The sequence below is a fragment of the Papaver somniferum genome, chromosome 9, assembly GCF_003573695.1.
Source record: "Papaver somniferum cultivar HN1 chromosome 9, ASM357369v1, whole genome shotgun sequence".
Taxonomy (NCBI): Eukaryota; Viridiplantae; Streptophyta; class Magnoliopsida; order Ranunculales; family Papaveraceae; genus Papaver; species Papaver somniferum.
Genome location: NC_039366.1, coordinates 86,549,025 through 86,621,113, shown reverse-complemented (window position 1 = coordinate 86,621,113; position 72,089 = coordinate 86,549,025). Strand labels below are relative to the sequence as shown.

Here is a 72,089-nt window from a genome sequence, read left to right as displayed (position 1 = left end):
GTTCAGAGGCAAGATTTATTAAGTAATGAAATGTCTCGCCTCTCTTATTCTTTAACTAAAGCTAATCTTGGGATGGAATCTTTATCAGATGAGAATAAAACCTTATCTCAAGAGAAGCGAACTTGTTTAAACAAGATAGCGATATCTTCGCAACAACTTAGCATTCTTCAGAAAGTATGTGATGACCAAGAGCAATCTCTTCGCTCTTTGAGAAATGAACTTAAAGAAGTAACAGAGTCATCTATCGCTGAAAGAGATACACTATTCAAGGTAGAATAGCTTTAAGTGTAAAGGCGAATCAACTTAAAGAACAATATTCCAAATTAGAAGAATCTTATTCTTCTCTTGCGAAGAAAAATGCCTTTCTTATTTCTAAAGAGAAAAACCTTCAGTCTCGACTTAAAGGTTTAGTTGGAGATAAATTTGATGACGCAATGGACCGTTGGGAGAATAGTTGTTGTCCTTGATTCAACACCTTATTTCGCAAAAGGAAGGTAGTCATAATATTTGACTGCCTTAACTATCTTTTCTTTGTCATATTTTTCTGAGTTCTTCATCTTATTGAAATTTTGTATTCTACCTTTCGCAGAGTCTGAGAAGAATCTTCATTCCTCCATTTCTGTTTTGGAGGCTAAATATGCCAAAATTCGCAAAGAAAATGCATTGCTCGTCTCTGCCCTTACTGGTTCTCGCGACCGAGCAGAAAGAAGACTTGATTATCTTGCTATTTTAAGGATATTCAAGATAGGAATCATCAGAGCACTTCTTCGTCAAGTTCATCTCCGGGCTGAAGTCCTTGTAAATGATATTTTATTGTCCAAATCTCTTCCTCCTACATCAATTGAACCTTTGGAAGTAGATGATGATGAAGTTCCTCGTCCTGCTGATAGTGATTATGATTATGAAAGTGGGGCAGAGGATGATCTCTTGGAAGGTGAAGAAGAAATTCCTTCTAAGGAAGCATCTGCTGGTGTTAATCAAAATGAGAAAGAAATCTCTCCTGAAGAAGTAATTGCTGGCGATAATCAAGGTGCTAGTCAAGGCGAAGATCAGAACCGAAATGAAGGAGAGGCTTGCGATATTGAGAACATTGGCGAATTATCTTCTTGAATTGTCTTACTTTTATCACTTTTGCGAATAATATTCTTCAACCAACTTTGGAATCAATTTTTCCTTTTAGTATTTTGCTGATGAGAAAGATAATGCTTCTTGTTTATTGATTCCCATACTTGCCTCTCATTATCTTTCTTGCAAAAAATAATCTGTTACGAATACTTTAAATATTTTTTTTATCATGTGGTCTTATTTTGCCTTCCTAATTAAAGGTCTTATTATGCCACCTCTTGTCATTGCGACAAAATCGCAGGACGTCCTTGCACTTTCATGCAAAAACCCATTGATCTTGCCTTAACTTTTTCTTTTGTATTATGGCCTCTTCAGGAATGTTGCGACAATATGACAGGCCTAAATATTCTTGCGAAAATAAAGCCCCATGACATTGCCGTCTTGCGACGAAATCGCAGGACGTCTTCGCACTTTCATGCGAAAACCCATTGACTCGTCTTATCTTTTTCTTTTGTATTATTGCCTCTTCAGGATTGTTGCACAAATATGACAAGCCTTAATACTCTTGCGAATAGAAAGCCTCATGACATTTGCGTCTTAAGACACTTATCATCCCTAATGGAGGGTGCCGCCCTTATCTTCCCCCTGGTTGCCCCTTCAAGGAGGCGTACTTCTACCATACAAGGTTAGCTCCTCCCATCCAGTCTTAACAACAACCAGTTGTTTTCGCAGCCTCTTATCCCTTTTACCTATAGGGCTTATGGTTACGAGACACCCTAAGTGGGGTTTTCTTCGGGCCGAGTGCAGTATAAGCCAAGACTTGTCAAGAATGGCAAGGTACGCTTCAAACGTCCCTGGCACTCTTGACTCAACCGTGTACCTCGGCGCCTTGATCAGATCTGCACTCCTTGGGAGAGTCCTTATTACCTTAGTCGCCCAACCCAAGTCATATGCTTAAGCTGAGAATCCAAGGTGCCTCTCCCGGATGGGCTTTATTGACCCCAAATCTCCATGACTCAGGTTCCGGTGGCGGTGTAGCCTTTCCCTGAGCCATGCAACAGGTACCCCCTAATATGACGTACTTTAGGTCTTACATTTCCTCTTGCGAAATTTTATTCGCGAACTAGGGTGTACGCCATAAAGGTTCGCCCCTTTCTTTTATGTCATTGTTCTGTGATTATCTCTGCGAAAATTTCGCACATCATGATCTTGTTTTGATATGAATAATCTTGCAATTATTTTTTCAGAATCCATAACTTCTCAAAGCTTCTTACGGATAATATCTTTTTAAATACAACCTGTTCCATGGTCTGTCAAGTCTATGACCAACATCTCTGCCTTCTGGATCCATTAATCTATAAGCTCCTGTTCCAACTATCTCCTTAATGATGTAAGGTCCATCCCATTTTTTCGCTAATTTTCCACCATTTTCTCGCTGATATATTGGTGTCTCTCGCAGAACTAAATCTCCTGGTTGGAATTCGCGTACTTTGACACGTTTATTATATTCTCGGGCTAATCTTCGCTGATAATTCTCCATATGTTGTAAATTTTTCTCTTCTTTCTTCTAATTCATCAAGTTTATTTAAGATCAAACCCGCACTAAGATTTTTCTCCCAAGCTTCTCTTTTTGTTGTTGGAATAACAACTTCTGTTGGTAACACCGCTTCAACTCCGTATGTTAAACAAAAAGGTGACATTCCAGTAGCTTCTCTTCTAGTTGTATTATAAGCCCATACTGCATTATGTACTTGTTCGCACCATGCTCTGTGATGTCCTTCCAATTTCTTCTTTAATATATCTGCAATTGTTTTGTTTGTTGCTTCTACCTGCCCATTAGCTTGTGGATACAAAGGAGTAGACTTTCCACATTTTATCTTGAATGCATTAAGTAGCATTTCTATATTCTGTCCTTCAAACTGTTTCCCATTATCAGATACCAACTGCGCAGGAATTCCGAATCTGCAAATGATATTTTCGAATATGAATGTAAAGATATCTTTGTCGCGAATATGTTGTACTGCCTTCACTTCTGTCCATTTTGTGAAATAATCTGTTGCGACTATTAAATATCTTCTTTGTCCAGAACCTGGTAAAAATGGTCCCACAATATCTAAACCCCACTTTCCAAAAGGCCACACACTGGTTGAAGATGATAGTGGTGCTCCAGGTGCATGTATTTTCTTTCCATGCCGCTGACAATCTTCGCAACGTCTTGATATTTGTTTGCATCTTCGTGCATGTATGGCCAGTAATAGCCTTGCATTTTTGCTCTATGTGCCAAAGATCTTCCCCCGCTATGATTGCCAGCATCCCCACTATGTAACATTTTTAGCACTTTTTCTCCTTCCTCTCGTGTCAAACATCTGAGTGATGGTCCATTAAAGGATTTTCGGTATAGCAACCCATCTCTTAATTCATAATTCGTTGCACGGCTTTTTTTGTGTGTTTCCAATCTATTTCTTGGTGTTTCTCCTTTCGCCAAATATGCATGAAGTTCCATTCTCCAGTCTGCGATATTGTTCGTTTGTTCTTCTTCTTCATTGTCTATTATCATCACGTCCACTTCTTCTTCTTCTTTATTGATTGATGGTGACAGAAGTGTTTGTATTTTTATGCATCTCGCAGTTGGATCTGTCATCATGCTTGAGATGAAAGCAAAGCGTCTGCGAGTCTGTTATCTTTCTTGAAATGTGCCTCCATTTTTTTTTGGGATTTTCGCTGACAATTCTTCAACGAGCTTCTTGTATTTCTTCAAGGGGTTCATTTGTAGTATACTCTCCCTTTATTTGGCGAATAACTAGCTGCGAATCACTAGTGATCCTGGCATTTTCTAGTTTCATTTCTATTGCGAATTTTAAGGCATGTATCACAGCTTCATATTCGTTTCATTATTAGTGGATGCGAATTCCAATCTGAATGAAAAAGCCATCTTTATTCCTTCTGGCGAAATTAAAACAATTCCAACTCCATTTCCTTCTCCATTTGATGATCCATCTACCAATATCTCCCATCTATTTGGTTCTGTTAGTAAATCTTTTGGATCTCCGTGTTCTTCTTCTATATCCATCATTTCTTCTACTGCTTCATCTTCTTCTAAAGGAAATTCTGCCAAGAAATCTGCAACAACTTGTGACTTTGGTGAAGACAAAATTTCATATTTAATATCAAAGTGGCCTACTTGTGCATTCATCTCTCCACTCTTCCTGATCTTTTAGAATTCTTCATCACTGATTCAATTGGTACTTTTGTTAATACCTTTATCTTATGCGCTTGAAAATATATGCGGAGCTTAAATGATGCATAAACTAATGCTAAGATTAACTTCTCAATCTTTGAGTAATTCTTCTCGGCAGTATTAAAAGTTTTGCTAATGTATAAATGGGTTTCTCCACTCCTGCGTCTACTCGCAATAACACACACTTAATGCATGCGACGTCGTCGCAAGATAGATCAATAATTTTTCTCCTGATTCTGCTTTTTGTAAAATAGTTGCATTCATAAGATGTTATTTGATCCCTTGAAAAGCTTTTTCACATTCATCAGTACATTTAAATTTCGCACCCTTCTTGAGTATATCGAAAAAATATTTGCATTTGTCTGATGATCGCGAAATGAATCTCCCCAGCGAAGCTAGAAGCCCATTCAACTTCTGTACATCTTTTATTGTTGCTGGTGTTGGCATGTCACGAACTGCTTGCACTTTTTCTGGATCAACCTGTATTCCTTCCTTTGATACAATGTAGCCTAAAAATTTTCCCGATGCAACTCCAATAGTACATTTCTCAGGATTCAATTTAATGTTATACTGCCGCATTTGTTCAAAAATATCCCTCAGGTCTTGTACACGGTCTTTAGCTTCTTTACTCTTTACTAACATGTCATCCACGTATACTTCTAATGTTTTGTGTATCCATTTTGCGAACACCTTCTCTACCATTCTTTGGTATGTCGCTCCCGCATTTCCCAAACCAAATGGCATTTTCGTGTAACAATATAAACCTCTAGGGGCGAAGAAAGCAGTATGTTCTTGATCTTCTTCAGCGAGAGGGATTTGGTTATACCCTTTGTACCCATCTAAAGACGATACTCTATCGTTTCCCGCTGCGGATTCCACCATTTGAGGAATATCTGGTAACGGAAAACTATCTTTGGGGCAAGCTTTGTTTAAATCAGTGAAATCTATGCAAATTCTGATTCCTTTGTTTTTCTTTGGGACAATGACCATATTCGCTATCCATTTTGGGTATTTAGATTCTCTTATGATTCCCGCATCAAGCATTTTCTGTAGTTCTTCTTCTATTTGGGAATGGTAAGTTGATGCAATTTTTCTTATTCTCTGGTCAAATGGTCTCACATTTTTGTTAATCTCCAACTTGTGTCATGCAATTGATGGATCTATTCCCGGTATCTCATCCATGCTTCCTGCGAAAACATCTTTATATTCTCGCAACAGGTTAATAGTTCTTTTTTCTTCTTCCACATCCATTTTGGTTCCAATTCTCAATATTAGAGGCTCTTCTATAGTCCCAACGTTTATTTCGTTTGTTGGTTATGCGGCAGTGTAACTGGGTTTAGGTTCTCCCATAGGTGTTGGTTCTTTTATTGTTTTCACAGGTCCTTCTCCTTCCTCCGAAATTTCGCTGGGTATTCCTTTGCCTTCTTTTGCCCTTATCATATATACTCTAAATTCTTCTTCTTTCTTTGCTTCCTTTGCCAACTTTCTGCGAAATTGTTTCTTTTTTGCTTGTCCTTCGTAATGCTTTACTTCAATTTGATGACATAATTTCGCATTGTCAACAACTCCTCTGATTTCACCTATTCCATTTGGTTTGGGGAATTTAATACATTGATGCAATGTTGATACTACAGCTTTTATCGCATGTATCCATGGTCTTCCTAATAACATATTATATGGTGATTCCATATCCACCACACACAGTGTTACGTGTGTTTCGATCTCTCCAAGTGGAATTCGTACCACTATTTCTCCTTTAGGTTTTGTTGTGGATTTTCCAAAGCCGTGAACAAAATATGTTGAACTGGACATTTCTTCATATTTAAATCCCATTCCCCGGAATGCATGATAGAATATTATATCCACTGAACTTCCTGTATCGATTAAAGTTCTGTTCAATATCCATTCTCCCATGGATTTTGTTGTTGTCTCCTTCTCTTTTCGCGCAATAGGCACTGTAATAACCAACGGAGATGTGTGGTTCAAATTTTCTTTTGGTATTTCTGCCGCCATGAATGTAATTTTTTGCTTTTCCCAATCTTTCAAGGGTGATGTCTTTTCTACCGCCATAACCTTCTTTCCTTCAAAATTTCGTTTATGTATTCTTCCTTTGATGTTTTCATGGAATTCATTAACCATCGTTTTTGTTATCATATTGCACTCCAATCTTTTGTCATCTTCATTAATTCTAATCATCTTTCTTTTAACTGGTTCACTGATTTATTTAATCACTTTCTTGATTTGAACATTCTCAACAACAATCTTCAACTTTCGATCTTGAAGTCCCTATTTCTAGCGCCATTATGTAGTTGCAGAAAATCCTACACTGCACCCCTCATATGATTTCATCATTACTCAACTCATTTTTAGATTTACACTCTTAATTTTATTGATCAATCTTTGAATGTTCTTAGAAGAAAAGATAAAGGAATCAAGAATGACATCTTCTCTAGACTTTCTCTCTCTTATTTACTTGTTTCTTACTCAAAAAGATCTCCCTCTTTCCTTTACAACTGAACGACTATTTATAGGGAAGTACATAGTAGATGACAGCTAATCTGTCCTTTTATTTTCGAATATGACTTGCGACATTCTCGCAACCTTACAAATGTTAATCTCGCAAACTCTCTAATTTTCGCAGGTTCATCACATCTTTCTCATGATTTTAGCTGACGTCGTTTATTATATCATTTCTGAAATTGTTCTGCGACGCTGTTGTGTTGTGTTGTTGATAATTTCGCTAAGATATCACTGTTGCGAGATTCTGATCTTACAACGGCTAAGTCGAAGTCTTGGTCCCTAGCCATAAATCTTAGCTATAGTTGAAATTCCTAGTCGAATCTTAACTATTACTATTTCTGCGGCTAGGAAATGATGAACTTCTAGCCATACGATGCCCTGAAAATAAAAAAGTGAAGGAGTCGTATTCCCTTCGTTGATTATAAAAATTAGATCAAACCATTAATCTAATATAAGCACTAACACTCAATTAGTTTAGCTAATTAAATTTCATTAACGCAGATTAACAGAGGACATTTTAGTCATTATGAAAAATAATAATAAAATAAGGGATTACTGACTTTACTATTCAACAACCTTATTTTGTCTTTTTTTTATCTCTCATAATCAAATTGTTGCAACCTCTTTTATCTCTCGTAATCAAATTATTGCAGCCTCATTAATAGGTTTCAATTTAAAACTCGTTGAATTGGGATATACCATAACTTATTGGGGGTTAGGTGATAAAGCAAAATATGGTCATTAGGAAGTAGAATCCAAAGCTCCTTACAGATATATCTTTCGAAATGAGAAAATTATTCATAATTAATTAGCATTACTCTAGTCAAACATTGTTGAAAATGGGATTCCACAGAGTTTTGTTGGTTTAATTCTGTAAATAAGAAAAGAAATCAAGGATTTCATAATCCAATCCATGAAATTGTCATGCTTGACTGAGAACTAGCATGTCGACACCAATTAGTAGATAGGTTAGTAGTAAAACAAAATGACGACTTCTAATAGCAACATCAAATATCGTCATGGTTTATTGGTCAAAACCATGTTGATTAACTATTTGAAATTTCTTCATGTTTCTAAAAATTATACCATGGCGAATTTCTGAGATTTTCATTCAGAAAATGGTGCGGTAAATGCGTCAGCTGTCGTCCTGGAATTTAAATAAAAACATGTCAACTACTCATGCATCATCAATATTACAATTTTCCAGAATGACGACTTTGGCACCTGGAATATTTGTTTTGTCAGAGTCGTTATTTTGCACATAAAAACAATGACGACCATAATTTAGTCGGCATCTTATGTAGTGTTGAAGCATGCTGACGGTTTATCTACCCAACAAAACTGGAACTCAAAAGGTGTGATTTACTTTTTTTACGCAATATGTTTTAGTACGTTGATGTAAATTTTAGAACCTAACTAACTTTCGTAGGCATCATTGATGCACTTATCATGTGCAACAAATCTTTTAACCCTTAGTTGACGAATATAGTCTCGTGATGGTTTACATGGAGATGTACCCATAAAATGTACTCAAAAATTCCTATAAGTCGCACTTTCCATAGGAGGATCTTCGTCTGAATCTCTAAATGACATATAATCTGGGGAATACACTGGAATTTGGGACTTCATGGATTCATAGCTTTCATCAAATATTAATTTTACTCCTTTATCCTCAAAATACTGCCTTTTTGTGATTCCCTCTTACACAAACTTCTCTTGTTAGTATTGTTTAATTGGAAGATTGAACAACTTAGCTTGTGTATATATGAAAATCGGAAAAGACTTACAAATTATTGGATCGACAAACCTACATGGATGCGGGAAAAATTCTATGTTGTGTAGTTATATAATTAACTATCCCTTTTTGGATAAGTTGGTAGTTGTCGTATATTTGTTGCAGGGATCTTCGTTTTGTGTATCCATAATCTCGCACCTATTGAATATACACCCTCCCACAAAAATGTTTTGGGTGAAACCCTTTCATCTATGACATCTTCACGCTGGGTTTCACTATACCATGTTTTGATTATGGCTAAATCTTCAGCTGAATCATATGATGTTATGCTTGTAGAGGTATGAAATGAGTTTTATAGAGTAGATAAAAAGGAAGAAGCTCAATATCTCCTCCTTTATTGCTGCTACTCCTGATTTCTTTTTATCAATGGAGACCAAATACACAATCTTTATGCTTCTCATGATACGTGTTTCAGGTAATTTTTCTTCAAAATCAAAATACTTTTATGAAGGTTTAATATGATTGATCTAAAAAAAGAAATTCTTCTTCTTTACCAATTTTGATTTAGGGTTTTATGGACAGCTTCTTCTACTGTGAATCTTTTCGATGAAATATATCTGAATCTGAGTGTAGGAGACTTGGTTGAAGCGTGTTATCAAAATGAAAAATCAAACTATGGTGGAATCGAAGCACAAAACGTTAGATCACTGCTCGGTCGAACTAGCATGCGTTGCTATCTCAAGCATGTTTGTCAATGTTAGTGATCAAAACTATAAGTCTTGATTTCTAGTCTACTATTAGCTAAGTCTCGGACTAGGATAGAAAGTGTAGTTGAGCTCAAGACTCCATGGCGATCATCATACAAAGACGAAGAACTACTCAAGAAACTTGTGGAACTTCATCGACTAAAAGGTATGTGGAGACTTGAACTTATCTATCACTCAAAAGTCTATCTACTCTATCTCCTATCTTGAGACAAAAGTCGTATTGCTATATAGACTTTGATTATACACATTTGCTATTTCGAGCCGAGTTTATGTCGCTTATCTATTTCTCGAAATATGTGTTGGTAAGCTTTCGCTTTGGCCAAGTTCATCTTTACTAGTGACGAAAGTCATATTAAGTTTCAATTACTTGAAAATTACTTAAATGGTTTGTGAATAACAACTATATAACGTCCTCTAAGAATGTTTCAATGATTGAAATGAGAGTTTAGAATATATAACCTTGGAAGGATATAAACATTGTGTGGTAACACATACGTGTGTAAGTCCTTATTCCTTGAACCAAAGTATGCGTACTTTGCTGCTCAGGAAAACCGAAACTAAAGTCCGCGTACCAGTACGCGCATTGTCGGAAGTTCACGTCCCGAGAATTTTTGCTGGAGTTTGTGAACTGAAAACAAACTTATTCCAGGTATTTAAGTCCGCGTACCAGTATGCGTACTTAAGTTGGTTATTTTCTAAAAACGATTATTCGTGAACTTAAACTTATATAAACTAAGGAATGCATAATTGCAAACCGTGGCTATAAAGTTCATGAATTGATTCGAGTGAACTAGTTCATTTGAGTCATTTGAACTAGTTGTGGTAAAGAAGAATATGGTTGATATGGAAGTGCTCATATGGCTAACCATTTGGTTAACTACTGTTGAACCAACTAAGTGTACATGTTTGGGTACAGTTACACAAACCTAAATAAACGTGCATTTCATTTGTGTGTAACAACCTAAGTTCGATCTAACGTGTAGCGCCCCCAAAGCTAACAGCTGACTAATCCAAGAGATTAACTAAATACAGAGGCACTAAGGAATCTAAATCATATACTTAAACATTCAATTAAGAAATCTGGTATAAAACTTAACCCAAGAACTAGCCCCGCTCTGAAATATACATATACAAGAACTCCTCTCAAATGATACATATACAATAATCATTTGGTTTACAAATAGAATATACAACATAATAAACATATCAGAAGTTAACCATCCAACGAAATTAACCCTTAAAGCTTTCGCTGCGCAACTCTGATCTGTATCTGAAACTGAAAGTGGGAATGGGTGAGCACATCATCCCTAGAAGAGGTGCCCAACAGGAATAACATTTAACTTTAAAGAAATCATGAGTAAGATTTGGAAAACAATACATGTTTTCCCAAACATCAAAGTGACTAAGTCACTGGAAATACACAAACATGTATATGGATAAACTCCTTCTTCAAACAATGTATAATATGGTTGTGCAATTCCGAACTCGCAAATCCACACCTAATCGTATGTATGGATGTCGACAATTCCGAACTCGCAAACTGTCGACCAATATATCATAAAAGCCCTAGGTATAAATGTGAAGGAGCGTATCATATATACCACAGGTGGAAATTCTCCTTTCCCATAACAATTTATAATGACAACAAACATTACAAGTACTTTCCAAATCGTGGAAAGATTCAAAGAATCAACAAAACAAACATAATACAAACTAAACAAAGAATGAAATGCACAAACAAACAATGCATGAGTTTATTAAACATAAACTTTTGTAAAAGAAATAACAATGGTTTCAGAAGAGTTGAATGTATTCCCACCTCTTTTGATGACAAGCCACGCCTACCTCGAGACCCACGATCCACTGGTTCATCCTTTGATTCGATCGTTGTTAATACAGACTAACTGTTATTCACACAAGAACTCTAAGAATCAAGCCAAAATGGCTCACACAAGAATCATACAAGTTTATCTAATGGTTCTAAGCCCATTATGGTATCCCATTCTCTACCTTTAACATAAGAACGATTTTTTAGGGATCATGGTTTTTTTGGGGGACCATGGTCCTATTAGGCCACCTACCCTACAATTTTAAGGGATGTCTTAAAATCATGAGATTACTAATTTGGCCCTTACCCTAATTAAAATTAACCCTAACTTAATAACTGCCTCTAATTTAATCTAAAACAAAACCTAAACTAAACCTAATTCAAAACCTAAACTAAACCTAGCCGCACCCAAAAAAGGAAAAAAAAAAACAGTTTTGAGGAGAAAACTATTCTCCCTCTTGTTTTTCTGTTCTTCCCCATTTCAACGTCACCTTCATCGATTAATCGTCGATTCATAAAATTTCATCGTCGATTAATCAATCGACTATAAGAATGGTTCTTCGAAAGAAAACCAAAAGACTCCCAGGAACAGGTCCCCCATTAGGACATCTAGCAAATCAGCCAAGTGATTTTGAGATTCATAAAGAAGTGGAAGAGCCAAGTGAATCCATAATCCAGTATAATAGACGCAGTAAGAAGCCTGATTCTTCCATGGGACCGATTCGCAGGTATTTCCCGAGAAACCCATTTCTTTTAATTTGATTTTCATCGATTCAATTGATTAGAAATCATCAAAATAGGGTTCAAATTGAAGTTACAGTGTTTAGTTCGGTTAGAGCGTCTTTTATTGTTGCCCTAGTTTCTTAACCGAACTCCATGACACGAAGAACACGAAGAACAGTTCGGTTTTATAGGATTGAAAACTAGGTTACCGAACTCGTGAGTTCGGTTGTTTCGCAAAAAAATTGTTGAACTGCCATGTAACCGAACTATAGCCATATTACCAAAAATAGGAAAAAATCCATGTAATCGAATTGTTTGATTTTTCCCAAAATTTCTAGTACCCACACTACCGAACTCTAGCACCTTTGTTCGGTTGTTTCGCATAAATGTTTAAAACTGCCATGTAACCGAACTGTATCCTTATTACAAAAAAAAATTTGGCCATGTAACCAAACTGTTCTTTTTTTCCCTATATGTTTAGTACCCATATAACTGAACTTGTTCCAATATGTTCGGTTTGTTCGCAAAAAACTTTGACAAACCGAACTCTTGGCTATTTACATACATATGTGGAGTTCGGTTTTCTCGAAAAAATAATTGAGTAACCGAACTCTACCCTGGAACACAATTTTTTTTTTCTTGAGTTGTTTTTTTTTTCGTGAATTATTCCTTATTTCTTTTGTTTTTTTGTTTAGTGGCAAAGGTAAGAAATCCAACCAACCATTACCGGAATATTTGAGAACTCCCAAGCCTAGAGGCCCAAAACACTTAGGTGCCGATAAGCGTGGAACCAAAAATGCTAAGTATGGAGGTGGGTCATTACCGGGTGTTGTCATCCAAGATGGTGTCAATAGAGATAATGTTGACAACGTAATCCAACAAGTTAATGAAGAGATCGTGGAAGAGATGAGCAGTCAAGAACATAATCAAGGTGGAGAAGATGAACTAGCTCAAGGAGGAGGAAATGAGGGTGGCGATGATGAGGGTGAAAAAGATGAGGAAGGAGGAGACAAGGATGGAGATAAGGATGATGATGAATCAGAGGAGGGCTCGGATGAAGAGGAAGAAGAATAGGAACAAGCAGACATAGTGGTAAAGAGACCTAGAAAGACGCCTAAAAAGCCTTGTGCTATATATTCATACATTCCTCATAAGGATTTGTGTTTGCCGCCAAAGAATCCAACATATGGTACTCCAAGAGATGGCGGGGAGGTATTGATGGGCTACAAAAACTCATGGGCTGCAAAGATCTTTGCAACAAAGGTATGGTTCAATCTTAACCATCAAGATTTAGATTTCTCAGTCATTTTATTATATTTTGACATATATTTTTCTTTTCTATATATATTAGTATATAAGATATGATGTTGTTTTTTTAGGATCATAAAAATGTTGTTCGTGTTTTGAAACGTCAAAAGAACAAGGTATGGAATATAGAAAATGAGTGTGATGAGGTCCGCCTGGCGGTATTTGATTGTGTACTATGGAACGGGATACGACATGCGTACCAAAAGATGATACGTTACCCGGGTTATCTTGCTTTAATAAGCGAAGCATTGTTGAAGGTGGAATACACAATTTCCTATACTCAACTATTTTTTTCCATTTCTCGAGGAGTGAGCCTTGCGGCCATTGCATGCCCTTCAAGATCATCCGGACGAGGGTGGTTATGACGACCTACCACCTTATCCATAGCTAGAAACCATTTCATCGTTAATTTGCTCTTGCTAAATACTAGCTTAAACGGACATTTGATTTTCTTTGAGCACGTTGTGTTCTTCCTCGTCGTCTTTCCTTTATACTCATAACCCTTCCTCTTGTGACTAACATCGGGATCTCCACTTCTCTCACAAACCATTTCAAAACGAGTGTTGCTTTATTTTCCATTCAAAACCAAGACGCAATTGACTCTGTTGGCATGTTTTCTAGCCCAATTCTTCGCATCAATATGTAAGTCAAATACCAACTCATTCGCATAGTGAGTAGATGTATCTTCGAACAACATACCAATCGGAGAAGGTTGATCATGCATTGTTATAGGTTGTGATTCCATCTACAAGAAATGTAACAACATCAATGCAATCACAAATAAGTTCAGTCACATAATAATTTTATCGGGGAAACCGAAATCATTGTTCGGTTGGTTAAGCAAGTTGCAAAGCAACCAAACAAATAAAAGGAACCGAGTTCGGTAACATGTGAATTTTATCGCAACAACCGAACTAATAAAAGGAACAGAGTTCGGTTACTTTGTATTTTATGTAAATAACCGAACTAGACACTAGAACTTCAGATTTTTTTTGTTTGTTAAGTTCGATTGGTTATGATGTTAGGTTCAAGTTTGCGAAACAACCGAACTTATTAAACATAGTTCGGTTAGATAGTTGGTACATGCAGTTTGCGAACCAACCGAACTGTATACACTTAGTTAAACTTTTTTTTTACGTAAAGTTCGGTTAGTTGCGAACCAACCAAACATAACACTGCATCTCAGAACTTCCATTAATATGAAGTTCGATAACCTGCGTGTTTGGATAAAGTAACCGAACTACATCTTCAAATGAGTTCGGTTACTTATTCATCTCACAAGGCAACCGAACTACACCTTCAGAACAGTTCGGTTACATGTTCTTCATATAATGTAACCGAACTGTGCAAAATCCAGTTCAAAAATTTACATTTTTGGGGAAGTTTTTACCAATTCAACATACATTATCTAAGTTTGGAGCATACATGTTCACCCAAATACTCTTCCTCCGGTTGTGGTTGATAAAATCCATCATTTTCATCTTGAGTTTCATTTTGGGGAAGAATACATCACCATCTAAGAAATAAGCCAAATCCGGATCATATTGAAGATTAACAAATATTCTAGGAGAGGATGGAGATGAAGAATCAGATGAGTTTTCATCACTTGAATACTCAAAGGGAGTGAATTGAATTTTTTTTTATTTTCCATATTTTTCTCCTTCATCTTCTCTAACTCTACTCTCACAATAATTCTACTCAACTAATAATAAACCATCTTTTAATTTAATCTCACTAATTGTTTTTAACTAAATCATTTCACTAATCATAACCTAAATTAATTAAGAGGGTAGATTAGGTATTAAATAAATAACTAGATATGGGGTGACCTAGAATTACTTCTAATGCCTTTACCAAAATAAAACCATGGTCCCCAAAAAATCGTTCTAACATAACTAAGAGTTTACTAATCCAATTAGGTTGATTTTATAGTCCATTAGTTAAGTCTTATGAATATCTACAACTTTGTAGAAGAAACCAATGTCTAATTCGGACCACAAGAGGTCCAAAACATCTAATTAAGAAAACTGCCATAAGCCCAAGTCCACTAAACAAATCCATTACTCTAAAGCTAAGTCCACCAGAGTCTAACTAACGGTCAAAGCGTTCAACTAACAGTCCACATCCGTCCAGGTCAAGTCCAGGGTTAAACGGTCAACGAGTCAAAATCCACCGAGTCAAGTCGGGTCAACTGAGTTAAATTGATTCAACTCAGTCAGAAAACCGAGTCAGCTAAACTAACTCAAGGTCAAAGCCTTTGCAAAGGCCAAAAGCTGAACTGCACCATAATGGTGCATCACCAGACTCAGTACACTAGACTAAGCTCAAACTGAGCAACATTCCTCCCTGCCATAGCTTCATTTCTAACTCTACTTCATTAACACTTCAAATCTACTAAACTAAAATTATACATTTATTCTTAAACAAACTTTGAATTTCAATTACAAATACAAACTAAGCTTACCTGCAATTGCAGTAGCTGCAGGCTTTCAAAGAGACTATCCCACTGTGATCTACAATCATCATTCCTATATAATTTCTACTCTCCCAACCCAAGATACAACAATACTCTACACCACCAGTTTCAACTTCAATACTACTAACCTCATTACCCTGCCAATTACATTCTCCTTGCACCTATAACAGTTCATACCCATTTCAGTGACACTGCAAACTCCATGAACTGCAACACCATCACCAAAATCTCATACTCCACCAATTACCATCACAAACAATCTTCAATACAGTTCATTACAACACTACTAATCCCTGCAACTCCACTGTCACTGTATACCTCCATTACCCAACCACCACAACAATTCATATCATCAGACTGTCACCCTATGAACATTACCACCAACAAAACAACACTGCAATCCATTCATTCATAACTACTTAATCTCAACAATCATTCATATATGAGTTTCATTTCAACCACCTCTGCATTATTCTAAGTATTCATCTCAATTCATGGTTCCATAATAATCACATAAGAGACAGCATAAAGAGATAACTTTACCAAATTCCTTGAGAAGGATAATTACCTAAATATAGTCTCAGTTCTGCAGTTGAATTAGGTTCTTATTCTTGTTTGAATCGATTCTTCAATTCTTATTCTTGAGACCACAACATCCCACCAACTCAGTTCATCCATCACCAACAACAGCTCCAACACATTCTTGCTAACAGAATCAAGCCCTAGCCTTCACTCATAATCTTCATCTCTATCATCTCATAAACCTAACTCACGGATCTTCTAATAAAACCACTTCACATATTCAATTTAGCCATAACCCAGTTATTCTTCATTCACCAACAACCCAGTTTTACTTATCAAATCCATACGAATATACAATTCGATCTATAAACCCTAGTTCTAATTTGGGGAGGAACAGAACATAAACTCTAATTTCTCCAATTCTTCACGAACAACTCATATCAGCCAACTAACTTCATCTCGTTCCTCAATCATCGAAACCCAGTCCTCAATTCCTCTTATACATCACTAATTCGAACTCCAAAGATTTCACAGAAACCCTAGCTCTTTGATTCTTTGATTCATCTTCAGAACAACTTCATATCATCAACACAGCATCAACCCATTCGATCTTCACCCACAAACAACTCGAAATCATTATCATCATCTCTATACAGACCTAACTTCAAATCCAGGAAAACCTTAACTTATTGATTTCTCAATTCCACTTCCTCCTAAACTCAAACGGCAACACCACCACCACCATCAACTAATCCATGATATTCTATACCTCCTACCGATCACAAAATCTCCTCTTGATTTCTCAATCACTCGCAGAAGAGAAAGAACAGGGGAAGAAGAGAAACAAAAGAAAAAAAGAAGGAAGAAGAAGAATGAAGAAGAACAAGAAAGAAGAATGAATCTTCTCGACTTGGTCTTGAAAAGGCCGACCAAAATTGCTAAAGGCACCAGTCCAAACGATAAGGGCAGCCGGGCGGTTCAAAACAAAGTGACTAATTTTCCTTCCATACAAAACTGATAATATCTCCTTCATCCGATATCCGATTACCACGTTCGAGTAGTCCATTCCGCGTAACTGTTCGAGATCTATCCAACGGTACTAGTTTCGTATCTAAATCGTTGTTAGGTTAATTTCTATTAATTAACGTTCACGTTAAACTAAATGAGTTATTATCGGTTAATTCGACACTTGACCGGTCTAATAGCGCTGACGAGCTTGGGGGTCTTTACATAACGGTTGAAAGTTATTAGCTTGAATCTAATCAGGTTTTCATCCAACGGTGAATATTGAATGCTTTGTTACTAAACTAACATTGATTTTAAACCCTGATTTGAAAGACTATATAAAGGAGAACTCTAGCAACTGGGAAACCTAATCCCCACACCTTATGTGTGATACTAGTTGTATTAGATAGAGTCGATTATCCTTTAACCTTAGGTTTCTTCTCGAGAACTTGTAGGTTAACGACTTGAAGACTTCATTGGGATTGTGAAGCCAGACCCAACTATTTTCTTTGTAGTTGCGTGATCTGATCATGTTGTTTCTATCGTATTTGAGTACAATCGTAAGATTGGCTTGAGATTGATTTCTCCAATAGGCAAGATATAAAAGAAGTCACAAACATATTTGTCTCATCGTTTGTGATTCCGCAATATCTTCTTTCACTAGTCGATTAAGATTATTGTGAGGTGATTGATAATTCTAGGCTGTTCTTCGGGAATATAAGTCCGGATTATCAATTGGTTCCTGTTCACCTTGATTTATCAGAAGACGGAACAAAAACTCGTAGGTATTTCTGTGGGAGACAGATTTATCTATTACCGTAGACTTTTCTGTGTGATACAAATTTGTTTATTAAAGTCTTCGACTTTGGGTCGTAGCAACTCTTAGTTGTGGGTGAGATCAGCTAAGGGAATCAAGTGCGTAGTATCCTGCTGGGATCAGAGACGTAAGGAGCGCAATAATACCTTGGATCAGTGTGAGATTGATTGGGGTTCAACTACAGTCCAGACCGAAGTTAGTTTTTAGTAGGCTAGTGTATGTAGTGATGCGTGTCGTGAGTGCAATAAAATTAATAATCTTATTTCCACACAATTAACTGGTAGTATAATGGAAGTAAGGATCGTTCCCACGAAGAGCAGTGAGTTTTAGTTGTCAAAGTGTCACAAATGGGGGTTTTGTTTTAGATTGTGAACAAAATAAATAATCAAAGCAAATAAAATTGTATTGTAATCAATAGAGAGAGATATGATCAAGGAATCCTTCTTCGTATATAAACCGTCAATGAGTTATTATACTTTCCTACTTGTCGTTAATCATAGATTATCACCAACTGTGGAATAACAGCTAGCTCAGTGTTGTTCCCTAAATTCCTTTTATCACTGAATACAGAAGCTCTCCAATACCAGATTCTATTCGTCTAACCACCTAGTAGTAGCTCACTCAAGGTGTAATTAGGTCGAATGCTTTATCTTTTGTGAATTTATAGGTTGATCCTAATAGTTAGACTCTTAGCTCAAGGTCCACTTTTTAGTGTTGTTTATACACACAATCGCTCCACGGAATCCCTCTGTAAGGTTTCGTGTTCTCTACTTGTGTAAAGGTTATTCGACGATTACTTATGTCCTAACTCAATACTAGCAATAGATTGAATCAACAAATCAATCCAGTTGGCCACCTAGACAATCTATCAATCAATCATAGATATTAATTAGTATAAACAAACGATAATCATATGAAGAACTTCAAAGTAGATTAATATAATAACTCAAATCTTGTTTACAACTTAGAATTAATCCTCAATCAATAGGTGTTTAGCTACTCATGGATGTAGAAACATCTATGATATACATATGAGAAAAGTAAGAGATAACGTTACGATTGATAATCGCTCCGTGTGATGTTTCTCCTCTCCAAACCCTAACAATTTTGTGACCTATTGATATCATATACTGTATTCTTCCACATAACCTAATAACTTTTTATAGGTTTTCATTGCTTGGCCTTCACGTATTGGGTTTGGTTCAAGAATCCGACCCAAAATAGCGGAATAACGTTCCCAAACGTGCCCTTAGGTCTTCCAAGGTGTAAATACACGTTTTCCCTTTGATAAGTGCGCGAACCCAGTCCGCAAACTTCAAATTCCAGCAGAAATTTTCGGAAATAAGTCTGCGAACTCGGTTCGCAAACTCAGTTCACGGACTTCACTGTCTTCGGTATTCAATGAAAACTGTTTTGTCCACAACTTCTTCATCCGAACTCGGAATGACCTCATTCTTTTTGAATTCTTTTTATCTTTCAATTATATTCAAGATGATGATGAGAAATCCTTAATTTGAATGAGTTAAGATCGGTCTTTGGCCTGTATCTTGATTATGAGCGTTTTGCTCCTTTTCGTCGCTTTTCTTCCACTTCTCTTGTACTTGGGTGCTTGGATACTTGGAATACTTCTCTTCCTAGATTTTTTCAACACTTTATGGCTCCTTTTTGGATGATTCACCTAATAGAGGCAAACAAGAGTAATAATACGAAAATATGCAAGAATAATAGCTAAACACAAGTATGGAATGGATACTAAAATCATATGAATTATGCACTTACCAAATTCCCCCACACTTAGATTTTGCTAGTCCTAGAGCAAACTAAATAAAACTAATCCTAAATACAACAACTCCATGTCGTTGAGGATACAGTTACTCTTAGCATGAATAACAGGCCTTTAAACCCCTAGGTGTCCCTAGTGGACGAGTTATAATCTCGTGAGGGCCTACAAGAGGTATTACCACAAAACCTACTCCAATTTCTCGCCTTGGAAGAACTTCTAAGGATAGACACAAAGCAAAAAGCCAAATGTTTAGCTTGCATAAGTTTTTTAGCTCCATACATTCCAATCATCACACATAAGTAATTACTTAGTGTGTCATTCAACCTGATTGCAAAACTCCACTAAGATAGTCATTTTACTTGTTGCAACGTTTATCACAACACTCACATACTGAAATCACATGGATAAATAAGATAATGGAAATGGAAAAGTGAAGTGTGCAAGTGTTTATTTAAGTGAAAAATGTTACCCACAATACTTGTATGAATGTCGTCAAAGGATATATATTTATAGCGCACTAGTTGAGAGAAGCACCCATTTAACTCGACCACATGATTAGATACTCTAAGCGCATGTTCCTTTTCAGCAAGTACATGATAGTTGCCTTGGATCCTGCACTCTACGCTTGCTTAGGCGACAGAGACAGGGACAATGTTTCACACATACTGCTAACAAAGTGTCAAGAACCTCATCAATAGTCTTTTGACTTGCTATATAATGATGATATGGTTTTTGTTTTCATCAACTATCATTATCCGCGATTCCGGACCTATCATTTATTAGTGTCGAGAAATGAAAAGGAGCCTTATTTATATATATATTTATCATCGGCTCACTCTTTACTCTTTAAGAGTGTAAGACAATTGTCTTATGGGGCTTTTATGTACTCAACCAATGATTACCTTGCTACAACATCCATGAAAGTATCAGGATCCCACCAAATCACTTTAGAGAAACATAAAACTACAAAAATAAAAACAGAGTGATTCAGTAATGATTAATTGCGAGGATGACTCTTTCAAACGATTACCATATCTTAGTTTCGCATTCAATTATGAACGTATATTAATTAAGGATTGTGGAATGATAAAGTGGAACTCAATCTAAAGTCGTAAGAACTGTTTCAACCTTAAAAGGTTTAGAGTGTCATCCTAAATAGCTCAATATTAACTCCAAAAGATGAAGTCTCAAGAATGCAAGAAAACAAAGAGTATGATTATTATTTTTTTTATGCGTATGCATAAAGTATGATACTAAATGCTCCCCCACACTTAAACAATGTGCAAAACCGAAAATTCTGATTTCTGACATAACAACCCTGAAAAACACAAAAACTGCACCAATGGGTAGGGAACTAGGAAAAACATCCTAAACGAAAGTTGTTCGCCTATATATTTTCTATAAGGTGTCAAAAGGGCACAGTGTCTCGAAAAACGGTCTGACTTTGATGGCCTCCGGACTGACTGACATGCAATCTGAAAAAGTTCTGGAAAATTCTGAAACCCAAATGTCCAGGCCTATCGCTCCAACTTAACAGACTCCAAATTAAAATTTTATTTTTGTAAAAGAAAGGTATGTCTGTCCTATTTAAAAGTTGGGGACAACCACTCAAATCGGACTCCGAATGAAGTGTCGAGAGCTGTTTTCGCAACAAGTGCGCAGTCAGAATTTTCAAGAATTCGTCAAAACTTTCATTATAGATATATGACTTGTAAAATCTATGATGGGAATGCAAAATATGATATGCAAAACTAAGAAAACTAAAAACTAAAAACAAAAGGGATAGAGATACAAAACCGATGGGTTGCCTCCCATTTAGCGCTTACTTTAATGTCCCCATCCCGACTTGGCTTTCTCCAAACTACTTCTCCAGAGGAAGTAAATCATGAAGCTCAATTTCTTCCATGTTCACATAAGCAATGCTTTCATACTATGGCTTCAATCTATGGCCGTTCACCTTTAAATTTTTTCCATCTCTAAGACTAGAAATTTCAACTGCACCATAAGAGAAAACATTAGTAACAACAAACGGTCCAATCCATCTGGACCTTAGCTTCCCAGGAAATAGTCTAAGACGAAAATTAAATAAAAGAACTTTTTGTCCCACAACAAAATTCTTTCGAGAAATCATTTTTTCATGGAAAAGCTTCATCTTTTCCTTGTAGATACGAGAACTCTCCTATGCATCATTACGTAGCTCCTCTAGCTCATTGAGTTGTAGCTTCCTTTGTTTCCCCGCATTGTCATAATCCATGTTCCACATCTTTATCGCCCAATAAGCCTTGTGTTCAAGTTCAACCGGAAGATGACAAGCTTTGTCACAAACCAACCGATATGGAGACATACCAATCGGTGTCTTGTACGCCGTTCTATATGCCCATAATGCATCATTAAGCCTATAACTCCAATCTTTCCGTGTAGTGTTCACATTTTTCTCAAGAATGGATTTAATCTCACGGTTTGAGATTTCAGCTTGCCCACTGATAGGTGTTGTAAAACACCTAGATTCATACTAATTGTTTATGCTTTATTTGCGAGTTTTCATGTAAATTATGTATCTTATGTGTGCTTTTGAGTTATTTAGGTACTTTGGGGTCATTGTGAGCAAAAGAAGGAGAAAGCGTTCATTTGGAGCGAAAATGAGCAAAGGGATCAATTCACATGAGGAATGAGTCGTCAGTTCCTTGCAACCGGCAGTTGAGTAAGGAAGAGAATAGGCAGTCAGTTTGCTGAAACTGACAGGCCAAATATCGCTGTGTGGCCTTTATCCTAATGTGTCGGGTGTCTATATCAATTCCTACTCCTACACATAACCTAAAAATCAGAGAAATCATTATTTTTTATTTCTCTTCCACTGTCTAAAATCGAGAGAGAGACGGCGGTTTTGTTAATGTTACAGAGATGCAGAAATTCAGAGAAATCAGAGAAGAAGAAGAAATTCACGGGATTATGAGGAATGAGTCTCTGTTGATGTTTACAAAGGATGAAGAAATTGATGTTCAGGGAGATGAATCAAGATGAAGATTGAATTCTAGGGTTTGAGTTGAGAATCTCTGGCAGTTAGAATGAAGATGGGTTTGAAAGTGTTTGTGGTGAATTCTGATATTAAGAAGAACATAGGGAAGAACTGCAATTAGGGTTTCTTGATGGTGGTGATTCTGGTGTTCTGAAGAAGAAGTTGAGAGCAGAGATGAACTGAACTGCAGTTAGGGTTCAGTTGAGGAAATTGATTGTCTGCCGATTGAATCTACAAGGAAGAAGGAAAGGAAGTTGGGTTTCTGTTGGATTCAAGTTGCAGTGAGAGAAATTCGAGATTCGGACTCAAGTAATCAGCTAGAAGATGAAATGGGTTCTGAGATAGAGATGGTCATATTGAGTTAAACAGATGAATCGGTGTGAAGACCTAGATGTATGTTAGGTTTTACAGGTGCAGGTGCAGATGAATTAATGTGTTGTTGCTTGTGAAGCTGATGTTGAACTTGCCTAAGTTGATATGAGGTGGATGTACAGCTGAGGATGATGTTGTTAATATAGTGGTCTTGAGAAGAGGTGGAGGATAAATTGGTTGTTTACTAAAGCTGAAAGGATGGTTGATTGCAGGGTGTTCCAGTGATTAACTGGTGATAGCAGTTGCGGTTGGTATGAGGCTGAGCTGAATTGGTGCTGCATTGAGCTGAAATGCAGAGATAGATAAGCTGCAGCTGGTGGAAGGAAATGGAGTAGATGTTGGTTATGCTGATGCTAGTGGAGATTGCAGGTGGTCTTGTTTGTGAACTGAAAATTGGGGATGCACTGCCTAGGTCTGAGATTTGGGTTGCATTTGAACTCACGAAAGTAATTTCTGTGACCAATTAGCAGAATGGTTGTGGCTGTGTCACAGGTTGTTGCAGGAATGTTGCGTTATGGAACTGGAGTAATGGGTTATGGTGTTTCTGAAATGCCAGAGAGTATTAGATGTATGTTGTAGGCGCAGCTACAGATGTTGCAATTGTTTGAGGTGGAATATGGAAGTTGAAACATGTTGAGGCGCATCGCAGGTTATGGGACTGGAGTTGTGTTTGAAGTGCAGTAGTGTTGTTGCAGTTTTGTCGGTACTCATGGGTTTATAATGAGCTGCAATTCAAATGGCAGTTGTTGCTGTTGGTTTTGGTTGCGCAGTTGCAATGGAACGGAAATGGGAGGAAGAATTTGGCTAGTAGAAGAGTTGAAGCTGGGGGCCGTATAGAAGATGTCATTGGTGCTGGTTGTGAGAGCTTGGGTAGGTTGCAGCTAGTGATGCAGTTGAAGGTAGCTGTGATAATCGGTGTTGTCTGCCAGTGAAGAGAGGGAATGCTTTTTGCTGTAGTAATGTAGATGGAGAAAGGAATAATGCAGTGATGCTGACACTACAAGGCTGTGTTGTTGTTATTTTGTCGTTGAAAGTATTGAACTGGAATTGCAAGATTAGATGAATGGCTGGCTGTTTGATTAATTGCAGTATAGAAGATGATGATACTGTAGCCAAGGATGTGTTTGTGCAAGAGGACTTTGCACTGAATGATGACTGCTCATGAAATTAGAGATATGGGGTATTACAGGGTGTTGTGTTGTTGCTGCATTGGAGTTAAAGTGCAAGGAATTAAATGTATGGTGTGTTGCAGCTGTAAAGTGCAGAGTGATGCACCACAATGGCGCATCAGTGGTTGTGGTCTGTGCAACGTAGTCAGGCCTGTGCAATGGCCTTGGCCAGAACCAACTCAGTTAAGTCAGGTGGATTACTCAGACCTGACTCATCTGACTGGTTCCAACTGAGCTGACCCGATTGACTGACTCAGTGACCTTGACTGAATTGACTCTTTTGACCGGTGACCGGGTGGACTTTGCCGGTCACCTGAGATACTTTCTCCGGCCAAGTTCCGGCCATCTTACCAGTTTTCCGACGATCTCTTTTGGGACATATTTTCTACGTGGGTGTTTTCACATATGGGCTTGGTGGACATCTTTGTATTGGGCTTTGGGCTTTGAAGACCTAGTTTTGGAAAGAGGAAAATCTACAAGAAGAGAAAGTTTCTACTTCTTTTGGGGATCACGTATTTTTTCTATTTGGAGCTTTGGAGGACAGCGACTAGGGTTTGCTTTCGTTTTTCATCTTCTTCATTTTTATTATTGATTATGATGAACTCAAAAGCTATGAGTAGCTAAACTCATATTATTGGTTATGGGATAAAGTGGATTATACAAATGATATTTGCATCTATGAATTAGTTTTGTCTCAATAATTTATTGTTTATGGTTCACAATTAATAGTGTTATATAGTTTGAATGCTTGTTTAGTCGAGCCTGGAATCGATTGAGTTTGCCTTCATCCTTGTTGCTAGATTAGGGTTTTCAATACGAAAAAGTTGTTTATTCCTGATTCTAAGTAGCATAATTGTGGGTAGTGCTTGTAGTGATATATCCTACTAGTCACAAGTGAATCGTAACTTTTGTTAAAACGGATTAGTGTTTTTACACGTTCGTTTGCATTGATTAGTCTTATTCCTTATAACTTATTGCTTTTAGGGAGTTAAACTTGATTGTGCTTTTACACGTTAGGTTGCTTTTTAGGAAGAATTCATATATACATCTTTTAATGTGGTTGTGATGAAATCAGGGAATTAGCGGGATATTCTTGCGATCAAGGTATCCTAGGACTTTTAGTAAATGAGAGATTAAAATGCCAATTCTAGTCATTGGTGGAAATACATGTTTGTGAATGATACTATCTCGTGACCAATATCTTCTCCTTATTGATTATTCAAATTATTTTAGTGCTTTCAATTACTTTTATTGCTTTGCTAAAACAAAAATCCCCCCTTGGTTACTAAGAAACTGAAATTTTATAACAACAAAAGCCTCTCTGTGGGAACGATCCTTTCTTTCCCTTGCTTCATTATATATTTTGAGTAGTAAGAAAGTGTAATTATTTTTGACGCCTACGACAGCGATCACCCACTAGTTTGTGGGTGATACGGCGTACCAACCTTGTGTGTTATGTTGTACTTCTTGAGTAGAGCATGGAAGGATTTCTGAAAATGCAAACCTCCATCACTGATAACCACTCTTGGTGTACCATGTCTAGAGAAAATATATTCCTTCACAAACTCACAAACAACTTGAGAATCATTAGTAGGGGTGGCTTTAGCTTCCACCCATTTCGACACATAATCCACAACAAGAAGTATATAATATTTTCCATAAGAATTGACAAAAGGACCCACAAAATCTATTCCCCACACATCAAAAATCTCTACGGTGAGAATATGATTGAGTGGCATTTGATTTCGAGCACCTAGATTGCCAGTTCGCTGACATCTATCACAAGATTTGCAAAAAATATATGCATCCTCAAATAGGGTAGGCCAATAAAATCCACTTTCAAGTACTTTGAAAGCGGTACGTTTAGAACCAAAGTGACCACCACATGCATAAGTATGACAAAAAGTAAGAATAGATTGAAATTCAGAATTAGGTACGCACCTGCGGATGATTTGATCAGAACCGTATTTTCACAAGTAGGGCTCATCCCACACGTACTGCTTGGCTATTTTCTTAAGCTTAAGCTTTTGAAAATTAGACATTGTACTAGGTACTTGTCTTGTAACCAAGTAGTTCACTATATCCGCGTACCAAGGTGTTGAATCTTCAATTGAGAAAAGTTGTTCGTCTGGAAAACGATCTTGTAAAGGAAGTTCTTCTTCGGAAACAACAAGTCTACTGAGGTGATCAATAACAGTATTTTCAACACCTCTTTTATCCTTTATTTCATAATCAAATTCTTGTAATAGTAGAATCCACCGTATCAGTCTTGGCTTAGCTTCTTTCTTTTTTAGTAGGTACCTAAGTGATGCATGATCAGAATATACAACCACTTTTGAACTCACCAAATAGGATCTAAATTTTTCTAGTGCAAACACTATATCCAAAAATTCTTTCTCGGCGGTAGAATAGTTGATTTGTGCATCGTTTAGGGTCCTAAATGCATAATAAATCACATGAGACAGCTTGTCTACTCTTTGATCCAAAACGGCTCCAACTGCTTAGTCACTTGCATCACACATTAATTCAAATGGTAAACTCCAATCCGGTGACTTGATAATTGGTGCAGTTGTCAACAACTCTTTCAATTTATCAAAGGCATTCTTGCACTCCTTGTTGAAGTAAAAAATAACCTCTTTTTGCAATAATTTGCACATCGGCATTGAGATTTTGGAGAAATCCTTGATAAACCGCCTGTAAAAACCTGCATGACCAAGAAAAGAACGAATTTCCCTCACCGAAGTGGGATATTGTAAGTTTCTTATCAAATATATCTTTGCTTTGTCAACTTCAAGCCCTCGAGAGGACACAATGTGACCGAGCACTATGTCATGGTTTACCATAAAATGACATTTCTCCCAATTAAGAACAAGATTAGTGTCTATGCATCATTTAAGCACAAGTTCAAGATTTTGTAAACAAATATCAAATGAATCACCATAAACACTAAAATCATCCATAAATACCTCAATTATGCGCTCCACATAGTCAGAAAATATATTGACCATACACCTCTGAAAAGTTGCAGGTGCATTGCAAAGACCAAACGGCATCCATCTATAGGCAAACGTACCAAAAGGACAAGTAAAAGTAGTCTTCTCTTGATCCTATGGTGCAATAACAATCTGATTGTAGCCTGAATAACTGTCCAAAAAGCAAGAATATGAATGTCCCACTAACCTCTCTAACATCTGATCAATGAAAGCAAAGGAAAGTGATCCTTTCGGGTTGCGGCATTAAGCTTTCTGTAGTCTATGCACACTCTCCATCCAGTCTGAACTCTTGTAGGAAAAAGTTCATCATCTTGATTTATAACAACATTTACACCTGCTTTCTTAGGTACCACCTGTACCGGGCTAACCCATTTGCTGTCAGAAATTGGGTAAATCACCCCCACACTTAGCAATTTGAGGATCTCTTTCTTCACGACCTCCATCATTGGGGGGTTAATCCTACGCTGAGCATCACGTACTGGCTTGAAATCATCTTCCATTAGGATTCTATGCATGCACATGGATGGACTAATGCCTTTAATATCATCAATGGTCCAACCAATAGCCGTTTTGTGCTCTTTCAGAACCCTAAGGAGACGTTATTCTTGTATTGGGGTGAGGTTCTTTGCAATGATCACCGGAAATTCTTATTTATCACCCAAGTACCCGTACTTTAGGTGGTCCAGAAGTGGCTTTAATTCAAGTTTCGGTGCCTGCAAAATGGAAGGTAAAGGAACCTCATTAGTTATGGGTAAAGAAATATTACCCGTTTTTACTTCTTGTAGTGCTGTTAAAGTACCACACATCTCCACTATATCTTTGGCTAACTTAACGTTCAGGTTCAGCTGTCCGTGAACGTCCAAATCAATGTTATTTCGTATCACAACTCCAAGTTCATCTTCAACATTCAAATCAAACATTTGTTGTGCTAACGAACTGATAACATCAATGGAGAAAGCTGAGTGAACATCACTAGGATAGCGCATGGTTTCAAAAATATTGAACCGTATGATCTCCTTATCAAATTCCATAGTGAGTGCACCACTATCGACATCGATCTTCGTCTTTGCAGTATTCATAAATGGTCTCCCAAGAAGTAACGAAGTAGATGAACAATTATCTCCATTGTGCATATCCATAATATAAAAATCAACCGGAAAGATTAGCTGATTCACTTGAACTAACACGTCTTACACGACTCCCTTAGGATGTATATTGGACTTGTTATCCAATTGAATAATAATCTTTGCCTCTTTTAAAGGTCCGAGATTCAAAGAATCATAAACTTCGGCTGACATAACATTTATGGATGCTCCCAAATCAAGCAAAGCACGCTCAAATCGTCGGTTACCAATGGTAACGGGAACTGTGAATCCACCAAGATCTTCACACTTTGTAGGCATCTTCTTAAGTAACATAGTTGTAGCACTTTCACCGACCTGAGTAATCTCATTAGCAATCAACCTATCCTTCCTTGTGCACAAATCCTTCAAAACCTTTGCATACCTGGGTACGGTTTTGATGGTCTCAATAAATGGAATGTTGATGTGTATCTTGCTGAAAATATCCATGATCTCCTTGTCTTGAGCTTGCTTCTTTGACTTGGAAAAACGACTAGGGAAAGGAGGTGGTATGGTAAAAGTAGGAATCGTGTCCTTAGGTTGGCCGTTTGAGGTTGGCTTTTCCTTTGGGACGGTTTCCTCGTCTACTTCCTTTTCGATATCGTTATTGACCTCTTTTTGTTGCTGTGGCTCTTCAGTTTGTCTCCCACTTCTTAGAGTTACTGCATTAACGTGCTCTTTTGGATTCACAAAAGGTTGTGATGGGAGTGTTGTAGACGCATGAGCCTTCATAAGTTTCATATCCGTTGCCAATTTCCCAATCTGAGTATGCAAATCTGTAATGGCAGCATCGTTCTTTTGTTGATTTTTCATTACTGTTTCTTTAATAGCCTCATTAGAAGAAACAAAACTCTGCATAGTTCGCAAGATGCTATTGAGCTTATCGTCTACAGATGAATCTGTATTCTGTGCTTGATGTTGTTGTTGTTGTTGAAACTGTTGTTGAAAACCACCTTGTCTTGCATATGGATTAGGAGCTGCAGCTTGCTTGTTAGCATAACTGAAATTAGGGTGATCTTTCCAACCAGGATTATAAGTATTTGAGTATGGATCATACCTTTGCCTTTGATTAGGAAATATAGCATTTACCTCAGCATCATCTTCATATATAGGAATAACTGCAGAAGTTATCCGTTGAACCATCTTTTCCACATTACCCATTCTTTGCTCAATTTGCGATGAATCTCCAATTTCACTAACTTTTCTAACCACCGATGAATTTCTAGTATAGAATTGTTGTGTATTCGCAGCCATGCTCTCGATCAAACTAGTAGCCTCCTCGATGGTTTTATTAGCCAGTGCACCACTGCTAGCCGCATCAATCAAATTTCTCTCATGCGGTAGTAACCCTTCATAGAAGTGTGTGATGATAAGTTGTAGTGGTATCTGGTGGTGTGGAAAACTCCCCAATAATCACTTGTACCTCTCCCAATATTCGTACAAAGATTCTCCAGAGATTTGTTCAATGCCACTGATTTCCTTACGAATAGCTGCAGCTTTAGAAGCAGGAATATACTTCTCTAAAAATAGCTTTTTCATTCCGGTCCATGTGGTAATACTTCCAGAAGGGAGATAATATAACCATGATTCTGCTTGGTCTGTCAATGAAAATGGAAAATCTTGTAGAAAAGTTGTATCATCATTATCATCGTTTTTTTCATACTTCTTACTGTATTCTGAAACTGCTGCAGGCGTCGATTAGGATCTTCACCTGGTAGTCCCTTGAACTTTGGAACCCAATGAAGAATATTTGACTTAAGTTCCACTGTGTCAGTTAGAGTAATACACAGTGGTTGAGAATCTAAACATGTGGATGTTAGATCTCTCAACGTTTTCCTCTCCGGAGGTGGAGGTGTATTATTTGCACCGCCTACCATCTCTTCTGAAGGAGGTTCTTGTTGCAACTGCTGACATGCTTGAAGTACCGTTCCTTTACGGGTTTGAATTCCGCACCTCTGGTATTCCCAGTCTTTTGGTGCCATTGATTAAGCACCTGAAAACAAAAATCTATAAAACGAAATTAAAAACTAAAAAGAAATTCTAAAAACAAGAATAAAACTAATAAAAATAAAAATAACAACTAAAGCTACCGACTGCTCCCCGGCAGCGGCGCCAAAATTTGATGCGTGTTGTGAGTGCAATCAAATTAATAATCTTATTTCCACACAATTAACTGGTAATATAATGGAAGTAAGGATCGTTCCCACGAAGAGCAGTGAGTTTTAGTTGTCAAAGTGTCACAAATGGGGATTTTGTTTTAGATTGTGAACAAAATAAATAATCAAAGCAAATAAAATTGTATTGTAATCAATAGAGAGAGATATGATCGAGGAATCCTTCTTCGTATATAAACCGTCAATGAGTTATTATACTTTCCTACTTATCGTTAAACACCTATTGATGCTTGGATACTTGGAATACTTCTCTTCCTAGCTCTTTTCAGCACTTTATAGCTCCTTTTTGGATGATTCACCTAATAGAGGCAAACAAGAGAAAACAAGAGTAATAATACGAAAGTACTTTTTGTCACTAAAATTGACTAGTTGTATTAGCTAGAGTCGATTCTCCTTTAACCTTAGGTTTCTTCTCGAGACCCTGTAGGTTAACGACTTGAAGACTTCATTGGGATTGTGAAGCCAGACTCAACTATTTTCTTTATAGTTACGTGATATGATCTTGCTGTTTCTATCGTATTTGAGTACAATCGTAACATTGTCTTGATATTGATTTCTCTGATAGGAAAGATATAAAAGAAGTCACAAACACCTTCGTCTCATCGTTTATGATTCCGTGATATCTTCTTTCGCTAGTCGATTAAGATTATTGTGAGTTGGTTGATAATTCTAGATTATTATGAGTTGGTTGATAATTCTAGGTTGTTCTTCATCTCATCGTTTATCACTTGAAAATACATTAATAAATTAAGGAATGCAAATTTTGCAAACCGTGGCTTAATGTTCATGAATTGATTCTTGTGTAAGTACTTTGTACAATCACGAATCAAACCGATTTCGTTTCAATATGTTCATGAATATTTCTATGATATAGTGAACAATTGAACAACTCTATTTCAAACATAATTAGATTCATTTGATTATATTCCATTATTGATTGATCATCATATTTGATCTAAAAGTGTTAGATGCATACAGCTAAGACAAAAGTGTTCATATAACTAACTTCAGTTAACGGTTATTGAGCAAAATCAATATACACGTCTAGGTACGGCTACCCATATCTAAATATAAGTATATTTCATTTGTGTGTAACAAGCTAAGATCATCTAATGGTGGAGATTGATTGCTTAATTTCTAAGCAGACTTAGCTTTAATCTTAAATCAGGATTTCATCTAACGGTGAATATTGAATGCGTTGTTACCAAGCTATCTTAGCTTTGATTGTAAGCAACCCTTATTTGAAAGACTATATAAGGGAGAACTCTAGCAACTGGAAAACCTAATCCCGACACTTTCCTGTGTCCTAGTTGCAAACTAGAGTCGATTCTCCTTTCACCTAGGTTTTTCCATAACCATATTAGGTTAACGACTTGAAGACTTCATTTGAGATTCTTGAAGCCAGATCCAACTACTTTCTCTGTAGTTGCATATTCTTATCTTACTTGTTTTATCGTATTGAGTTTTATATTTTCTAAGATTTACTCGAGATTTATCTCCGATAGGTAAGATATAAAAAGTAATCACAACAGTTATTCGTCTCGGACTCTTGTGATTCCACAATAACTTTTTCTGTTAATCAGTTGGGTTTTTGTGAGGTGATTGATATTTCTAGGCTGCACTTTGGGAGTATAAGACTGGATTATCAACTGGTTCTTGTTCACCTTGATTTATCAAAATACGGAACAAAAACCGAATAAAGAATAGACATATCTGTGGGAGACAGATTTGTTTATAAGTCTTCGACTTTGGGTCGTAGAAACTCTTAGTTGTGGGTGAGATCAACTAAGGGAATCAAGTGCACAGAATCCTGCGCGGTTCTAGAGGCGTAAGGAACGCGACTATACCTTAATCGGCGTGAGACTTTGTTAGGGCTCAACTACATTCCAGTCTGAAGTTAATTTGTAATAGGCTAGTGTCTGTAGCGCTTAATACAGTGTGGTGTCCAAAGCTGGACAAGGTCTCGGGGTTTTTCTGCATTTACGGTTTCCTCATTAACAAAATTTCTGGTGTCCGTGTTATTTATTTTCTGCATTATTTTTGTTTATATAATTGAAATATCATAGGTTGTGCATAGTTCAATCAGTGGATAAATCCGACCTTGTTGTTGGACATAACTTGATTGACACTTGGGCGTTGGTCTTTGGTACCATCCAAGTTGTTTCTCATATCAATCAGGCTCACGTATTTCTATCTGTTCGATTTGTTGATTGTATTGAGAAATAAAGATAAAGCTCTTTGATATATTTCTTGATTGAGTCCCACTTTTTAAGTTGGTGCTCTCGGAACTATATTGGAGTTTAGTCCATACATATTGCCGAACGAATTATTTGGTGTGGTTGTTATACCCCCGCTTTTTCACCTAGGCTTAACTTCGCTGAGTTTTACACAATAGCTAAAGGGAAAATCCGCATAATCAAAGATCCCTGACTAGTAGCAAATATGGTTGTAAGGTCAGAACTGTGGAGGTTGAGAAATCATTGCTGCTTTGAATATGGTAAAGTTAATTTTGTGCAACTCCAACTTAAAATTTATCAGCCGATTCATATGAGTTTAGAAATAATGAAGGGACATATGCATGGTAGTATGGAAGATCTCCGTATTATGAATTATTTTCGTGTATCTTTTCGCGGGACAGAGTTTCCAAATTCTACAGAGTGATCGTGGTACCCTTCGAGTACTGCTGAAGTTTTAATATGTTGTGATGCATCAGCTGGTGATAACCTAGGATCAGCTGGATCTGGTGTTTTTGCTCGAAGCTCAACCGGTGAAGTTCTGGGTGCGCTAAATATTGGTTTGGGCATCCAAACAAATCATATGACAGGGACATTTGTGGCATGGAACAAAATAGTCGAAATCGTTCCTCGGTCCTACTCGGTTGGGGACTTGGAGTAATAAGTTCGAACATGGAAATCGTCAAAACTCATCCCATTATTCGGAACCTATTTTTTAGAGACTTATATATTGCTACTCATATATCATGATCAGTACTTAATTAAAGTTAAAATTAAAATTATAACAATATCATGTAATTAAGTATATAATATAATTATATTGAACCTATTTATCATGTTTTTAGAGGTTTTTTCATTTGATAACTCCCATCTAATAGGTTACGAAAAAATTTCTTTTCAGATTTTGGTGCATGCAAGGTCAACTCAGAAACATCTCCAACTTGTTTTGCTAAAAAATCGGTCCAAATCGGTCGCCGGCTGCCCTAATCTCTAAAAATCGGAAATGGCTTAGAATCGGAAATCAAATCGAGCATATAACTTGTAGCAATTACTCGACGAGTAATCGGCCTTGGAGAAAAAATTTGGCTATACTAGCCTGAAATGGGTAGTCAAATGGGATATACACAGTATTCATGCCAGGTCACTTTACTGGTGTGGTGCATACCTTTACAAGCGGAAGACTTCCTTAGAGTGTAAAGCAGAGATGGATTATTGTTTATTCCAATTATGATACTATATTTGCTAACTGATGACTTTATCGATAGTTTTATTGGTAGGCCAGATTTTATTCGCTTTGTTAAATTACCCAATATAGCTTATTTTCATTTTAAATAGTTTGCAAATTTTTTCTTGTAATCTACTTTTGTAAACCACTTATAATTATTCTTTTACTTTTATATTATTTCCTGTCCGAGCATTTTTTTTACATGGTACAAGAAGGGAGCACGTGCATTGCACACATCGGCAATATAATTTTTTTCTACTTTACAAATAATTTGGTGGTGCTTTAACACCATATGTTATATTTTTCTATCCGAAATTGATCGTTGTTTGTGTATTTTCGAATCAATTTTCTTTATAGATTTTTTCAATTTTTTCGAAAGTATAAATTTTTTATTTGAAGGTATAAATTTTTAAATTCATTCTTAAACCATGTCTAATTTTTAAGGAGAAAACATATAAAAATTTGGAGAAGCATAAAAAAAATTGAAAAATAAAAATTTAGTATTGTTATTTATGCTCGTTACGTAGATAATTCAAAGGGATTTTCAATTATATAAAGTGCATAAAAATACGACGTACGGTTTGGAAGATGTGAAGTTTTTAAATATTCGTCATTATTTTTATAACAATGGTGTTTCTGTAAATCCAGAATGTTATGACGGGAATCTTTTTTGTAAAATTCTTAAAGGGCTGTGCTACCCCGCACGACAGTGCACAACAGTTTTATAAGCTAGCGCAGGTTGGCCCTTGGATGTTGTTTCCTATCTATTTTCAGCCGTTGATGACGAAAATGAAACTATCAGTAAATTTATTTGTAAATAAGCCCTGTCTACCTAATTCAATAACATTAAAACAGCTCCTATAGATTTTTCATATTTTATGTACAAGGACTTTTTTTTCATCATGAGTTGAGCTCTTTCTTTCACACTTTACAACTTCAATAGTTCGATCTCATACCAAAGCTAAATTCGACTTCAGAGGACCTCAATCAATCCATCACCACCGATCAGAAAATCAAATACGATAATCATCAAAGCTGCTGCTTTCTCTCTTTGGAATTATTTACATAACAAATATAAAGAAAGCTTTAATCATGATACCTAATTTTCACTATCCATTGTTAACAAAAAAAGTTAACCTAATGAATACAACAAAAACCCCGGATTTGAATTTCGAAAATTTTGGTTGCATATTAGACCAAATCAAAATCTGATTCAAACCCTAGTTTTCTTTTTAATCAGTTAATTAAAACCCTAACTTTAGACCAAAGAGTATCCAATTGGAAAACAATCGACATCTTGTTGTATCCCTCCTGTAACTAGGCTACACTATAGTCTGCCCTTATCTATTTAGCTGTGTGCCTTAATAAGTTAGCTTAGCAGTCTATGGGTTAATTGTAGGACCGTTGATTATTAGCCACGTGTCAGTTGAGGATTGAGCCTCATTAGGTTCAATGATTTGCTATTAAAGCTATAAGAAGAGTTTATCTCTTCACACATGAAATTTGTTGTTAATGAAAACCTTCTTGGTTGCGCCTGTGTGCAAAGATTTGGCTTGAATCTTCGATTCAAGAGGTGATTCTTCACCATTTCTATCTTCTCTGTGTGTTAATCGTTATGAGGATACAACAATTGGTATCAGAGCCGTTACAATCCACCCAATTTTTTTTTCCAATGACTCTCAAAGATGTATCTGATAAAGCAGATGCTAACGCCGCTGCAATCACCCAACTCCGATGTGAATTCAAAACCCTCTCCACATATCTTATTTCTCAGATCGATACAGTAAAAGCTAGTTTCAAGGAGGCATTACAAGAGAATAATCGAAATCTCATCACATTATTAAGCAGGCATATACATCCTAATCGTCCTGATGATGCGAGTGGTTCTAACATATTTGATATTGAAGACTCGAATCACATTCATCAACACCGTCCTTACTCAGGTAATCACTTACATCGTCTTCCAAAGTTAGATTTTCCACATTTTTATGGCAATAATCCTCGAGGTTGGCTCCAAAAAAGTGAAAGATATTTTCAACTGAATGACATTAAAGAACATAAAAAGGTTGATATTGCTGCAATCTATCTGGAAGGTAAGGTAGAGAAATGGTTTCTAAATTTTCAGGTTGATCGACCACGTATTACTTGGCCAGATTTAGCCAGACATTTATGTGCTAGATTCGAAAATCCCATAGAAGAAAACTTTCTGGGCAGTTTCAATAAACTAGTACAGACCACCACAGTTGATGATTATTATGAAGAATTTGAATCTCTTAAAGCCTTAATGCTAGACATGAACCCCTCCCTTACTGAGGATTACTTTGTCACGAGCTTTCTTAGTGGATTAAAGGATGAGATAGGGAAATCTGTGTCCATGTTTCACCCACAAACATTAGCATATGCTTTTTCATTGGCTAAATTACAAGAGAAGAAACTCAGTTCAACCACTCACATCACTAAGCCATATACAAAATCATTTAATACCCCTTTCAGTTCAACAAAACAATATCCATTTAACAATTTCTCTCCTAGGCTCATTCCTACATCACCTAAATCTGCCCCCATGACTCCAAAATCTTCCTTCAACAACCCTTCAAAACCTACACCCACAACTCCTACAATTAAAAGACTCATACAATATGAGATGAACAAAAGAAGAGCTCAAGGCTTATGTTACAATTGTGATGAGGTGTATAGACAAGGCCATTTTTGTAAGGGCAAGCAAAAGATTTTTATGCTTCAGGTGGAGAATGCTGAATCACAGGAGACTGAAGAGGAGGAAGAAATCTTTGAAGAAGTTGTAGACTCCCCAGTACAATCTGACATGGAGATCTCTTTACATGCCTTGAATGGACATGCCACTGGTGATACTATTAGAATCCCTGGAGTCCTTAACAACAACAAAGTCTCCATATTTATTGACTCTGGCAGCACCACCAGTTTTATTGACAGTGCACTAGCTGCTTCACTTCATTGCTGCATTGAATCAACTACTCCAATGAAGGTCACAATTGCCAATAGAGAAGAAACACTCAGTACTGGTATTTTCCCACAACTCCAGAGAAGCATGCATGGCCATAACTTTGTTGAAGATTTGAGAATTTTACCTTTGGGAGGTTTTGATATTGTCTTGGGTGCAGATTGGCTCAAGACCTTAAAATGATGTCCTTTTTAACTTCTCTAAGCTGAGCATTTCATTTAAATACAAAAATAAGAGAATTACCTTACAAGGGGTTGTGATAGGTGTTGTAAAACAACTAATTTTATATCTAGTATTTATGCTTTCTTTGCTATTATCCTTGCGAATTGCATCTCTTATGTTTGCTTTTGAGTTTATTAGGAATAATGGAGTCATTTGGAGCAAAAAGAAGTGGAACTAGCACAAATCCAGGATTTCTTCTCATCATCTTGAAGAGAACGAAAAGACGAAGCCAAAGGAGAAAGAATGCGGTCATGTCGATGTTGTATGAGGAAGTTATGAGAAAAATCAAAGATTAAGCTTGTCAGTTCCCCAAAACTGATACTCCCTCCGCCCCACTATTAAGTGACCTAGTTTAAGTTTGCACAATTTTTAAGGCAAGCAAGGAAAATAGTACTTTTAAAATTTTGTACAATTATACCCTTATGGATAATAACTAGTGAAATCTAGAAATGATTTATCTCTCAAGCCACTCCACGGATGTTCGCAAACTTCATATCATTGAAAAGCATTTTAAAATACCTACGAAACGAATATAAACATGCTTATCAAATTATGAATATTTCTTATATTTTTTATAATTAACTAAAAGGATAATTTTAGAAATATCTCCTTGTTTAGTGATATAGGTCACTTATTAGTGGGACAAAATCTAAAATCAAATAGGTCACTTAATGGTGGGACGGAGGGAGTAGTACAAGGAATAGAGTAGTTTCAGGTAGCCCTTATCATATGTCTGGGTGCTTCTAGCTAATATGGCTATTACCAACACCTGGGATTGAGAGAATGATTTCTCAATCATTTATTCCCCAACTCAGAGGAGAGTCCATGGCGGCTCCATTGTCACTCCGAGAAAGAGAGAATCCACCTGAGATTGGCAAGGGTTACAGATCGAATTCGAAGAGAAACGTGGGAAGATGTTGTGTTGCCGGTGGCTGGAGAATCAGTGAAATGAGCTAGGGTTTGCTGTTTCATATTAAATCCAGATGAAGAATTGGAGATATGGAAAAGATTATTGGGTGAATGAATCAGGTGAAACTGAATCGAATTCGATAATAAGAAGATGGGTCTTTGGTAATACAAGAAATAGAGGAACATGGAAGAAAAGCTGGATCTGTAGCTGCCATGGATTTGCAGTAATAAAAGGAGATCGATGTGACGCAGGGAAGAAGAAGAAACAGAAACTAGGGTTTATGTGGTGAAAACAAAGATGATGATTCTGCTGTTGTTGCAGTTGAATTGGCCAAGAACAGATGGATAGGTTTTAACTGAATTTGATAATGGAGGTGTTGGTGTTGGGTTTGATGCAGTGCTCAACTGCAGATGCTGCTGGTGTATGAAGTAGAGAAGGAAATGGGGTGAGTTTTAAGTCTGAGATAGGGAAGAAGGGTTACAGGTAGAAATGCTGAGAATGTAGAGATGAAATGGAAGAATTGATGTTGTCTGATTCATGGGTCTGTGTTGGATTCATTGGAGATGATACTAAGAGAGTTCATGGAAGAGATGGTAGTGAATTCTGATGCTGTGTGGGTGTTTGAGTTGCAATTGGAGTTGAGGCAGGTGGAAGGTAGTGATGCCGAGGCTGCAGTGAGGTTGGGGGATGAAGAAGACATGGTGTTCTTGCTGACATGATTGAACTGGACAAGAAGGTTGCAGGATTGAACGGTAATGGAGATGTTGCAGGTGAACAAGAATTGTTCTGCAGCTGGTAAAGCTTAAGTACTGTGTTGAGCTTGAAGTGCAGGGAAGTAAGAAATGTTGATGGTAACATTGAATACAGACTGGTTTGGGATTGCAGGTTATGATGAATTGCAGGGTCTGTGGATGAAGCTGTTCTTGGTTGTATTGTGAATAGGCTATTGGAGTTGCTGCTGTTGTCTCAGGTGATGGAATTATTATGATGATGAAGTTGAAATGTTGGTTTTGCAGTACAGGGAGGACTTGGATTTGCTTAGATGTATGCCTAGGATTTTACAGGTTATGATATAAACATATGGAGTGTGTGGCTCAGTGACAATGATGAAGCTACAGAAGGTGATAATGTTGTTGTTGCTGTTAATGGTGGTGGTCCTGAGTTATGGCCAGTGCTAATGGAGGCAGTGTGCAAATGAGGGAGTGAACCAGTTTCAAGTTTGGTGAGAGATGTTAATGGAGCTGAGCTGTTGAAGTTACAATTGATGCAGTGAAGAATAGAAAGCAAAAGAAGGATACAAGGAGATTCAGATTTGTTGTGCAGCTGGGACATGACTCTGGAGGTTGACTGCAGCTGAGTTGAAGTCAGGTCATGGGTTCTGGTGGAATTATAAAGCTGCAGGTTGAGCTGAAATGTTGCTCATGAAGTGACAGAGTTGGTACTCTTATTGGTGGGTAGAGTTGTGCTATGTTCTTGAGTTGAGATGCTTTGCTGTTGCAGGTGGAGTTGAGGTTTAATTGCGTCGCTTCCAGGTTGCATTGCAGAAAATGAATGAGGGTTGTGATGCTTTGAGCTGAACTGTGACAGAAAAGAAGAAGAGATGGTGCTGCAATGGTTGGTTAACTGAGTTGCGATGGTCGAGAAGAGCAATGGAAAGTGAGCTGTAGATGGAAATGATGATTGTAGCTGAACTGAAGTCACATGACTGAGAGTTGCAGCTACAGTTGTAAGCGAAGGCAAAGCTGAGACTAGCAGAAGGCTGTTGGAAGCAAGGAAATGTTGCAGGAGAACTAGTTGATGCAGCTGTTAGCTAAATGGAGGAATTGCAGTTGCAGATATTGGTGCTGCAATGAACAAGAAAATGGCAGCGAGGCATTGGTGGTGACTTGGTAGGGTGGTGCAGCTGCTGCTGAGATGAAATTGCAGGTGGCGGTTGTACTGGTACACAGTATGTATGAGTTCTGGACGAGATTTGAACTGAATTACAGGATTAGATGAATGCTAGGCTCTCTGCAGTTGCAGTTGAACTGAGGCTGAAGACCTTTGCTGTGTCTAGATAGTTATGGCTCGAACCATGAATGACTGAGATGAAGAGAATCCTGCTGCAGCTGAGAAAATGGAGAAGTGCAGCTGGAGAGGGTGACTGAATGGTTGTTGCTTCAGATGTTGCAGTGAGATGCAGGGTTACAAGGATGAGGAGGAGCTAAAGGAGTAATGCATCACTGTGACGCAACACAAGCTTTGGCCTGTGCAAGACTATGGCCTAGGCCAATGCCCTGACTCATCTTTGACTCACTATGACTGGGTATGACTCGGTGCTTGACCAGAGTTCACTCAGTTGACCCGACCGAGCTGACCCGTTGACTGGTGACCGGGCAGACTTTGCCGGTTACCTGATATACTTTTCCGGCCAACTTCCGGCAAGTGCGCCAGTTTCCCGGCGACAACTTTTGGGGCATATTTTCTACATGGGTTTTTCTCACATATGGGCTTGGTGGATTTTCATCTAATGGACTTTGAAGACTAGACCTAATTTTGGAAAGCAAAGGAATATAAAAGAAAGACTTCTACAACTTGGGGGATCACGTATTTTTACTGGGAGTTTTGGAGAGCGCGACTAGGGTTTGCTTTCGTTTATTTTTCATCTTCTTCATTTCATTTTTGATTATGATTATGATGAACTCAAAAGCTATGAGTAGCTAAATACTATTATTGGTTGTGGGATAAAGTTGATTTCACAAAATGATATTGCTTCAATGAATTAGTTTTGTCTCAATAATTTATTGTTTATGATTCATGGTTTATATTGTCATATGATTTGATTGTTTGTTTGGTTGAGTCTGGAATCAATTCGATTTGCATTCGTTTCTAAAGCTATATTAGGGTTTTCAATACGAAAAAGTTGTTTATCGCTGATTCTAAGTAGTATAATTGTGGGTAGTACTTGTAGTGATATATCCTACTAGTCACAAATGAATCATAACCTTGGTTAAATCGAATTAGTGCTTTTACACGTTTGATTGCTTGGATTAGTCTTATTCCATTAAACTTATTGCTTTTAGGGAGTTAAACTTGATTGTGCTTTTACACGTTAGGTTGCTTTCTAGGAAGAATTCACATATACATCTTTTAATGTGGTTGTGATGAAATCAAGGAATTAGCGGGATATTCTTGCGATCAAGGTATCCTAGGGATTTTAGTAAATGAGAGATTAAAATACCAATTCTAGTCATTGGTGGAAATACATGTTTGTGAATGATACTATCCCGTGACCGATATCTTCTCTTTATTGATTATTCAAATTATTTTATTGCTTTCAATTACTTTTATTGCTTTGCTAAAGCAAAAATCTCCCCCCTTGGTTACTAAGAAACTGAAATTTACATAACAACAAAAGCCTCTTTGTGGGAACAATCTCTTTCTTACCACGTACTTCATTTATATTAGTAGAGTGAGAAAGCGAAATTATTTTTGACGCATACGACAGCGATCAAATTTTGGCGCCGCTGCCGGAGAGGCATGCGGCTTGTTATTAAGTTTTTAGTTTTTTATCATCATTTCTGCTTTCATATTTGCTTTTTGTTTCTTGTCTTGTTTCTCACTTGTTTTTGAGAATTGTGTTTCAGGTACCTTACTGAAATACAAATTCGGAGAAGCAATGGGTGATGCAAATCGCACACTCAAGGAGCTATCTTCTCAGAAGTTGGATCAACAACAATGGTGTATTGAAGCAACTTCCACTTTTGATATCAAGTCAGGGTTGATCAGTCAATACCAAAGTTCCATGGATGTGTATGGGAAGATCCGAACAAGCATCTTATGGAGTTTCAATGGTTGATGACAAACATGATACCTAATGAAGCTAATGCAGATGAAGGAATGTTGCGTGCTTTTCCTTTCTCTTTACTCGATGCAGCTAAAGATTGGTTATATTACTTACCGCCTGGTAGTATTACAACATGGAATGGGTTGAAGATACTTTTCTTGGAGAGATATTTTCCGGCGTCGAAAGCGACTCAAATTCGCAAGGAGATTTGTGAGATGAAATAAAGTGTGGGGGAATCGTTATATGAATGTTGGGAACGGTACAAGAGATTGGTAGCAAGCTGCCCTCACCACCAATTTAGTGACGCAATGATTATCCAATACTTCTATGAAGGTCTCCAAGCAAGTGATAAGAACCTTATTGACGCTGCAAGTGGTGGTGTACTTATGAACAAGACGGTGATCCAATCTAGAGAGTTGATTGAGAGTATGACAGCAAATTCTCAACAATTTTCAACTCGTGGATCAGAACCACCTACCAAGGGAGTTAATCAAGTTGACGAGATTATTGAATTACGTCAACAAATGAGCAATATGATGGCAATGATGCAACAAATTGCAGCAGCGGTTGTAAAACCATCACACCCAGCTTATGAGAACGTAGAGCATGTCAATGCTATATTCTCAACTCAGCCGTATGGTATTTACTCCAACACTCACGAGCAAGTTGCAAGTACAAGTTTTGTTTACAACCATCCGAGTGAGTTCCAACAAAAAGTGAAACAACCACAACAAGGGCATAACCCAGAATTGAAAAAGATGGTTACTTTGGTCGAGGCTCTAATGTCCGTGGTACAGCAAAATCAACAACTAGCGAACTTAAATCAACAGAAAACAGATAACGTAATTAGAGAGTTGCAAGCACAAGTTGGTCAACCACAACACCAACAACCTCAAAATCAAGGATCCAATATGGAAGAGTTGCTGAAATCTTTTATGCAAAGAACGGAGAGTGCGGTCAAGGACTTGCAAACACAAGTTGGTTCAATGGCCGAGGAGATTAATCAGTTGCATGCACAAAATGGTGAGAAAATCCCTTCCCAACCTCGTAACCCAATAGAGGGTGTCAATGCTATTATGTTAAGAAGTGGTACACAACTTGTGCAACCTGAAATTACTGATTCGGGTGAAGAAGAAACCCCAAAGGAACCATTTTTGGAGAAAAAGGATGTTGATTTCCCTCAAACTCCCGAGGTAACTAAATCCAACTCTAAACCTCTTGTTTCTACTTACGTTCCTCCTTTACCTTTTCCTGGCAGGTTCACTAAATCTAATAGGAAGGTGGAACAAGATAGAGATGTTTGGGATGTTTTTAAGAAGGTCCAAGTCAATATTCCACACATTGAAGTAATTCGACAATCTCCTCGCTATGCAAAGCGTGTAAAGGAATTGTGCACTAACAAGCACAAGCTAACCGGTAATGAGGTAATGAGTGTGGGGGAAAACGCTTCGGCGTATCTTAAAAAGAAACTCCCACCTAAATTGAAAGATCCCGGTAGTTTCACTATTCCATGCACTATTGGTAAAACAAGGTTTACAAAAGCTATGTTAGATTTAGGAGCTTTTGTTAATGTTATGCCTACTTCTATTTATGATGCTTTAAACCTTGGTCCTCTTAAGAAAACTGGCATAGTTATTCAACTTGCCGATAAATCTAATATTTACCCGAAACGGATTGTTGAGGATGTTTTGGTGCAGGTAAAAGGACTAATATTTCCAGTGGATTTCTACGTTTTAGACATGAGTGATGTGAATTCATCCTCGTCTACACCTTTACTGTTGGGTAGACCATTTTTTAGTACCGCTAGAACGAAGATTGATGTCCACAATGACACCTTGACTATGGAGTTTGATGAAGAAGTCATACACTTCAACATCTTTGGGGTGAGGAAACACCCAAGTACCATTCAATCAGATTTCCATAATGTGTTGGAAGCCGGCTAAGGCGTAGAAAGCAAGGAAATAGTCGGGCTGACGACTTTAAACCAAGCGCTAAATGGGAGGCAACCAATCGGATGAGTATTTCTTGTCTTATTTTTATTTTCTTGTCTTGTTTTTAGCTTTTTATCGTCTTGTATTTATTTTTTCTGATTTCTTGTCACATTATCATGTAGGATTTCCCACCTTGACTTACTTTGGATGACTCAATTTACATTGAGGACAATGTAAAGTTTAAGTGTGGGGGAGTGGTTAAGCATGTGCATTGTAAAAGTTTCATGAAATTTTCAACTTTTGTGTAAAATAGTGAATAAGAAAACTCCAACTTGTAGTTAGTTTAGAGTCACATAGTATACTTGTCGCTAAGATTACATCGAGATTCTCATAAGAGTGACTGAACTTAGAGATGACAGAGAACATGATCGGGTTTCTTACTTTTATGAGAGTTAAAGTTGGATTTAACCATCCCAGTGGCAAATGAGGTGCAGACTGAATTCGGTATTAGATTTATGATCCCCTATAGTGGAGACTACCCATGTTACATCATGAGAGGCACCGACCTTCAATTCTTTGTACCTGTCTAAATTTGTGCTTTTAGAGTGTGTGTCACCGTACGTAAACTCCGGGTAGAATGGTGAGCTACCCAACCTCCCACCAATAGAAGCACTATTTTGATCTCTTGAGTGCGATTTTATCAATCATGAATGCTGACATCGAATTGCTAACTTACATACCACTTGTAATCTTGTTCGCAGTTAGCATCGTCCACTTTATCTCTCTCTACACCAACAGGTCCATAGAAACACCACCATCATCAACAAGAGGAGCATCACAAATTCGAAGGAAAGTTGAAGACGTTCAAGGTTTATAAGCAACAATACAAAAATGAGCAGATTTCATATTCAAGTAAAGCAACAAGACAAGGAGCATTTACAAGTTGAAGACTATTGTACAAGAGCGAAGATTATTAAGATGAGAGTTCAAGGAGTTTATGGTATCGAGACATACAAGTTGTGAAGAATCAAGCGGGAAAGTACTTACACCATGGCCTTTTTACTTGCATTTTTATTTTTATTTTGTATTTGTATTATTTTCTCTTGTCTCAAAAAAAAAAAAAAAAAAAAAAAAAGAGAAAAGTTTATTAGGTCCATCATTAGTTTTAATATTTTGTTTGTTTTTTTGTATTTACTTTATTTATCCTGCATTTAAAAAAAAAAGGAAAAAGAAAGAAAGAAAAAAAATAATTCATTGCATCTTATTTTGGTTTGTTTAGTTCGTTTTTGGTTTTGTATTTCATTCAATAAAACCAATGGAAGAAGAAATATCCATAATGAGGTTTCAAGCAACAAGGAATTAGAGGAAAGAATCACATTGTCAAGATTCTACGAAGTTCAATATTTCATCATCAAGAGTTAAAGACCGAAGACGTTTCTATGGATGTTGTGAGAGTGGTGCTAACTGCACGTCGAACGGAGAATGAGGTAAGTAAGCATTATCCCACCTTCGTTAAGTGGTTGATTTCCTTTCTTAGAGATCGACAGAAAAAAAGGGTTTTCAAAATGAATAAAAGATGTGGGTTTTCAAAACTATTCGGAGGGTTTTTACCTTTCCACCATTCAAACGCGTCACAGGATTCTCTCTTCATTCCTACCTGGACACATGTGTGACCCATAAAAAGCTATTTATTATTGAGAGCAACTTCATAAAACCCTTTTCTTGTGAGGCAGAGTCGAGACTTTTGATCACTCCGAACCCGAATTTCTTTCGATAAGGGATGGTTATTTCTCTCTCAACTTTTAAAGATGAGATTGTGTTCATATATGTGTCTAACTTCTTATGACTCAGAATTTCTATGTCTTCTTAGCGCGTTGGATGTTATCCTTACGGAGAACTAGTAAGTTGGAAAAGTAGGTTTTGTGGGTATATCTCTAGTAAACCCTCACGAGATGGAGTTGTATGTATGTATCCTTTAGAATAAGTTTGTTTGATTTGCTCGAAGACTAGCAAAGTCAGTGTGGGTGAATTTGATAGGTGTTGTAAAACACCTAATTTTATATCTAGTATTTATGCTTTCTTTGCTATTATCCTTGCGAATTGCATCTTTTATGTTTGCTTTTGAGTTTATTAGGAACAATGGAGTCATTTGGAGCAAAAAGAAGCGGAACTAGCGCAAATCCAGGATCTCTTCTCATAATCTTGAAGAGAACGAAAAGACGAAGCCAAAGGCGAAAGAATGCGGTCATGTCGATGTTCTGTGAGGAAGTTATGAGCAATATCAAAGATTAAGCTTGTCAGTTCCCCAAAACTGATAGTACAAGGAATAAAGTAGTTTCAGGTAGCCCTTATCATATGTCTGGGTGCTTTAGCTAATATGGCTATTACCAACACCTGGGATTGAGAGAATGATTTCTCAATCATTTATTCCCCAACTCAGAGGAGAGTCCATGGCGGCTCCATTATCACTCCGAGAAAGAGAGAATCCACCTGAGATTGGCAAGGGTTACAGATCGAATTCGAAGAGAAACGTGGGAAGAGGTTGTGTTTCCGGTGGCTGGAGAATCAGTGAAATGAGCTAGGGTTTGTTGTTTCATATTAAATCCAGATGAAGAATTGGAGATATGGAAAAGATTATTGGGTGAATGAATCAGGTGAAACTGAATCGAATTCGATAATAAGAAGATGGGTCTTTGGTAATACAAGAAATAGAGAAACATGGAAGAAAAGCTGGATCTGTAGCTGCCATGGATTTGCAGTAATAAAAGGATATCGATGTGACGCAGGGAAGAAGAAGAAGAAACAGAAACTAGGGTTTATGTGGTGAAAACAAAGATGATGATTCTGTTGTTGCTGCAGTTGAATTGGCCAAGAACACATGGATGGGTTTTAACTGAATTTAATAATGGAGGTGTTGCTGTTGGGTTTGATGCAGTGCTCAACTGCAGATGCTGCTGGTGTATGAAATAGAGAAGGAAATGGGGTGAGTTTGAAGTCTGAGATAGGGAAGAAGGGTTGCAGGTAGAAATGCTGAGAATGTAGAGATGAAATGGAAGAATTGATGTTGTCTGATTCATGGGTCTGTGTTGTATTCATTGGAGATGATACTAAGAGAGTTCATGGAAGAGATGGTAGTGAATTCTGATGCTATGTGGGTGTTTGAGTTGCAATTGGAGTTGAGGCAGGTGGAAGGTAGTGATGCTGAGGCTCCAGTGAGGTTGGGGAGTGAAGAAGACATGGTGTTCTTGCTGACATGATTGAACTGGACAAGAAGGTTGCAGGATTGAACGGTAATGGAGATGTTGCAGGTGAACAAGAATTGTTCTGCAGCTGGTAAAGCTTAAGTACTGTGTTGAGCTTGAAGTGCAGGGAAGTAAGAAATATTGATGGTAACATTGAATACAGACTGGTTTTGGATTGCAGGTTATGATGAATTGCAGGGTCTGTGGATGAAGCTGTTCTTGGTTGTATTGTGAATAGGCTATTGGAGTTGCTGCTGTTGTCTCAGGTGATGGAATTATTATGATGATGAAGTTGAAATGTTGGTTTGGCAGTACAGGGAGGACTTGGATTTGCTTAGATGTATGCCTAGGATTTTACAGGTTATGATATAAACATATGGAGTGTGTGGCTCAGTGACAATGATGAAGCTACAGAAGGTGATAATGTTGCTGTTAATGGTGGTGGTCCTGAGTTATGGCCAGTGCTAATGGAGGCAGTGTGCAAATGAGGGAGTGAACCAGTTTCAAGTTTGGTGAGAGATGTTAATGGAGCTGAGCTGTTGAAGTTACAATTGATGCAGTGAAGAATAGAAAGCAAAAGAAGGATACAAGGAGATTCAGATTTGTTGTGCAGCTGGGACATGAGCTCTGGAGGTTGACTGCAGCTGAGTTGAAGTCAGGTCATGGGTTCTGGTGGAATTATAAAGCTGCAGGTTGAGCTGAAATGTTGCTCATGAAGTGACAGAGTTGGTACTCTTATTGGTGGGTAGAGTTGTGCTATGTTCTTGAGTTGAGATGCTTTGCTGTTGCAGGTGGAGTTGAGGTTTAATTGCGTTGCTTCCAGGTTGCATTGCAGAAAATGAATGAGTGTTGTGATGCTTTGAGCTGAACTGTGACAGAAAAGAAGAAGAGATGGTGCTGCAATGGTTGGTTAACTGAGTTGCGATGGTCGAGAAGAGCAATGGAAAGTGAGCTGTAGATGGAAATGATGATTGTAGCTGAACTGAAGTCACATGACTGAGAGTTGCAGCTACAGTTGTAAGCGAAGGCAAAGCTGAGACTAGCAGAAGGCTGTTGGAAGCAAGGAAATGTTGCAGGAGAACTAGTTGATGCAGCTGTTAGCTAAATGGAGGAATTGCAATTGCAGAAATTGGTGCTGCAATGAACAAGAAAATGGCAGCGAGGCATTGGTGGTGACTTGGTAGGGTAGTGCAGCTGCTACTGAGATGAAATTGCAGGTGGCAGTTGTACTGGTACACAATATGTATGAGTTCTGGACGGGATTTAAACTGAATTACAGGATTAGATGAATGCTAGGCTCTCTGCAGTTGCAGTTGAACTGAGGCTGAAGATGTTTGCTGTGTCTAGATAGTTATGGCTCGAACCATGAATGACTGAGATGAAGAGAATCCTGCTGCAGCTGAGAAAATGGGTAAGTGGAGCTGGAGAGGGTGACTGAATGGTTGTTGCTTCAGATGTTGCAGTGAGATGCAGGGTTACAAGGATGAGGGGGAGCTAAAGGAGTAATGCATCACTGTGGCGCAACACAAGCTTTGGCCTGCGCAAGACTATGGCCTAGGCCAATGCCCTGACTCATCTTTGACTCACTATGACTGGGTATGACTCGGTGCTTGACCCGAGTTCACTCAGTTGACTCGACCGAGCTGACCCGTTGACATTTTTCAAGAACCTACTCAATTACCTCCACCAAGAAACTTGGACCATAAAATTCCATTACAGCCTAATTCTGCTCCTATAAACCTCAGAGCTTGTAAGTGCCCTTACATTCCGAAAGGAGTAGTAAAACAACTTGTTCAAGAAATGCTCCACTCTGGCATCATTCAACCAAGCAATAGTCCCTTTGCATCACCTATACTTCTAGTCAAGAAGAAAGACAACACATGGAGATTATGTGTTGACTATAGAAAACTGAACAACATTACAGTCAAAGACAAATTTCCAATACCCATTATTGAAGAATTATTGGATGAATTAAATGGAGCTACTATCTTCACAAGAATTGATTTGAGAGATGGATATCATCAAATCAGAGTGCATCTCTCAGACATTTTCAAAACAACTTTCAGAACACATCAATGCCATTATGAGTTTAAAGTGATGCGATTTGGCCTCACTAATGCTCCAGCTACATTTCAAGCTTTAATGAATGAGGTATTTCAACCTGCTTTAAGAAAATTTATTCTGGTCTTTTTTGATGATATTTTAATCTATAGCAAGAACATTTCTAAACATTTGGAGCATCTCAAGTTTACATTTTCATTACTCAGACAACATAAACTATATGCTAAGCTATCTAAATGTTGTTTTGGCCAATCTTCCCTAGAGTATTTGGGACATATTATCACAACTGCAGGTGTTTGTGCTGATCCAAGTAAAATTGCTTGTATGCAATCTTGGCCAACACCCTCCACTCTCAAAGAATTAAGAGGATTTCTTGGCCTTACAGGCTACTATAGGAAATTTGTCTAGAACTATAGAGCAATCAGTAAACCCCTCACTGATATTCTCAAGAAAAATTCTTTTCTTTGGACTTCAGCTGCCACAACAGCTTTTGAACAACTCAAGCTTGCCATGTCAACAACACCAGTCTTAGCCTTACCAGATTTCACTAAACCATTTGTGGTTGAGAGTGATGGAAGTGACTTATGTATTGGAGCTGTATTTCTTCAGGAAGGAAGGCCAATTGCTTACTTTAGCATACCACTGGGTCCAAGAGCTAGAGCATTATCAACATATGAGAAGGAGTTTCTGGCCATTGTCATGGAAGTCCAAAGGTGGAGGCATTACTTGCAAGGAGCTAAATTCATAATTCAAATTGATCATCAAAGCATCAAGTATTTCTTGGAGCAAAGAACCACTACACCATTACAACAAAGATGGTTGATCAAACTATTGGGATTTGATTATGATATTAGATACAAAAAGGGAGCTGAGAATGTGGTGGAAGATGCACTTTCTAGAAGGCCTCCTAATTCATCTCATTGCAACTTGTTAGCTGCTTCTACACAAGCATGGGCTCAAGAGGTACTCTCTAGTTATGCTAACGATGAGAAAGCACAAGGCATTGTTTCTTAACTTCTACTCAACCCTTCCAGTGTTGAACATTTCACTTACAAGGAGGGCATCTTAAGATACCAAACAAAACTATATATTGGTACTGGTGGTGACATAAGACAAGCTCTCTTGCACTCTCTACATACTTCTGTTGTGGGAGGCCATTATGGTATTCAAGCTACTTATGCAAGAGAAAAAACACATTTCTATTGGCAAGGCCTCAAAAAGGATGTATTTCTCTTTGTATCTCAATGTGACACATGCCAGAGAAACAAAAGTGATCAGACTAATGCTGTTGGCGTTCTGCAACCTCTTCTTGTGCCTGATCACGCTTGGAAACACATTACAATGGATTTTATTAATGGCCTGCCCTGCAACACCCATACACTGCTTCCTCTGTGGCAAAGTTTTTCCTCAACCAGATATTCAAACTTCATGGTTTGCCTTCCTCTATTGCGTCAGACAGGGACAAGGTCACAAGCCAAGCAGTTGGAGCAATTGGTTGTCACTTGCTCAATGGTGGTATAACACCAGCTTTCACAAAGGTTTAAAGATGTCTCCTTTACAAGCTCTGTATGGCTATTTACCTCCCCATCTAGCTTTTCCTTCTATTGCTACTACTCCTGTGGATGCTGCGGAAGCTTACTTAAAATCAAGAGACTCTATGCTTAACATCATCAAAGAATCTCTGCATCAAGCACATGCCAGAATGAAACACTATGCTGATTCCTCAAGAGTGGAAAAAACTTTTGCAGAAGGGAATTTGTTCTACCTCAAACTCCAACCTTACAGGCAAGCATCAGTGTCCTTGAGAAGGAACTTTAAGCTCTCAGCTAAATATTATGGACCCTTCAAAGTTTTACAAAGGATTGGTGCAGTAGCCTACAAACTTCAGTTGCCTTCACACTCCAGGATACACCATGTTTTCCATGTTTCACAACTAAAGCACCATATTGGTATGAAACACGCACCTTCACCTACTCTACCTGTTGTGGATCTCCATAGTGAAATTATCATGCTTCCAGAGAAGGTGTTGAAGACAAGAACAGTACTCAGAGGCAACAAGCTGGTGCGCCAAGTACTCATCCAATGGACCAATTCCTTAGCAGACGATGCTACTTGGGAGGACATCTCCAATATTAGGTCTCATTACCCTAGATTTTCCCTTGAGGACAAGGACAATTTTCAAGGGTAGGCAATGTTGTATCCCGCTTGTAACTAGGCTACACTGCAGTCTACCCTTATCTATTTTGCTGTGTGCCTTAATAAATTAGCTTAGCTGTCTATGGGTTAATTGTAGGACCGTTAATTATTAGCTGCATGTCAGTTGAGGATTGAGCCTCATTAGGGTTCAATGATTTTCTATTAAAGCTGTAAGAAGAGTTTATCTCTTCAGACATGAAATTTGTTGTTAATGAAAACCTTCTTGGCTGCGCCTGTGTGCACATATTTGGCTTGAATCTTCGATTTAAGAGGCGATTCTTCATCATTTCTATCTTCTTTGTGTGTTAATCGTTGTGGGGATACACCACATCCGTAGAAGTGGTGGTGATGCTATTGTTTTCGCTGGTGCGCATGAATTATGCGTTGATGGTTAATATTTCTTCCAAAACCAAATCTTGAGGAAGGTGCTTCTTTTTTCTATACACTCTTTATTTCATCATTGTTGGTGTAACGGTGAAGATGGGTTTACTTTTATCACCACAACTAGTTCGGAGTATTATGGCCCTTCTTGTAACTTAATAAGCAATCGATGGCTTTCCTTACGGTGAATGAATGATAAATTCTGAAGTTGATAGTGTTGCTATAAGCAGTTGATGATGATGTTGATGCATTAGACTTGTTAAAGAGAGTGATTAATCAATATAAATTAAGTGTGAGGATTTATTAGAAATTATTATACTTTTCTAATAGCCGTCACCAGCTGTAATTTTATTTGAAAAAACAAAATCAAGAGATCTTGCATACCCGACGGACGGTTGCAAATTCGCTAGCTTATAAAGCTATGCCGCGCAGCCGTGCGGGCAGCATTTGCCATTCTTAAATCTAATAGCTAAGAATTAATACAAGGGGGATCTAATGGTGATGAAAGGTATTTTCTTATTGGCATTAAATAAAAGGGGGAGATTTTACTTAACTTTTGACATACTTGAAACTCGTCAATTGTCCATCTTTGCATACGCGATGCACGTGCCCCACACTAGTGGTTTACAATAACAAGTAGCGTTTTGGATGGCGGGAGTAAAGTGTGAAGAAATATGATATATACATGTATATACAGAGTTGCTTACTGTATCTCTATCAGCAATGTGAACAGAAAGAAAAGATGACTCCCTGGTCTTATTTCACCCTCGTCGACATGGGTTTGAAAGCTGCCAACACAACAGCCACCTTACAAACAAGAAACCCAGTCATCCCAACCAATATTTCTTTTGGCGTCAAAGCTATCGGTGATATATCTGACCCGTACTTTACCACCACAACGGCGACCACCACTGCCAACGCAAATCCTGAAATAGGGGCCTTTAGTCCTGCCAATAGTTCATTCAAATTCTCACTATCCCTTTTCAAAGAAACTGACGAGGGAGCTGATAACCCATCAACTGATCTCTGCAATAACAATAGATAAAGGAAGCCCACACCTCCACCAGTTAGAAAAGCAAGGCCTGCCCTCTCTCCTACTGAGATGTCCATGATCCAGGAACCAGCAAATATAAGTACGAAGTCGTAAAGTAGTAAAGATAATTTTAAATCGCCATACTCTTCCATGCTTTCTTCATTAGATTTTTCACGGTCAATGATTGAAGTTGAATCGCAAATACCCACTTTTGTTAAGGACGAAATGTCTCCAGATAACTCGGTTATAGTACTTGGCCTCAGTTCCAACATCGACGTGTCAGTGCCATCTCCTATGTGGACATCCTCAACGTCAAAATAATACTGTAAGCCACAGCTGGCGTCTAGTTTACCTTCTTGTTCAGCTTGAGTGGACTGAGGTAGACACCCATTGATTACAATCAAGTTGATACCTCCTAGCCTCCAACGACCTGACTTCAGAAGATAAACACAGGAAAACATAAGTTGTTAAATTCCCATTCAATCATTGATAATAATGCCGCCTAATTTCGAGTGTCTTAGTAGCAGGCAGATCTCTTGCAATTATAGTTTACTGCATGAAACAGAATCTGAGAGATAAAAGAGGCATGGCAAGGGAAGTAATAAAACAATGATAATGAACACCATGGCCGAGCACTAATCTAAAACTACCCGACACAGCTCCCAAACAGAACATTTCTTTGTACTGCAATAGAAAATAAAAAAGGCTAAGGTGCTTTACAGTATTGCAGCTCGCTAATGCATCTCATACTAGTGAAGGGTGTAATGGTAGAAGAAACGATATGCCGCAGTGGATTGTAAATTCGAACCAGACCAAGTTAAATGTACAACCCAGGGAACTCAGATGATACCTGTTTAGAGCTTTATACATATTCCTAATTCACCTAATTGTAAAGCACATCATATCATGCTATAGATATATAACACATTCTGATGCAGTTCTCCCTAAACGTGGTGGACAAAATGAATACTAGTGTTGGTGGTTAATTAACAGGATGGTGCGTTTTCATTTACCCATGCTAAATGAGACCATCTGACCAAGTTATTATACACAAATTTAGAACCTAAGTTGCAGGACTGCAGCACCCAGTCCTCCTTAATTGTTGAGGCAGCCAGGATAGATCACTTTGAGATCTCCAGGCAATGGTTTATAATTCACCAGCATAGCAGCAAACTTGAGCACTAGCCTGAGTTGGCAAGCAATACCAAGATCTAGGGCACAATAATAATTAAAAAAAAAACAATGCTTAGTTGAGCATATGTTCTTAAGTAGGTGGAGGCGGGGAAATGGAGTTCAAACTAGGCTTTTCTGCATGAGACCAACCTGACTCAAGACCGATCCAAACAGCTTCAATTTTTCCTAGTTTGGGTCCGTCAAATTTAAACTCGTCACTAGAACCTCGCTGAAAGCAACTGAAGTTGTGACCACATTCTTCATTCTTGGGACTTGCTGCAATTCTCTGTAATAGAGAGTTACCATTTTCGTCTATCAAGCAAAACATTACTCCAGCATTTATATCGCTCAAACATGAACCAGAGAAGCTACTCGTACGTAATTTGATGAAGTATACTGATCGAGATTCATCACCTCCAAGGAGATTAATGAAATCATCTGGTGAAGACTCAGTCAAGATACTTGCTTCAGTGGATGGCAGAAGACGTTCAGGTCTCACATAATCCTGAAAATCTGAAATGGAACTTGTTAATCCTAGAAACACGAGCGCAAAATGATGTTATAAGCAGACTAGTAATATAAATTAGCAACAAAATAAAAGAGTAGCTTGCATATCTTGCCTTCCCCTTGTTTCAAAGAAACTAACACCTAAAAAACAACTGTTAAGAGTGATGAATCTCCCTGCTAAACTGTATCCTACATATCACGTGAAAAGGAAGAGGAGGATTGTAAGAGCTTCTCTCAGGTCCTGATGGATCCGGAAAATTCGAGTGCAGTAGAACCAGCAAAATAAGTGGTCCAATTCTAGAAAAGTCACCGAGCCTAAAAAGTTGGTCATCTGTTATCTATCTATGATTCTATTGCACATATAAAGTAAACCTCTCATCTATCAACCTTCATAGAATGGGTTTTTTGTGCTAAATCAGTTACCTTGAAAAACAGATGGCTTTGAGTAGCAAATGAGGCGAGAACACCCATTCCGAAAGCTGACGCTGCTTGTTTCAAACTTGGGAACTGCAAGCTGGTAGATTTGGGAGGAAAAAGTAGTAGTAGTGACGTTACCCCATCTCTGACAAGAGCTAATTCCAACTGAAGAGGATAAATTTATAATAGAAAGTCCTCCCATTCCTGTATGATTAACAAACCTATAAGCTTCTTGTATTTTTAGTAAAAGAGGTATTAACCATACATAGGTTTTCTTCTGATAGGGTTGACAAGCCATTAATCTGTAAGTCTATGCAAACAATTTTGAAGGTGGGGTTGGCCTCTACCACATAAATATATAGAGAAATTCTTCATTGATTAGAGAGAAACGAGAGAATGATAATCCAAAACGTATGTGATTATTCAACCAACTGAGAAATAGAAAGACTAGTAAGGTAGCATAAAATAATAAGAAGAAAGAAGAAGAGGAACAACAAGGCTCACCTGTTGTTTCGTAAATACCTTTGGGAAACCCTACAAATTCACAGAGATCGTAGAGTTAATTAAATTCGGATTAAGTTCTGTGGTTCCTAGATCAATGAAGAAAAGATGTCTGAATCTGATTGAGAATATATGGAGTTCGATTTTCTTCACATCCCACGAGTTTTCAACTTTCGTATTTTGATTTGATTTGAGCAATTGCGTAAGAGGGATGACCGAATGAGATGCTCACCAATCACCACACATAGTAACAACACCAAATCTATCTTACAAAGACAAACGGTTTTTGTCTAATCGGACGGCCATACGTGGGCCTTTTTCAGAGATCGACGGCTGCAATTGCTTTTAAAATGGGGAAGGTAAATCGTGGCTCAGAACTAACCCCCGTTATAAGCCCCATCCGACGTCTGTGATCTCTTTTTGCCGGAAATCAGAATTTCCTTCGCCTTCTCCTCTTATTGTTCTTCCGTTACAGAAACATAACACCACCATTCAATCTCTTTGAATCATACGTTATGAAAACACCATTATGTTTCTTTACCAATCCCTACAAATATTCGACTACATAAACTCCTAAAAAAGTTATCCTGCGGAGATTCTCAATGCTTACCAATCCCCTTTTTCCTATCAAGATTCATGTAAGTTTCTCTGATTTTGGTACTCTTCCAGGAAAAAATTTATGACTTTGATATTGTTGTTTCATATTTTTTTGTTTTATTTGATACTCTTCCGGAAGCGTTGCCTGATTTTGTTGTTGCAGATTTTGGAGCACCACGGATTTATAGTTCAGAGTGAGGTATCAATCTCGGGTAAATGTCAATTGAATTCCATTCCATTCCGTTTGAATTGAATTATTAAACTTAGCAACTATTTAGTCACATCAACTGTTTGTTATAATGCATATTCATTTTTGAATGATGGGAACCCATTTTAATAAAAAATGAATGGTCACATACCAAGGTAATAATGCTTACCAGTCCCCTTTTTCCTATCATCAGCTAAACTTATGATGATATAGGAATCCATTTTCATAAGGATCTTCAGACTCATTCTTTTTTAGCATTTTTATAACTTACTCATTTACTGAATTTAAATTCCGAACCTTTCCCTGCTATTTAAATGTTAATGTGTTGGGGTTTTGTTTTAAATGATGTCTATTACAGACTCTCAGATCATCTCTTTATGATGGGGATTATGTAGAGGCTTTTAGTCAGCCAAAGATCCTAATGAGAAAAATTGCATTGTAGAGGGCTTCTTTGTTTTTAATCTAAGCAAGCTGAAAACCGCGTTAAAATCAATAATTTGGGTACAAGCCATATCACAACATTATTAGGATGAAGCTGGCCCAGGTCAAGCTCAAGTGTTTTATTTCTTACCAATCCCCAAAATTACCTTTTGGTGTAATAATTGGGTGATACCTTAGGCAACAGAGCCATCTGAAAACGCAATAACACAGATCAAAACCAACTTTAGCATCAAACACATATGATTTTTTTTTAAAGTAATATGAACCTGGATTCCCTAGGTGATTTGCTTTTATTAAAACCAACTTTGCTGCCAAATGTGTCTTTCCCAATCCGATAGCTCTACATGGACTTCAACCGTGTTCAGCTCTTATTCCTCTCAAAGAGCAAAAGATAAATCGTGCCTGGCAATGCACCCCCGTTTTAAGCCTTAATCTGACGTCCCTAAATCTCCCATTGAATGGTATTAACATCACCATTATTTCGAATTGGTATTTCCGTTTTTGTTTTTGATCAGACATTCTTTGGGTCTTCTTTTTATTAATTTCCAACCAGATTGATTAATGTGCATTTTCTTCTAGAATATTAAGAAAACCAGAAAAGAGAATAACATTTTCATAGTGATCAAATGTGGTTTTTAACATCTCCAATTTGAGGATGTACAGATCAACATCAACAACAAGGAAAAATACTGCCACTGCAGTTGATGGATTAGCAAGGTAAATTACATGCTGAATTGATTGATTACCGTTTTAGTGTTAATTTTTTTGGTGATTTTGAGTATTCTTTTGGTTTAGTATAGGGTATCAGGAAGAGAAGGTAATATTCTTTCTGGCTGTTGAATTCTTTAACATATAAGAGGTTGTAATCAGTGTAATGTATTGTGTTTTTTTTTTTAGGTTCATGGACCTGAAATAAATCCTAGAGCGATTAAAATTGCAACAATAATTGTGCCTCATTTTAAATTAAATTAAGCAAGTGCATTAGCTTTAGGCCTGTAATCTTAACATTGTTTAAATCTTTCAGCAGAAAGTTCCATGTTTCAATATGCCAGTAATCAAGCCATAGTTGTTATCAATTGTTGGATGTAAGATGAGGTATTTGCGTAATTACTGTCATTTGTGGTTGTTCTTCTTCAACTATTATCAATTGCTTGATTCATATCATTTTTAGTTGTTCTTCTAACTGTTATCTGTTGTGCCTCACTTAACTGAAAAAAGGTATCATTATCAGCCACGCAGGACCGCTCCAACTGTTTTCGACCCATTGGTGAATCGAAAATCCTTCCCCATCACATGTTGAGTTACCAAGAAATCTGAAGAGTTTAGATGTTACTATTTTTCCTGGATGAAGGAGTATGCAAGGAATTGGGTCCTCGCCAATATCTTTCACTGCCTGCACAATTTTAGATCTTTTGTATCTCTAAATGCTCGGCTATGTATACAAGACGAAAAATTGCATGACATCATTCCCAAAATTCAAAACTAACTAAAATCGAGTAATGAAGTTGTCTATAGAACCTGTTAATATGCATGTAATAAGTGTTACAATACTTTGTTACTGTAAGACAGATCTTATAAGCTAAGCGAAGCAGGGTCGAAGATAAACTGAAGACTGGTATTCAAACTGTTGGGACAACCAGTTCTTGCTTTGGCATTAGACCAAGCTTGGACTAAAGGCGCTGCTAGCCCTACAAGTGCCACAAGCTCTAGCTTGGTAGTTATTTGTACAACAGGAGTTAAGATAGTGGAGATTGGAGAATGCTTCTGAGTTGTTCTGGAAATTAAGCAGGTACGTCCCTTCGATTCGATTCCTGGGTATTCATCCCCCAAGTTTCGGTTTTCAGCTCTATTCAAATTGGAGGTTCACAACTGAGGTCATTGTTCTGTAGTTAGCACTGTGTGCGATTTACGGTTCAATAAAAGCCTTAATGAGTTAGGAATTTATTGCTCATATGACCTCTCTTTGCTTTTGGATAATGCAATATTTAAAAGTGAAAGGGATCACCTGATTTGGTTGTCAGTGGCAGGTGCGGCTTTCTTTGCCTATTCATGTTATTAGTTTGTTGTTAGTGGAAAGTGTTCTTATTGAGGACTCTTCTTCTTTCCCCAAAAAATGGTTCTACTCCTATTATGAAGATTAGTGTGCTTAAATCTTACTACCAGGTTTAGGAATGAAGGTGCGAGTGTTCATTGTATGCGGTTAGCACAATGTGGGATTTACCCTTCTGAGAAGCCTTAATGTGTGTAGAATTTATGAATTGTGTGACCACTATTTTCTTTTTGAGAATACAATGAGAACGTTTTATGAACAATTCATTTTATTTGGTAGACTACGTTTGTTTCCATAAAATTAGATTATTAACCCAGATTACTTTCGGTATTGTAGGTCCTGAATCACGGCGCTAACAAAATGAATTAGCCTGACATGACGATACGAAGTTAACTTTTCTGAATATAGTTTGATGTATCAAAGAGCACTTACTATACATCCAATTAACATTTTTACGGAGTGCGAGAAACTAATTCGTTAGTAGCAAGTTATATGATCATTTTGATTTACCGCTTAACTATTAGTTTTGGTGGTTTAGAATTAGTCGAACTTAGTTGTACATTTTCCCCTCTTCTTATTTTTTAATTTGAAATTAAATGGTAGGGATCGCATTACACCATCACCTTTCTTTGCAAAATTCCAGCTTTGTTTGTTGTGCAACGTCAGAAGATGTTATCATACTCCGACTTTCTAGAATTGTCAAAGAGCATCAAAAGTTCAATTCACTCCACATTAGCATCTAAAATTATAAGCCCTATAACTTATTAAAGGCAGTCACTGAAGCAAATCCTACTCCAAGTTTATCTGGGTAATTTCAATATAAAGTGTGAAAAAAAAAAACAGAAATGATATATACACCAAAAGATTGTCCTGCAAAATGCACGGCGTGAAACAAAAAGTGGGCCCTAAAAACAGCTCCCTGCTAACCACGTGAAGGGTTGGCCCACTTTTTTGTTTCACTCGGTGAAATTCTTCGGTGTGCGTAGCAAGATTGAAAAGAAAAAAAAAACACATCGGCTAATGTATGGATTGGATGAGAATTCTACTCTAACTTTCATAGGCCAACCAGCTGAACATAGCTGAGATAGTTTATCCAATACCATCATCACGAGGAACTACAACGAATGACACCCTGTGGTAAGTAACGTTAACAAGGGATGACATCGTGCATTTAGGCATGAACTCATTTCTCCAAATTTTATAAAAATCAGAGTGACACGATGTTTGTCGTATACTTGATTAGTGATTTCTCTTCTAATCCAAGTGTTGGATTAGAATATCAGTGCTAGAATTGCTTACAATGCCATTCTATTTAGCCTTTTTGTATACTTTGGTCATACCCAATACCCTAAAAACAAAATAAGCACTACAAATATTGATGATCTATCTGAACTAGCCACCGTATCAACACATTAAATATGTGAACGCTACCGGTGTAGTAGAAAAAAAAAGTTATACTATATCTACTCTAGATAGCATATCAAAACGTAACGGTCGGGGTCATTTTCTAGTTTTTACTAGGAAGTCAGTTGTGGGCAAACCAGTAAATTTGAGAGTTTGCAAATCGCGACAGCCGACGGATAGTCGTGTCGCTCGGTGGAGTCTCTGCCTCTCGATGGTGTCTCCGAATTCATTTCCATCCACGCATTTTTTACACTTTTGTTACAGGGAGGGGGTTCTCGGATCAAGGGAGTGGAAAACTCGTGTTTGACTCACCTAATTTGACCAGTTCAATACTTTCACACGAGTCGGACAGAACTAGCCTCACACAAAACCCCCGTTTCAGAACAAAATACTAATCTTCCTGCTCCTGTAGTTCTTCCCATTACCTGTGAAGAACAATCATAAAACCTAAAACCCAGTTCCATTTATGATTTGTCTAATACAAAATCATAAAGATTTCGAATACTTCATCACTCAAATATATATTTTCCGAAAAGGTACCACGATAATGATGAGAAAATATCTATCTAGAGATCAAGACTAAGAAGGTTGGGAACGATTTTCCAAGGCAAAAGAATCATTTGAAACATTTTGTGAATATGTGCTTTCAGATATAGAGTTTGTTGGAAGCGAAAAATTCTAGGTATTCAAGTGATTAACAGGGGGTTAGTCCACGAGTGAGTTTGGGGGAGTTTAATGTATTTTGAATCTTGGAGATTTTGAGGGAGTGTAAGAGAGTGTGGGGAGTTTGAGAGAGTTTGGTGTTTTGAGTGTGGGGAGTTTGAGAGACTCTCCAGAAATCTCTACTTTTTTGAGAGATTTGGAGTGAGGAAAAAATACACTATAAACTCTCTAGAACTCCCACAAAAACACCAACTCCCTATCATTCTAATTTTAACGACTAACAGGGAGTTTGAGAGTTTCTTTCAAACTCCCCCACGACTAACAGGGTTTTCTAGGGAGTTTGGGAGACTCTTCTAAATTCTCCCACGACTAACAGAGATTTCGAGAGACTCCTTTGAACTCCCCCACGACTAACAAGAAAAAGCCAAACTACACCCAACTCCCCCAACGTCCTTGAGGACTAACATCCTGTAAGTCTCCATTCACTTTCTTTTTTCAATTTTGATTTATCCTCGTATATAAATAAATAAAGAAAGAAAAAAAAAGCTTGGTTCGTTCGTACTAGTAGAAAATAAATGAGACATTCATGTTCAAAATAATGAACGTGAATACCAAATCTCTGGATTCTCTTTTCTGTTCTTGAATTACATCAAGGAAATCTCACCGGGCAGAGCTCTGTCATGAATAGAAACTCGGGAAGGCTAGAAGCTACTGAAGCTTCTAGAAATTTCCATGGTGGGCAGCCAGTGTCATTAGGGGTCAGCAGGTTGGCTGGTCACGACCCAGTCAAGATAGCTTCTAGAAATTTCCATGGTGTGGCAACAAATTCTTATTACAGGTGGTTGTTCCTCGACACTAGTTCAACAGAAGTCGTTACATGGTGCTCCTGTTGCTAACACAGGAGGTGCATTTGACCAGATTCACAACCAAGGAATGTCTCATGATTACGACGATGAGCTAAACAAGGCAAGAAACAACCAAGGATCAAAACTTGTGGTTCAATCGCCAGCGTTTAATCTTTCTTTTCATGCCAACCAATCTACGATATTTCAAGATGATGTACGCACGCCTGATGATTATTTCACTTCTAAGCAGGTAAGTCTAGGAAATGCAGTTGCCTTCAGGGGAATAAGATGAGTTCATTCTTTGCTGGTGAGAGTTGTAACTGGAACAACTTTAACATTCAAATTAAGTGCAGAATTAGTAAGACTGATCAATGAAAACTAATGGAAAAAAATGGACAGTGAATTTCACCCACTTGAGTGGAAAGGAAATGTCATATTTCACCGTAGCTGGGGTGGAAGTGAATTGTTGGTTTTCACCCCCACTTCCCTAATAGAGTAACTAAGTTTTCACGTTCTAAAATGTGGACGCGAATGCTTCATTTCACTTCCTCTGATTCGAACGAACCGAGATCAGATATATAGATTTTCATTCACCTATAGTTCCATAATATATTACATAAACAAGAGAGGATCATGCTCATGAAAATGAGAGATTTTGTTGGAATATTTTCAACACCGCTTACCAAAGGGGGGTCCTGGGGGGCATCGCCCCCCAGGCTGTGGTCGACCTGACAGGTCAGGTCGTGGGGGTCCAGGGGAGACCGCCCCTGGTGGGGGTTTCAAGGGGGCAACGCCCCCGGAAGAATTTTTGAACTGAAGGTTTTATTTGGCCGATAAAAGCCTGTTCGAAAATTTCGAATCCAAAAGACACCATTGATGTCTGTTGATGAAGGAACCTGACGGTTCGTGAATAGAAACACCTATTCCCAACAGGTGCAAAACCCTTTATAAATAGCTTCTCCCAGTTTCGTTTAAGATATAAGAAAAATCAATCTGTTTTCTCTGTTTCAAAAAGCATCATCAGAAATCAGAAATCTCTTTGTGTGTTCTTGATTGAATCAAGGGGTACAAACCTTGAATTCAGTTTTCGTTGCAGGGCTTTCATTGTATCCTGAAGGCAATATTTCGCATACCTGTTGTAATCGCCAATTGTTATTGGGAGGGTAGAAATATTTGTCTAAAAGAAATTTATACAAGCCTTGAAAGTTTTGGAGTGCAACACTTTCTTCTCTGATTCATTCATCCTTTGTGAAACCCAATTTTTTCCAACAGATTTCCGTTTCTATTAAACTCACATACGTTTGTTCATAAAGATTAACAAATTGTTACGATTGATTTTCTTAGGCTTGAACTGCAAATGGGATAATTAATGGTTCTTACTTACTTCCACTCCCCATATTGGAACTCCTCCCTATAACGGAAGTCGTATGGCCGTGTGGGTTACCATAAATTTCTGAGGAGTCTTTAAAGGGTATTTCGGTCCCGAAGTTACTGAGTTCTAACTCATTTATAAATCAGCGAGTCGAATACGAGTTCTCCACTCCCTTAATTTGAAAATCCCCTCCCTATAACAAAAGTGATTTTTTACACCCCAATTCTCATCCGAGTTTATTTACAAACTCGCTAACTGCGTGTAATATACATATGATTTTCGAATTTAGTTCCTAACCTTCTCAAAGTAATGACAAAGTTTGTGGTTCAAAATTCTCTATATAATAAAAGAGTTTTTTTAAAGCGTTCTCATTCACCGAATCACCTGGTTGATTCTCGCTTCTGGTTGGTTCTGGCCCCACCATTTATTTTATTTGAGTAATAAATATTGAATTTTAACTAATAAAATATTATTTTTCTAAAAATAAGATAACTAAATCTTGAAAAATCTTCTTCTTGCCTCGGATAACAAAATCTTGAAAATCTCAGAACATGCCAATAATATATCAGTTCCCAATTTCATCATGATAATCAAAAATCGAATGATTATCACGTGATGAGAAAATAAATCGAATGATCATCAAGTGTCCAGTGTCCGTTTACATTCTTAAAAAATGTTATTTTCCTAATTACATCCCCAAACTATCAATTGTGTCTGTTTACATTCTTAAAAAATATAATCTTCCTAATTACATCCCCAAACTATCAATTAAATCGAGAAAAAAGAATTTAAAAAAAAAAACTGATTAGCCCGGTCATAAATCTCTTTTCCGCAAAATTTGATTAGCCCGGTCATGAATCTCTTCTCCGCAAATCTTTGGTGGTGGTCCTGCATAAAAGTTGGATTTTTGTTAGTATCCTGTAATAATGATTTGGAACAAAGATTATGATTTGAGTGGAGCTAATAAAAAAAAAAAAAAATGGAGCTAATACAAAACAAACAAGCACTGAAAAAACTAAGATTACCAAAAATTATTTTTCTTAATTTGTTTTTTCTATAATTAAAATAAGAAAATGTAAAAAAAATATTTAGATATTATTTTCATTATTGAAAATATTATTTTTCTTAATCTGTTTTTTTCTATAACTAAAATTTTTTAAAAATGTAAAAAAAAAAAGAATCTTTAGATATTATTTTTATTACTATGGTTATTAAATTAATTTTGGTTATTTTGTACGAGATTTTATTACCTTAATTGGGATTTTTTTTACTATTCACTCATTCTATTTAATTATAGGAAATTTGGCATTATGCTCTCTATATAAAGTGCTGCAACAAGGGTGGAAATCTCATCGTTCTCCCGATGGTTTTCTTTTTCCCCGCACGGTTAGGGTTTATTGTTTCTGAATATTAGGGTTTATTATTTTTTCCATTATCGCATGTATTTTTGATATTAGGGTTCATTTATTGATGGTGGTTTTTGGTTTGCAGGTACTGGACACCCAAAAAAGTCAGGACTTTTTGGCTTTGCTGGAAACTAACACTCGGAGAGATCATAAATATTTTCAAGGTGGTTTCTTTTTTTTGCACGATATTATAGAAAACTAATCACGGAGTAATTGACATGTTTATTTCTCTTTTTCGAAATCAGCCAAGGTAACTTTCTCTCTTCCTTTTTATTGTATTGTAAATATGCATTTCTGAGAAGGTTACCTACCAGAACGCTCTACTGGATGACTCAAGTTGTCGTTTTACTGCAATGATCTTTCATCCAATCCAAGTTCTCTTCCGGTACAAGGTAATTAAAATCTTCTTTTAGTTAGAATATTATTTGAATTCATTAAAAGAAAAAATTTACTCTGATAATCTCGGGTATTATTCGTCGACATTTTTTTTTTTGGCCAGATTCATTTGATTTCTTATTTGGGAGGTTTTATTTAGAGGTTTTATTTTTCTTTTTTCTTTTTTTTTTGTTAAACTTCAGTTAGTTTTTTTTTTTTTTGTTTGTTTATGGTATTGTGGTAGACTAGAAGTTCATCGTATATTGTGACTCAAAATATTTTTGTTTTCCTGAGGTTCAGTTGTTTTTGTTCTTTTGTTTACTCCGGTTTAGGGTTTTACTAATGTATTCGTTTTTTGTTTTGTATTCATAGCAGTCGGAGCTCACGAGTAGTGGTGTCTCTCAGTTTCTAGATTTTCGTGGGAATGCAAGATATATAATCGCCAAACCCTGATTTTTGGCATTCTTGTTTTTTTTTTTTTTTTTTTTAATTTTGTTTTGAAGATCTTGATGATAACTCATCGCAATGAAGAGTCGTTTTGAAAATGTTGATGATACCTCCTCGCAATGAAATAGCTGGAATTCTAATGTTCTAAACGAGTGATTTTGAGTTTTGTAGATGTTGATGAGACCTCCTCGCAGTGATGAGGCGAAGTTAAAGCAAAAAATGTCAAGGCAACCATATCTATGGTATAATTAGGGTTTGATATAGCTTTTTCCTTTTTGAACGAGTGATTAAAAAGATCACAAATATGGACGAAAACCACGGTTCATAAATTTCCCAGTAAATTTTCTAAAAATGTCTGAGACTATCCAAAAATATCTCTTTTATGTTTCTTTTTTGATTTTGTAGATTTTATGAAATTTTGATTGCCAATTCGTAGTAAATACATACCTATTTAAAAATCCACATAACAAAAATTCCTTATTCCATATAAATACACGGGTATAGCAGAAATCAAGCAATGAATGCCCTCTTGATCTGTAGCTCACCGTTTGTGCTACGTTTCCCAAACCAATCATGTATTCGTTGTATTGTGAGTAATTTTCTGCTTTTGAGAAACCAAATTCTGTGTTATCTTTTTTTTGAACTTTGAATCACAAAAACCACGGTTTGTATGAGAGAATTTCTTGGTTTCATTACATGTTGAACACAGTGTCTATATATTTAACTTCATTGGTACATTTTCGTACGAGGTTCACTTCAAGGCAACAACGAAATCGCACAAAAGTTGTGCAATTTTGTTTATTACTATGACTAACGCCTAGGTGGTAAAGTACAAACACCAGAAAATTTATTGTCGGTCTTTGATAGTATCATAGAAAAGAGTGTCACAAGAAGTATATATCACTCCGTGCTGATTTCAAAGTGCGACAGTGTGGAACTGAGTCGATTGTTGTGATATCGATCATTTTTGAAGCTACAAACACTCCGCGGTGTATTTCTATACGACTAGAGAGAAATGCTACCATTGAACTTCTTATGCCTGATTCTCATTCATTTTTGAAGCCACGAATTCTTATATTTATTTCATTGTAGATGGTGGATTTTCGACAAGGGCTAAAATCGTGAACTCATAATTATACAAAGCTCTGATCCAGCAATCAGACGTGAGTATTGAGACACGGGTCTCTCATCGAATTCTCAACGGAGAGTACTTTCTCTCGGAGTACATGTAGATATGTAGTCTCACGACTGGACAACGACATATCTCATGAACACTGAACACTTTCAGTGATTATTTCTATATAGTATCACGAGATGGACGGCTCTTAGACAGCTTGCTCTGCTAGTATAGAGCAATAACGTCTTCAGGAACAAACAACGAGTTTACCCTGACTATATAAAGGATATGACTTACCGACAAGCTCATATCGGGATAATTAATGCTCCTAGACAGCTTGCTCTGCTAGTATAGAGCCACAAAGTTAATTATTCCTAATTAAGATTAATTCTGTCGTGACATTCACTACTGAATTCCCAGAATAATATATTATTTTCTCCTATTCCATGTTCGAATCCATGACTGGTCCTATGGAATGGCAATAACAATTGCTCCTATTCCATGGTCGAATCCACGACTAGACCCATGGAATGGCACTAAACAATTTTTCTGATTCTATGATCGAATCCACGGCTTGATCTCATAGAATAACAATAACTATATTATCTCATTACTCCGATTTCATGATCGAATCCACAACTGGTCTCATAAATGGTAATAGATAAAACTTAATTACTCCGATTCTATGGTCGAATCTACGATCCCATGGAATGGTAATGCTCACTTTATTATTCTGAATTCGTAGTCGAATCCTCAGCTGATCCTATGAATTAATAATAAACATCTTATTACTCAGTTTTGTGAATCATTCTCCACTGAATTCCACAATTAGTAATAAATAATCAACAACTGGGCGTCTGAGCTACCTCTAAGTAAGCCCCGATCCAAATGGTGAAAGTGTGTTCAACGACGATGCACTAACAGTCACTGCACGAACGAGTATTTCAAAATACGACGAAACGATTAACCTATTGCAAAATAGGAAGAAAATAATAAATAATCAAAATATTGACCAAGGCGCCAAGGGATTGGACTCGTTGACTGGCCGACCGTGCCATGACCAATCCCACACCAGTTTTATATTTTATCATATTTTATTATTTTCCTTCATCTGATGAAAATCCTTTAATTTGAACAAATCTCCTTCGTCTCGAGGAAACTCCTCGACTTCATGGCGTTTTCATAAACCCATGAAAATAATATAAAATTAAGGAAAAATAGTGTGGGGCGTGAACATTGGCCAACCGACCATGCCTTGGTCCCAGCCGGCCCCACACCTTATGGTTCCTCATTATTTTATTATTATTATTATTATTTCCTTGATTTCATGAAAATTCCTTCAAATCATGGTAGTTTCAAATTACATAAAAAATAATAATATAAAATTAGGGAAATACGTGGGACCGGGCCCCAGCCGGCCGACCATGCCTCAGCCGGTCCACACGCCCATGTATTTTATTATTATTATTTTTAGGATTTCCTTCATCCCATGAAACTCCTTGATTTCATGGTATTTCTCTCAAATTAGGAAAATCCCTTCAAATCATGGAAAAATACATTAAAAATACATAAAAATTTGGGAAACTCGTGGGACCGGGCCCTAGCCGGCCGGCCGCGCCTCCACGGTCCCACACGCCCTTGTTTTTATTATTTTAATATTTTTTGCTTCCCTGATTTCATGAAAATTCCTTTAAATCATGGTATTTTCAAAATACATAAAAAATAATAATTTAAAATCAGGGAAACACGTGGGACCGGGTCCCCAGCCGGCCGGCCATGCCTCAGCCGGTCCCACACGCCCTTGTATTTTATTATTATTATTTTTAGGATTTCCTTCATCCCATGAAACTCCTTGATTTCATGGTATTTCTCTCAAATTAGGAAAATCCCTTCAAATCATGGAAAAATACATTAAAAATACATAAAAGTTAGGGAAACTCGTGGGATGATAGACACATTTATGTGTCTAATATATCTCATTTGTATATATTATTAGTGCTCGATTTTGTACTTATTATGGTCTTTTATGCTTTTGTAGATGTTTTTGGATAAATAAGGCTTTGCGGCAAAATTGGCTAAAAATGTGGCCCTTGGATTGCCGTTGATAGTGTACCGGAAATACCCCGGAGGAACCCTGAAAAAGTGCAGAAAACATCCCAGAAGAATTGCTAAAGGCACCCCTAATTTGGATAAGGGGAACCCCATTTTAGGGTATGTACTAAAGGGACACCGGAACTGGATAGGGGGAGGTCATCTTCAAAATTCAAAACAGAAATTGGCGGGAAGAATTGGCTGCAGCGACAACAGTTTTGGAGTTGAATTCTTAGCGAGTTTTGAGGAGATTAAACGGGTGTATTTGGTACCTACGGACTCTATAAGACATAACAGGCCTAATGTAATCGTCTAGACCCATCCAATTGGGCTGGATAAGTCGGAATAATTGATCAAAGTCCCAACAGGATACGGCTTCTCTGTTTAGGGTTTGGGATTGGTCAGAGAGATTTATGGGATATTCTTGCGTGGATATATACCAATTCAGTTCATTCCAAGTCAGAGAATAGTTTGGATACGAGAGAATAGCCAACAAAACCACGTGAATCAACAGGAAAGTGATTTTTCTCCAAACTGCCCGAGAAGAATAATGAGATTATTCTCGGATTTGATCGAGTTTCTAGGGAGTTGGATAGCTATAAATAGCTGTGTTTTCATCATAAAAGGGTTAGAAAACCTTAGGAGAGAGTTTAGAGTCCAGGAGAGCCGAGGAGAAGCGATTACAGAGAAGACCGTGCTGCTGCTGCTGCTGCCATTTAAGAACTTCAAGAACACGAAGAACATACTCGCATAGTCAGTCGTTCTTTAGCAGTCTTAAATAACAATACCAGTGTCGTTCTTTTACAGCAGTAAAGGCTTATCGTTTATAGCAGTCTTCAATAGCACTTACCCCTTTGTAACAGTGACGCTGTAACACTTCTACAGCGTTGCTAATTCATGTTTCATCTTATATACATCAATAAAAACACCTATTTTAGCCATGAGTTTATCTTGTGAGTGTGTTTTTGGGATGAGGAGCTAAACCCAATCCCAGGGGTGATGGAGGAAGCCATTCTTCCAAAAGTTATGTGGTAAAATTCATTTAAATTTATTTATGAAATCCTTTTATGATTAATTGCACCGAATGAAAATTGAATAAATGATTTTTATTAATTAATTGTGTTTTCTCTTGATGAAATATGCTTGGTTTATTGCTTTTGATATTTCATGCTTGCGATTAACAATGGATGTTTTGAAAATATGATTTAGGCAATGATTAGAATCACAATTGTTTTTGATTTGAATTATAATGTCTAGAATTGCATGATAATAATTATTATTGAATCACATGAAATTTGGTGAATGGCGAAATCCTAAACCCTGGTCTTTCCAAAATATTTACATAATTTTGAATTTTGAATTTGTTTTATCTTTTATTTGTAATTTAAATCTAAAAACTTATTTTCTTCACAAGTCTGAAAAGAACCTTTTTACCACTACTACAATCACTATTTGAAATCCATCAAATTTTTGGCGCCGCCGACGCGGATTTGTGTTTAGGTAGCATTTTTTTTAGATTTATTTTTTATTATTATTTTTATTTTTATTTGTTCCTCTTTACGTTTCTTTGGGTGTGTCTTTGATTTGCAGGTTTGAAGTTGGATACTAAGGAATTGGAATAAAGCTTAAAGCTAAAAGAGAAGAAAAAGAAGACAATTTTTGTTTTAGGATTTAGTTTTATTATTTTTTTTAGAATTGTATTAGGAAATATTTTGTAATTTACTTTTTCTTTTGCACTTTATTTTTGGACTTTTGGACTATGAACTTTGGAAAAAAAATATTAATTTTTTTTAGACCCTACGGAAGGGTGGTTTAAATATAACTGTGTGCAGGGAAGGACGGTGATTACAATATCACCTCGGTCCCTCGGGTTCGTACATGACATAGGAGTCGTGGCCCGAGTCGACTTCAACGGTTCATCCCCCGTCTGGTACGGGAGGTAAGTCCATCGAAACACTCGCGAATCTCCTGTAAGCGAGTTACTGTATTCCTTAAGGTGATTCATTGATTGAGGACGAATTTGGAATGTTTTTAAATTCCTAGTAAAGGGCAAGGCCTGGCCAATACAAGATAAGGGTTCGGATTTCATCACCGCTCCCTTCTTGCCCGCCTTAGGAAAACGAAACCTAACGCGAACCCAAGCTTTAAAATTTGGAATAGAACGAGACCGATAGGGTAACGAACTTAATAGGAAACTCGTTCGAAAAATATTGGTTGCTCTTTAAGCACACTTCAAAGTTCATGATGGTTTCTGTGAGTTGAATGCGTGACCGCGCCACCTTCTAATGCGGTGAGGCCTTGGGTATCAAAGCTCTACTAAGCTTCCCTCGCCTCGATTCAACTTACGTTAGCTCGGATTGATTCCAGAAGGGTGTGCTCAAATTGTAACGAATTCCTTTTCGAAGGAATAGAAGCTGGTCTAGAAAACAATCTAAGTGGAGCCATCATGCTTTTTGTTTGCTAGAAATCTTTAGGCTTGCTTTGGTGAAGTCGAGTCGGCCTTGTTTTTGGTTGTGTAGAATTCCCTTGCAATTAAGAATGTCGAACTGATATGATAAAAGCCAATACAATGAGTATCGACCTGAATTTGAATATGGACATCATCAGTTTTATGACCATGGTGAACCCAATTACTATCCACACGCGAATTGGTCTTACGAGCAAGAAAATCAGGAACACTGTAGTGCTGGTTACTCGTTTTTGGAAACTAGTCCTGATTATGATATTTTTGAACCTGTTCCATCTCTAGAAGAGACCCAACAACGGATTGAAAGGACGTATAAACGTTTAGTTGCAATGAATAGTTCAAAAGAAGAGTGTACACGATATTCTGAGATGATAAACAAGAGTGGTGAACGTATAAGTGTTATGCTCAGTGAAATTCAGGCACGTCTAGAGGCAGAAAATGAACAGTTGGCTAATGCTGCTCGAAATAATCTAAATTTCCAAAATAAGGTTTCTAATTCTACCCTTGATATCAATAGTGAATATTTTCCTAATTTAGAGGACGAGGCTAGAATAAAAGACACTACTTATTTAGATAAGGTTCAATCATATTTGTACTATTATGATGATGAGGATAGTAGGAATGAAGAATCTGAAATATGTAGGCATAGTGATCAGGAATCTATTAATCCAATTGAGCTTTATCATGATTATATTATTTCTAGTTCAAATCCAAATAATTTTTATGATTATTCACCTATTCAAAAGGACGAGGATTTGATTAGGGATACCATCGTTTTAGACGATGTAGTTTTTCCTTTTGATTACGAAGCCGATAGTGGTTTAGAGGAACGGGTTTATTCCGAAAATGTTGTTTTAGAGTCTAGCGACTTAGAAACAATAATCTTAGATGAATAAGATATACCCGTAGAGATGAGTAAAGATGCACTACCTGATAATAAATTAGAAGAATCAATTGACCATTTTCAAGAATCTAATGATCCAGAAATTAGGGAGATTGTAACTAGTCTATCTAGAGACACTGAAAACTCTAAGTTTGGGGGTGATTATCACCTTCCTAGTGCCTTACCTTTAACTCTCAGAAAGTCCCTTCACTTAGGACTTGATATCTCTGCCTCGACAATTTTACAAGATTA

At 37.3% G+C, this 72,089-nt stretch overlaps 1 protein-coding gene and 1 long non-coding RNA gene across 6 annotated transcripts; one reads left to right on the top strand and one right to left on the bottom strand.

Annotated features, from left to right (window-relative positions):
* Positions 1-52,389: 52,389 nt before the first annotated feature.
* Positions 52,390-55,653, bottom strand: LOC113309149. Of its 2 annotated transcripts, none has more exons than XM_026557566.1 (4): positions 55,475-55,653; positions 54,977-55,174; positions 54,197-54,559; positions 52,390-53,303 (listed from the first exon to the last, which is right to left on the bottom strand). In XM_026557566.1, exons 2-4 carry the CDS (start codon positions 55,170-55,172, stop codon positions 52,597-52,599), a joined length of 1,266 nt encoding a protein of 421 aa, XP_026413351.1. In that variant the 5' UTR covers positions 55,173-55,174; positions 55,475-55,653; the 3' UTR covers positions 52,390-52,596. The 2 variants fall into 2 exon arrangements, with proteins under 2 accessions (XP_026413351.1, XP_026413352.1); XM_026557567.1 differs by having other exon boundaries at positions 55,493-55,631.
* Positions 55,654-55,726: 73 nt separating this feature from the next.
* Positions 55,727-59,275, top strand: LOC113309151. Of its 4 annotated transcripts, XR_003340369.1 has the most exons (5): positions 55,727-56,109; positions 56,232-56,280; positions 57,381-57,434; positions 57,615-58,506; positions 59,104-59,275. It is a non-coding gene; the product is annotated as an uncharacterized LOC113309151 (long non-coding RNA). The 4 variants fall into 4 exon arrangements; XR_003340367.1 differs by having other exon boundaries at positions 56,232-57,434; positions 57,745-58,506; XR_003340368.1 differs by having other exon boundaries at positions 56,232-57,434; positions 57,742-58,506.
* The last annotated feature ends 12,814 nt before the right edge of the window (positions 59,276-72,089 follow it).

Excerpts from the sequence above, each read along its gene's own strand:
- LOC113309149 (XM_026557566.1), bottom strand. The coding sequence starts at position 55,172 with ATGGGAGGACTTTCTATTATAAATTTATCCTCTTCAGTTGGAATTAGC. Across the intron at positions 54,560-54,976 it reads AAAGCCATCTGTTTTTCAAG|ATTTTCAGGATTATGTGAGA; the intron begins GTAACTGATTTA and ends GTTCCATTTCAG. Across the intron at positions 53,304-54,196 it reads TTGGATCGGTCTTGAGTCAG|GTCGTTGGAGGCTAGGAGGT; the intron begins GTTGGTCTCATG and ends TTCTGAAGTCAG.